This window comes from Populus alba, chromosome 10, assembly GCF_005239225.2.
Source record: "Populus alba chromosome 10, ASM523922v2, whole genome shotgun sequence".
Classification (NCBI taxonomy): domain Eukaryota; kingdom Viridiplantae; phylum Streptophyta; class Magnoliopsida; order Malpighiales; family Salicaceae; genus Populus; species Populus alba.
This window is the reverse complement of record NC_133293.1, coordinates 9,320,740-9,371,498: the sequence shown is the minus strand read 5'-3', so window position 1 is coordinate 9,371,498 and position 50,759 is coordinate 9,320,740. Positions and strand designations below refer to the sequence as shown.

The 50,759-nt window shown below is 34.6% G+C and overlaps 5 protein-coding genes across 7 annotated transcripts; 4 read left to right on the top strand and 1 right to left on the bottom strand.

Moving 5' to 3' along the window:
• Positions 1 to 542: 542 nt before the first annotated feature.
• Positions 543 to 11,522, bottom strand: LOC118061553 (TNF receptor-associated factor homolog 1a). The gene is made up of 13 exons (XM_035075023.2): positions 11,078 to 11,522; positions 10,032 to 10,255; positions 9,049 to 9,160; positions 7,566 to 7,654; positions 7,388 to 7,456; positions 7,180 to 7,312; positions 6,046 to 6,204; positions 5,435 to 5,780; positions 4,599 to 4,711; positions 3,946 to 4,096; positions 3,105 to 3,580; positions 2,811 to 3,018; positions 543 to 2,115 (listed from the first exon to the last, which is right to left on the bottom strand). The coding sequence occupies exons 2-13, from the start codon at positions 10,207 to 10,209 to the stop codon at positions 718 to 720; spliced, it is 3,432 nt and encodes a 1,143-aa protein (XP_034930914.1). The 5' UTR covers positions 10,210 to 10,255; positions 11,078 to 11,522; the 3' UTR covers positions 543 to 717.
• Positions 11,523 to 19,656: 8,134 nt separating this feature from the next.
• On the top strand, positions 19,657 to 23,852 carry LOC118061554 (FHA domain-containing protein At4g14490). The gene is made up of 2 exons (XM_035075024.2): positions 19,657 to 20,992; positions 22,915 to 23,852. Exon 1 carries the CDS (start codon positions 19,836 to 19,838, stop codon positions 20,985 to 20,987), a length of 1,152 nt encoding a protein of 383 aa, XP_034930915.1. The 5' UTR covers positions 19,657 to 19,835; the 3' UTR covers positions 20,988 to 20,992; positions 22,915 to 23,852.
• A 3,392-nt stretch (positions 23,853 to 27,244) lies between these two features.
• On the top strand, positions 27,245 to 31,896 carry LOC118061555 (cellulose synthase-like protein G2). Of its 3 annotated transcripts, none has more exons than XM_073412140.1 (8): positions 27,247 to 28,082; positions 28,252 to 28,359; positions 29,143 to 29,274; positions 29,381 to 29,593; positions 29,714 to 29,813; positions 30,498 to 30,680; positions 30,766 to 31,112; positions 31,236 to 31,896. In XM_073412140.1, the coding sequence occupies exons 1-8, from the start codon at positions 27,474 to 27,476 to the stop codon at positions 31,782 to 31,784; spliced, it is 2,241 nt and encodes a 746-aa protein (XP_073268241.1). In that variant the 5' UTR covers positions 27,247 to 27,473; the 3' UTR covers positions 31,785 to 31,896. The 3 variants fall into 3 exon arrangements, with proteins under 3 accessions (XP_034930917.1, XP_073268241.1, XP_034930916.1); XM_035075025.2 differs by having other exon boundaries at positions 27,249 to 28,082; positions 30,498 to 30,676; positions 30,762 to 31,112; XM_035075026.2 differs by lacking the exon at positions 30,766 to 31,112 and having other exon boundaries at positions 27,245 to 28,082; positions 30,498 to 30,676.
• Positions 31,897 to 33,040: 1,144 nt separating this feature from the next.
• Positions 33,041 to 37,126, top strand: LOC118061556 (cellulose synthase-like protein G1). Its single transcript, XM_035075028.2, has 8 exons — positions 33,041 to 33,807; positions 33,935 to 34,033; positions 34,391 to 34,519; positions 34,630 to 34,842; positions 35,016 to 35,115; positions 35,239 to 35,411; positions 35,504 to 35,851; positions 36,286 to 37,126. The coding sequence occupies exons 1-8, from the start codon at positions 33,214 to 33,216 to the stop codon at positions 36,832 to 36,834; spliced, it is 2,205 nt and encodes a 734-aa protein (XP_034930919.1). The 5' UTR covers positions 33,041 to 33,213; the 3' UTR covers positions 36,835 to 37,126.
• Positions 37,127 to 40,871: 3,745 nt separating this feature from the next.
• On the top strand, positions 40,872 to 41,520 carry LOC118061557 (transcriptional regulator SUPERMAN). Its single transcript, XM_035075029.2, has one exon. It carries the CDS (start codon positions 40,879 to 40,881, stop codon positions 41,518 to 41,520), a length of 642 nt encoding a protein of 213 aa, XP_034930920.1. The 5' UTR covers positions 40,872 to 40,878.
• The last annotated feature ends 9,239 nt before the right edge of the window (positions 41,521 to 50,759 follow it).

Below are 50,759 nucleotides of genomic sequence, written 5' to 3'. Positions count from 1 at the left end.
CAGTTGCTCTGACCTTTGAATGCTTGATCACAATGTGCTTGTTCTATCAATGTTGGCATACGTGGCTTGAAATAAGAAATGTTTCAAGTGAAAACATCGTCTGTGTAATCGAATTAGAGGCCTTTTCTTTCTCTACAAAGGTAACACATTTTCATCCTTGCCGTGTTCTTCATGAACAGTTCATCACAACAATTATAAAAACATGGTTAGCAATTTTGTCTGCCCCTTTCATGCTATGGAGAGACTCCACACTGATGGTTGCAGAAAGAAATGTCTGCTCCTAAGCAACTGGTAATGGCCTCAAACCCAGATGGAATCAATCTCTACATAGCCATAAACACTTCGATTCGTTCATCCGCTTTCAAGAAACGAAACTCAGATCTCAATAATCAGATGGGACTTAATTCAAGATTGTAGCTTAGATGAGTCTTGATCCACTGTTGTGGTTTCTCATTGGATAATTGATGTGGTTCAAATTTTAGTCAGTAACGATGGGTTATATTCCATCAGATGCTCATTCAAATATTAATCAAACCCAAAAAAAACATCAAAACCTCGTTATAACTAAAAAGCTGGAGGCAGAGAAGGCAGAAACACTCTTTACAAAATGTTTTCTTATGAAAAGATTACAACCTCACTCCAATTCTAAGACCCATACATTATTACAACGGGCAATCACCCACCAACTTGCAGGCAAGCTCCTTCTGAGAGATTCCTTCAATGTCCATTTGAAGGTCGAAATACTGTGTAGCCATTGACCCCGCATGCCATATTTGAATACTCTGGATTAAAATATGGGGAACTATCACCATCGGCATTTCTCATGCCCATCAAGGAAATATCAGAGCCAGCCATCTGCCACTGGTTTGAAATCAACCCATCAACATGCCCATTTGCATAAGGCATTGAGCTAGCTTGTGGAATATATTCCCTTGGTGTGTCAAAATGGGTTCCAGAAGAGCTATAGCTTCGCTGAAATCCACCATTATGGTAACTCCTGGTGCGCTCCAACCTGCAAGGGCTATTGGTTGAGGAACCCAAATCACCTGATACACCCAAGTCATTTGGAAAAGAGAACTGCCGATTCAATAGGTGTGGTCCATTGCTACGGAAGACTCTGCTTGCCTCGGCTGCCTTCCCTACAGCATGTTCCTCGTCAAGCAAATCATTGATGATATCAAGATGTGGGAACTCATCTGTCAGCCCACTTTGGGTCTGACGCCGAGATGTACAGGCTGGGAACTCACTGGAGTAGTGCTCCTGTGATCCACTGCATACAGGATTGTACAAGTCAATGTTTTGCATGCCATTTACCAGGGAAGAAGGGTCACCACTCATGCTTCTACTAGCATCCCTTTGAGAGATCTCCATCCATTGGCGTCCATCTTGTAAGATATCTCGAGTTACCATACCAAAAGGAAAGCCAGATTGTTGAGTGTTTGGGTCTACCCTATCAGAGTTCAATGGTGGTAAAAACATCGGTGCAGATACCAATGTAGATGGCTGCACGTGCAATGATGATAGGTTCACTCCTGTACTTGGAGAGCTGGTATGGGTGAAACCAGATGAGCTGGAACCAACAGCATTACCAATAATGGCATTTCGATAGGACTGCGGAACATAACTATGAGTAGCTGGTGAAGGGTCAGGACCCAGCCGGCCAGCTGCACTAACAGAACGAGAAAGTAAAGGAGCTGTTTGGACTACAGAAATGGGAGCAGCAGTTGGCCTGGGACCAGGCACCAGAGGAGCACTGGAGGGCCTTGACATGGCAGGCACTTGTTTTAGAGTTGGTTTGTCAGACTGTTTTGCATTTGGCACATTCTGGATCTCAGGTTTGGGAATACCAGCATTTTGGGGGGAGGTAGCTGAAGTTGCAGCTTTATCAGCCTGCTGTGAGCAATTTGAAGATGCTTTCTTAACTTGACTGAGATCCATGGTAGCAGAACTCTTGCTTTCTGACTTCAATTGAACAGTGGATGGGACATTTTTAGGAGGACTTGTCGGAGGGCTTCTGGAAGAAGATGGTACAGCTGCTGTCTTTTCTTTAGGTCTTTCTACCTCAACCATGTCTTTGTTACTCGTCTGCTTTTGCATAGAAACAACTGCGTCTTCCTATTTCATAGAAAAGAAATGTCCATCAAGACATACTCAAGTAGAACAGATTAAAACTCACAGAAATAAAGCAGCATTCAGAAACAGAGAGCCAAAACATTTAAGAGATTCAACTCAAATTGAAAAGAACACAAAGGCATAAAATCGCATGGTGGCCAAACCTTCAAGAATTGCCTTTGAACTTGTTGGAATAAAAAGTGATAAAGGGAAAGGAAGAAAGAACAGTTTCATAGCAAAGATAGCAAAAAACTCCTTTGCATTGATTAATTCCTAAAATATTCTATGAACCTATTAGAAGAAAAAATCATCTTCCCTGAATGAAGAAGAGACAAACCAGGATTAAACAAACACAATAAAAGCAAAATAATAAGATGAAAATGGAAGAAACAAAAATCTAAAAACACTTGCGCTGTAGTCACCACGATGCTAAATAAGACAACAGAGAAGGGTCACCACAATGCTAAATAAGACAACAAAGAAGAAGACCCTTCATACCCAAGAAGCTGATGCAACGAAAACATGTAGCCAACCATGCTATTAGGCGTCAAAAAGGAGAAAGCTACAAAAGATAAGCAGCCCACCAAAATTGGATTTGAACATTTGATGCTTGTTATACAGTTCTATATTATTTGATGGTTTAAACATTATTGAAAGAGTAGAAATTTGAGATCAAGGCGAAAGATTAGCAACTTCACCTTTCCTGTCTTATTTACATGCTGTTCAAGCTTTGCCAACCTATCCTGCAAATCATGAACAACAGCCTCAAGCTCGCAATCAGCAGCCTTGCTACTTCTTGTGACATCGCTATGATCACCAGTATCTGATGCAGGCTCAGGAGGCTGATTATCCATTTCAGCTGTCCAACTCGCATCAGGTGCCATCTTCCCTCGCTGATTCTTCCCTCTGCAGATATAAAATGCAAAATGAATGCCACATAATCAAGTCCTGCAGTGGAAAAGGCACACAAACGAAACATATTTACCACTTACCTGCTAGGCAACTTTTCAAATTGATAGTTCAAGTACGAGTTTCCCTTATATGGGCCATTCATTACTACTGAAGGGACTGAATCAGTAGAGCATGTTGAGGAACTATCATCCATTGCATATGTGCTCCTTTTATCACTTGTCCCGTTAGGCACAGATGACAAGCCACTCACTCCACTGCTACTGACTTCGGTGGGAGGATGAACTTCTGAGGTGTCAGTATCCCAATTGACCGGGCTTGCATCTCTGTCTTCTGAATCATGCTGGAGCACTTCAGCAACACCATCCACTGAATCAGACACATCGGAGACATCTTCCAGAACCTCAGGCTTTTCCATCACAGGCCGCACCTCCTCAACAGCAAACTCCTTATTCTCATTACTAAGATTTGACTCTTGGTACTTGTCTGCCACAGCAACACCAGACCTATCCTCTCTACCTTTATCCTTCCCTTTGCGATTGTTCCGTTTTTGTTTAGCCTGTATTTATAAGCATCATCAGCATTCAAACAAACAAATTAAACCTGAAAAGGGTGGATTCGGGTTTTCTTGATTGGGAGGGCGGTGCTAGGACTTTGAAGTTTTTTTCCCAAAAAAGAAAATCTATCCATCCATCATGCATTTTAGATAAATTTGCATAGTGATTATGGCCCGCAAAAAATCCAAGCAACACTGGAAGGAATTCCAAAGGGCTTCAACAAGTGAATTTTCTAAATCAAAGTTTCAGAATCCTAATCGTATGGTGACACTGTAATTTTCTTCTGTAATCTGACACCACCTGAATTCAATAGGGGAGTTCAGACTACGTTTTACTCAATTCTTATTAAGAAAGAAAAATAAGCCACCTGTTTTTTCTTTAATTTCTTTTCCTTTTCAGTTGCTCCACGTTTAGCCTTCTGCTCACTTTCTGCAAGCCCCGCTGCCTCTTCTTCACGAATTAGCTCTTCTTGCCTCTTCAAAGCAACAGCTTCCTGGTAGGAAACTTCAATTTTATGGCTACACGTGAAGCAGACAAAAATCAGGCCATGGATGGATAAAAATGAGGAATATTTGTCATGCCACAAAGAATCAGAAAATTGCTATGCCAAGATGAGCAGTGCTCATTATGCCAATATATTGTTATTAGTGTTTACTAATTGGTATTTAATTTCATCATTCATTAATATTTGCAATGTATTTACTGCTTCAGTATTGAGCAGATGAAAAAATAGCATAATGGAAGAATGGGCTCCAAATAAAAGTAAAATGACAACAAAAATATTAAGATAATAGCAAAAATGCTTGGACTTCCATTAGATTAAATTTCAGAAGGTTATCCTCGTAGAAAAAATGACTTCCAAATCAATGGAATACTCCAAAAAAATTGATTTAGGCGAAAGAAAAGGTGCATGTGACTGAAATATGGTTCCAGTTAAGTCTGAAATGGAAGAGTCCTAGCAGCATGAAGAAACTAACAAATGTTTTTACAGCAAAAAAAAATTAAGTATTAGTGTATTACTTAAAAATATGTGCGAGGACAAATATTTCCACCGTCCTACGACCCAATTCTGTTAGACGCCTTTCATCACGCTCAATTGAATCCTTGTTGAAGTCCTCTCCAGAACTTCCATCCTGGGTATAAATGCAAAAAGTTTTCAAGACATCAGAAGCTTAATTAGTCACAGTCATGAAGCATGCAGAATAATCAAGATATTGACAACCATCAAGCAAGGAAAAACAGAAAGCATTTTCATGCTCTTCAGAATATAATCCAGTGTACATAATAAAATCTATAATTATGTGATATCACCATCACTCCCATTACCATCAACATACAGCCACTTCCATCATTGTCCCCACCCCAATGCTGTCACCAGCACTCTGAAACAATCATATGTAGCAGCCATTGTATACCTAAAATGTTCTATTCTTATTATGTACATGTGCTTTTCCAGCAAACAAACTGTTTCTAGAGAGATGCAAGCTAATTAATGGCAGAAATTGTTTGCTGGAGCATAACATATAAAATTAGCAACTGCATACGATTTTCTAACTCGTGGTTGAAGCTTAAGCCCAATAAGTAAACCCAATGCCACCAGCAAAGTTTCTATAGGATACCAAAAACATGAGACAATTTGTGAAATTGCAAAATCCACCATTCAAATATTCAAGTGCTCCAAAAAGAGACCTCAGAAGTAATGATAATACAAACCATCAATCATTTAAAACAAACTACTAAAATGATTCAACTGCTTAAATTTCCCACAGTAATTTTTCATATTGACTGCCTATTTGCATAGCTGAATTCAGAAAAGATTCAAACATTAAAAAATGGTATCCAGCAACCCAACCCACCTTTGTACGATTCTGAGGGCCCTTCTCATCTTTTGGAGGCAATGGTTCCATCGCAGCCCTCTCAAGTAGTATCAGCACATCATCCACCAACACAAACATATCTTTTTCAACACAAACAATTGGAGCTGGCATTTCTTCAGCATCCAATAATTTTGCCCTTCCCTTGCTCTTAGTTTGGCCTTCAAGAGCCTTCAATCCGCTATACAAGGAATCCATTACCAATGTAGATGTGACTTCCTTCTCGATAAAGAAATGCTTTACAACTACTTTCAGAATTACATCTGTTTTCTCTCTAGACATGCGGCGTCGGGCATTTTGATCCATTCCCAACCAAAAAGCACAAAAGCTGCAACAGTTGCAAACATTATCATCACAAAACTATACTGACCAGAAACACAAGTAAAATAAGCTATAATTGCCACCAAAAAATGATATCACAAAAAAGAAAACTGTTAATGAAGGCAATAAATTGATTATATTATGCAGGTTCATAGGACTACCAAAACACCACACTTTTCATAAAGCAGCATGTTGAGAAGTTAGAACTACTGACAACCATTCTATTCTAATGCGTAAAGTAACAATCATTTTCAAAGATTGAAATACAATACCTTGACCACCTATTTTTGTCCTCTAATAACTTCCCAAGTTTTCCCCGCCTCTCCTCCACAAAACGCCGACAAATCTGCTCTACATTTGTCAAATATACTCTAACAAGTTCTCTCCTATACACGCAATCGAGGCAACGAAAAGGCCGATCTGCTTTCTCCCTACACATGAAAAGCAGTCTCACAATGAGTCTGGTTAACAATGAGAAACACCTAGAGCATTTCTTGCAGAAAAATTAATACAACAGTTCCACGCAATCAACATATGAACAGTACAACAGACATACTCAAGTCACGACTCTTAATGCCAGAACTTTAAATTGGTAAATACAGCCTCCATTATCAAAGTTCATTTACAAAGGACCCCGACCATAAACTCATTGTGATTGCCTCATGAAGTTTGACATAACATTATTGCAACAACAATAATGCCATAAAATGAGTTCTTTTTTTTTATTCAATGAAACTCACTCCTTTAGAACAAAAGTTATGTTAACAACTTTTTACAATTTGCCTGTTTTCAACATAGGAATATCTCATTTACATACCCCATGGAGCCAACATTGACGAGAATGTAATTATAATTCATTATAGGAAACATGGTATGCTCAGCTCACTTTAAAATTGAAACACTAAAGATAATCATATCAAATTGCCAAAAAGTATACGTGAACACATAGATGGACCAACTGAAATGCCAGATAATTAACTGTCCACTTTCCAGCTCATGTAAAATAATATTTTTGGGATGCAGTGATAAAAATATATACTTTGGGGCGGGATTACAGTTCAGTTAACATAATTTATAACAAACAGATAACTCAAACTAAAAGATCCAACACGAATAACTTCATTATCGAGACAATTTCAGATTTGATGAGAAACTTGTATAAATGAGCCATAACCACTCTTAAAACAACTAAATTTAGATTCTGACGCAACTTCTCAAAAATATTAAACTTGGAATGGACAAGCAAGAAAAAAATGCAAGACAATTATACTGCCATCACAAAATACTTTACGAATAGTGGACCATAGGGTTAAGTAATAGAATAACATGAGCAGCATGACGGTGCAAAATGCAGCACAATCACTGATAGACATCAAACATATATAAACCAGTAACTTATCAGAAACCTGATGACTTGCACTTGAGCCTTTATAATAAGAGTGTCAGTTGCATCTAAAAACCCATCTGACACTTTTGATAATTCCATAAATTTCTTCCATCCCCAGTCATGTTCTTTCTTCCAAAACCGATGTAATGTATCTGCAAATTTTTCTTTTGGTTAATAGTAAATCAACAATTCCATTACTGACTTCAGATAATATTTAATCAACTAACCAGAATATTTAGATTTTTTTGTATCTTTATTCACCACAGCAATCGTAAACTGTGCAAAATGACTCCAACCTGGTTCACAAATAAATAAAATTACACAGTAACACGCACAGAAATAAAATAAACTAAAAAAACAAAGAGCAGTGACTATAACTGCAATTTCAAGTCAGTAGCACCAAACCTGGAAGAAGTTTGTCATGGTTGGCAACACAGAGAAATAGTGAAAGATGATTGCAGACATCACAACCTTGGGGATATATTAAAATGTACCTGTCACCAGAAGCAAAAGAATTAAATCAATAATAGCATTGAAAGTTGCACTGATTTTCTGCAGGTCAGTAGCATCAAAGCAACAAAACTTGAGAAAACCTATATAATTGAGATGTCAACATAATCATCAAAATTCATGCTCAATAATGTGGAAGTTGGCCTCTTTAAAATGAAAAGGTGGATTATAAATCAGGCAATATGATACATTTAAATAGTTTTTTTTTTTTTTTTATCAAAGTGCATGATGATTTATTTTACTTGTTCTTTATGAGAAGAAGAACATCCATTAGTGAGATTCAAGATATTACCAATTGGCTACACCAAACATATGGAAAACCAATAAACTCCTTTCATTCGCTTTATTGCAAAGCTTATAGCAGAAGTGTAAGAAAAATATTGCATTTATCTCTGGATAATAAGCTTTACCAAACGACTAAGAGGGTGTTTGAGTGTGTAGTTATGGTTGTTTTTCAAAGTGTTTTTCACTCGAAAATGCATCAAACAAATGTTTTTTTATTTTTTAAAAATCATTTTTGACATCAGCGCATTAAAATGATATGAAAACACCAAAATAATATTAATTTGCAGCAAAGAAAAAAATAAAAATAAAATTCAATTTTTTTCAAAAGCACTTTTGAAACGCAAAAAAAAAAACAGGGCCTAACTTGGTAACACGCAGTAGAACACATAAGTCATCTCATGTAAATCTCTCTCTATCATAAGTACAGGTTAAAAAAATACATGCATGAGGGAGTTATATAACAAATTCAATATTAGCTACAAATAACTAGTGAAGGTTTGTGCATAGGAAAAAGATTCATATGATGCAATAATACAATCGATTTTAGCAAGGCACATCACATCCCTCCTATCATGTTGCATCACATGTTTTGGACTTGCATAAGTGAGAAATAATGAAGTCTGAGAATTGCAGGGGAAATTGCAATTGTTTCCTCCTTAATAGAGAACCCTATTTTAATTGAAGAGAGATCAATAAAGAATGAGACCAGTTGTGATCTCAAAAATCATATCTAATGGTTTCATATTCCCATCCAAAGTAAAGTGAAACATTTTTGGTTTTTGAAAAGCACAATTTAAGAAAGCTTTAGCTTCCAAAATGGTTTTACATATGCAAATATTTTTTTACTCATGGTGGGCGAGTATATGCAGAAACTTAGAAATATACATTTATACTAGTATAATATGGGTTTAAAGCACAAACTAAAAAAACACATACATTGTTGGCAAATTTGTCTGCATGACTTGAATGTACATGTGTGCATGTAATGTATATAGATAAAAAAAAATTACAGAGGCGAAATTGTGAGAGTAAAACAAAGAAAGGGGACGGGGGGAGGGGGGCATAAGAAAGAACGTTATGCAAATCTCTTTACCATTTGTAGCCACCAACTTCAAATGCATTGCTTCGAAGTTCTCTTTTATTAATCTGTGAGAATTTCTCTATCTTCCATGTGTATTTTCCAAATAACTCAGAAGGTTTTGGCCCTATAAAAGAACAAAATCAGTTAGCAAAGAGTTGCCCACATAACAGCTTGTAGAGAGGGATAAAAAACTAAAGAAGCAATCACAAAATCTAAGAGTAAGGAGTGTTCTGCTATAGAAGTGGAAACTAATGTTAGTTAGCTAACATCTATTTAATCAAGTTTTCTTGCAGCTATTTATACTGAATTTAGTCAATTTCAAATATACAACTGAGTAAAAAGATAGAACAAACCAATCTGATCCTTGATGCACTGCTACCATATCCATTTGCGATCACATAATTAACAAAAGAAACTTTACTGTTGCACTTCTTTCCATAATTAACAAAAGAAACTTAACAAAAGAAACTTTACTGTTGCACTTCTTTCCACAAAGTGCGTGGTAAATTGATTGCTAAATGAAAAACTCAAAATCCAGCAGTAAGTAAAAAAAAAAAATCATTTTAGTTAGTGAATGTGCCTCTCTCGGAACCATTCATGAAATGGAGAGTGGGGAGAGTGCGAGAGATGGGATTTCATGATTGAGGTTTGGATAAGAGAGATTCTTCACAAAATTCATTTTATCTTGTGCTGGAAATATAACTAGAACATTGTGGCTAATCTGCGAACATCTTGGTGTCAAGCTACTTTTTGCAGAACCTCCATGCAATAAGTCCAGTGCAATAGAGTTCAACCACCAAATGAAGGAGAATAGAACCAGTTCATTTTTCCCTTAATACTTCCAACAGCTTTTACACTCTAGCTTCCAACATTGAATTTCCAAGAGCCTTATTGTGCTCACTGGCAAAAAGAATACACACTCTAAAACCAAAAAACAAAGGAGAACCAAAATGAAAATAAAAATACAATAAATTATATGGAGAACCAGCACATACCTCCATCATCGTCATCGTCAGTGTCCCAATAAGGTGGCGAAGTTGATGGGGTTCCGTTTTCCACCTGCTCAGAGGACCGCCATTCCGCAAGCAATTCACCTGACTGGCAACGCTGCCCACTTGAAATGCCCTCCGTGGACCTTCCAACTCCAGCTTCCTCACCCACAATCCCAGCCATTTCCCACTCCAAAACTCCTTCCCCCACAATCCTTTAGCTTCCCTCACTACATAACAAATAAAATCAATAAGAAAAAACAGGAATAGAGCCCCCAAGCATACAATTTTTATGCCAGCACATAACACGAACATTAAACAAATCAATGCAGTTCACATAACTACAAACATTAAAAGAACTACTCATTACTCGATACCTACAAAACCAGAAACTATATATATACAGAAAATAAATCTTTGATATCACGAGGAGTAGAAATTAAAAAATATATATATTAAGGTTGCTGGCAAGTCTAAGAAACAGAAAACAACATGGATTTTGAATATTGAATTCTGCATCAATTGCGGCCTCATAAAACACAAACCTCCACTCAATCATTATCTCTAAGAGATTGTTTAGCTAACTTTTATTTATTTTTTAATTTCCAAACAAAAATAAACAGCAAGAAAAACATTCATAGCAACTAAGTCTTTCTTTGTTTGAATTCAATCCCTTAATTATACTGGAAATCAAAAACCAAAACCAGTATTTAAAATCCTCAAATTCAAAAACCCATCATCAAGAAATTACAATCAGCAATAAACCCTTATCTCTTTTAATAAATAAAAAACCAATTGACTGAAGCTCAATAACGATCGAAAAGATTATAAAAAATAAAAATAAAAACCCAGATAAATAAAACTAAAACTATTTGTGAAAACCCAATTGCATGAAACACACGCAAATTAAGATAGTTTAGAATCTGAGACCAGAAAACAAAGATCCAATACAAGATTCCCAAATAAAACCCGATCAAAAAAACAAAGCTGAAAAACGGGATTAAATATAGAGAATTAGAAACCACATCGTGTAGATCGATGTGGATACAAACCTGAGCTTTGACAATTGGGGTTATGGGCAAAGCTATACGAGATTCTAGAGAGAGAGGTAGAAAAAGAAAGAGAGGTTCAAAGGAGCAGCAAAAGAACGAAGGAAGAAACCAAAGGCGGAGGCCGAGAAAGAAAATTTGTAATTTCTTTGTTTTTTTTTTTTATGTTACTAGTACTACTATTATTATTATTTTTTGTTTTTTTATTATTTTTTATAAACTAATTTGTTTATTTATTTATTTATTTACATTCGGGTAGACTGTATACCGTAGCATGAGCTGTGAGGTCTTGAAAAAATAAATTAAAAATGAGTGGTCAAATTGGATAAATATAGAAAAGAAAATGAAATAATGAAGAAGAGGGTGCTGTTTGTGCGTGAAAGAGGCGGTGGATTGATGTGGGAGAGCAGAGCAAGACATGGTGGCTCTTCTTTTTTGGTTTTGCTTGCCTCTTTTTTTTTTTTTTTTTTATGTGCCTAAAGTTTTTTTTAATTTGAGAGAGTGAAAAAATAAAATTAAAATCCTACGATTGGCTAGACAAGTTGTGGAGTCCACTCTCACTAGGAGAGTAGAATTTTTATTATTATTATTATTTCTTTCGCTCTTCGCACCTGGGAGTGTTTTCTTGTTTAGGGTTTGTGTCGTGGCGGTTGTGGTGGGCGGTGGACTGTAGGAGGCTGTGGAGAAAGGGATGGTTTGGGCTTTGGGCTAGTATAACTTTTAAGTATTCGTGGTCTGGACTTGGAACGTTGGGTTTGATATTTTAAATGGCTGTTGGGGTTTGGGCTGCACCCGTTTGTAACTTTGTATGGAAGATCTGTTTTTACCATCTTCTCACTTGTGTATATTAATACTTGGTGGTTGTAATTATTTTTTAAAATATTTATTTTTAATATTAATATATTAAAATAATTTAAAAATATAAAAAATATTAATTTAAAATAAAAATATATTTTTATTTTTACAAAAACTCTTTTAAAACAAAATATCAAACACCATCTCATTATCTTACAAACAGAGCGGTTACAAAAATCAGAATCAAGGCTGCAGCTTCTATGATTACACGAGTGATGCGCTACACAAGAGTATGATCAAACATTAGCTCAAGTGATCTATTCAATATATCACATCTTTATATATATATATATATATATCAAGAGTTAACTTGGAAAACTGTGGGCGATGATGCCAACCAATATAGTTAAAAATAAAGTATTAAGAGAATTTTTTATTAGTTAAAACCCTAAAAAACAAAAATACCATATCTAAAAAAAAACCTTAAAATATTTAATTTTTATTTACTAAAATCTCATCATCAAGAGGCAATTACAACATAAAAAAAATGATGAGTTTGAATAATAAAAAAATAGAAAAAAACATTTTTAGAAAACGAAAAACTAACAATACTAACTATAAAAAATAAAATATCTAAATTAAAAGGATAAAATAAAAAAAAATATATGTATTTTCTAAAAAGGCATGCATATGAACATCATAAGACCCATCATCGGTGTTTGAGAGTGTGGTTGTTGTTGCTTTTCAAAGTATTTTTTATTCAGAAAAGTAAGCCAATAATATTTTTTTTAATTTTTAAAAATTATTTTTGAAATCAGCAAATCAAAATAATTTAAAAATATAAAAAACATATTAATTCAAAGTAAAATAAAAAATAAAAAAATTTTCAAAATTTTTCGGAAGTGCTTTTGAAAAGCACTCCCAAACCTGGAAGCGTAGTTATTGTTGCTTTTTAAAGTATTTTCATTTAGAAATGTATCAAAATAATAAAAAAAATTTAATTTTTTAAAAATTATTTTTAAAATCAGCGCATTAAAATGATATAAAAATATAAAAAATATTAATTTAAAATAAAATAAATTTAAATTTTTAAAAAAATATTTTAAAAATATAAAAATAAACAGTAATGTAAATGAGATGTGCGCTACATTGGCAGCATAACCACCAAGCTAATTCCCCCTAGCATCACAAAATATCTCTTTTAGCTGCCCGTCCTAGATTACCTCGACTTGACACATTATGAGTGTGTTTGTTTTTGCTGTAATTGTTGTGGTTACGGTTGAAAAAAAGCACTTTTTTAAAAAATCACTTTTCCTGTGGTTTGTTTAAAGATTTGAGTGTTTGGTTAAAAGTGTGGTTTGATTTTATTGCGGTACAAAACATGTTTGGTTAAAACTGTGATTGCGGTTGCTTTTGTACAAAAAATGACTAAATAAAAAAAAATGACATTAATAAAATAATTCATTGTGTTAAGAGGAAATAAAACATTTTTTCCACATAAATACCGGCAATAATAGAAGCGTGCTTTGTTATTACAGAAAAGATTATTGTCCCATCAAACTATTTGCAATGCCATCACGAATATAATCCATACGCGACGGCCTCTGGTGTCCACTTGTTTGTGATTGTGGAGCGACATCGGGAAAAATATCTTGAGGAACGAAATCAGGATGGCTATCAAACTTGTTGAATGCAACATCTTGGGCCGACTTCCGTCGAATATAGTTGTGTAGCGCCATTGATGCGACAACAATTTTAACCTGTGATTTGTATGGAAACTCAGGCATGGTTTGCAAGATTCGCCATCTTTTCTTCCAAACTCCAAATGTACGTTCGATTACACATCGTAATGATGAATGGACTCGGTTAAATAGTTCCTCCCGACTCCGTGGTTGTCCTCGTCGACGAAATTCAGGAAGATGATATCTTTCCCCTCTATATGGACCCAAGTAACCGTACTCATTCGGATATCCCGAATCAACGAGATAATACTTCCCTGCATAAATGTTAAAATTGATTAACGCTTACAAAATACTTCATATTAAAACAAATTACACCAGCTGAACAACAAGCACAACTTTTTTTTATATATACCTTCTGGTGGTCGTGGAAATTGTATGTTTGTATTTCCAATCGCCTCATAAAAAATTCTTGTATCGTGAGCACTACCTTCCCACCCAGCCCAAACAAATATAAATTGCATGTCAAAGCTACAGGCTGCCATTATATTTTGTGTCGGTATACCTTTTCTACCAATAAAAGGTATTTGATTTTCTTGTGAAACACATGCACGTACATGTGTTCCATCAATCGCTCCAATATAATTCTACATACAAAAAACAATTTTTCCGAATCAATTTAATTGCACGTGAATATTTGATTGTAACCTTTTGAAATATTTAACAACTTGTACTAAGTATTGCTTACCTTGAAATAGGGCATGTATCTGGGATTCATTTCAATTTCCAATGGTGTTGTCGTGAATTCTGGATCGACTGGTCTGATTAAATCAGCTGCTAGCAAGCACACAGAACGAAGAACCTCGTTGAAATTTCTAGAAACAGTTTCACCTGAATGCTGAAAACGCTCCTGCACTTCCCTATTCGACGCACCGAGAGCTAAAGTGTAGAGAAACATGCCTACTTTCTCAATAACACTCATCCGTCTAGACGGTTTCAACCCGTACATCGTTTCCAACTCCAAAGCCAAACTCTTCAATGTCTCAGAATCCATACGAAACATGTTCACACAACGAATCCAATGGCCATTTAAAATTTCAGTCAACCAGCGCATGCCAGTGTTGTATGAATTCATACACGGCTCTTTATAAATATACGTATTGTAATACATCGCTAGTGCTCCAGCTGTGCATATGACTAATTTTTTGCGATCACACTCTCTCTGCCAAAATAAATCTCCAACGGCATCGTCATCCTGTTGATTTAGGTCATCGTGCTGAGCCTCACTATTATAGTTTACATAACGATCACCAAAACTATCTCCAAAACCACTTGCAGAACTTGTACCAGCAAACCCATCAGACACATATCGACCAACATTATTCATAACATTTTCATAATGCTCATCAAAAAGCGTATTAAACCAATTCGCGTCCATATCTTTGCACGTAAATTTAATATCAATTTCCAACCTGCATAGTATTGGTACAAAAAACATGTTCATTAAACGATTTGTTTTTAAAATATGTGTCGCTCATGCCGGTCTTAACACATGCAATATTTTTTAACACAACAATAATTGGAATTTTCAACCTGCAACGTTACATTAACATGAAAGTTTTGTCTTGTGTAATTTGTTTGCAATATTTAAAACAGTACTGGTGACATTAACTTATCCCCCAACATATATATTTTCGGAATCCAAGATAAAGGAAATTATTTACAGCGTCATTAACTTAAGGAAAAAAAAATATAATTTCAAATGAACCCTACGAGACGAAAAAAATTTACTTAGAAGTTTCGCATTAAATATTATACAACAAAAACATACATGCAACATCAAAAAACAATGTTCATACATTAAAATGCTGTAAATTAATTGGTGGCATCATTAACTTAGAAGTTTCGCATTAAAGGAAATTATTTACAGCGTCATTAACTTAAGGTTGAAAAATATAATTTCAAACGAACCCTACGAGACGAAAAAAATTTACTTAGAAGTTTCGAATTAAATACTATACAACAAAAACATACATGCAACATCAAAAAACAATGTTCATACATTAAAATGCTGTAAATTAATTGGTGGCATCATTAACTTAGAAGTTTCGCATTAAAGGAAATTATTTACGACGTCATTAACTTAAGGTTGAAAAATATAATTTCAAATGAACCCTATGAGACGAAAAAAATTTACTTAGAAGTTTCGAATTAAATATTATACAACAAAAACATACATGCAACATCACAAAACAATGTTCATACATTAAAATGCTGTAAATTAATTTGTGGCATCCACTTAAGGTTTCTTAAGAAAACTAAGTACCTAGAAGGGATAGATATATAAATACGAAAAAAAGAAACATACATTCACTGCTTAAATACACAATAACAGCAGCCTTAAAAGCATTTATAGGTGCAAATTCGGTAACAGCTGTGCAATAGAAAGCTTTATGACCTAAAAAGCATCCTTAAAAATCAACTAACCTTGTAATGGCAAAGAACCTCAATTTGCAGTATACAAACAGAAAAAAACCTGCAATTACAGCCCTCACTTCCGTGGGAAGGGTTAAAAATTTTATTCTCAGCCAATCACACCTCTTTGCAAGCATACTACTTCTTAAATACAAACACACACACAACACAAACAAGCTGTTTTTACTGCCATACACATCAGCAACCCATAAATTGTACACTTACCAACCATTCAACCAAACATTCAACCAAGCAACTCCTATTCAACCCACTATCAAACATGCAAGTAAATTCACAATAATTCACAGCAGTAGCTGCCATTCCAGTCAACTAAATTCACCCAATCAGCAGCCATTCAAATGAACATAATCTCAGCCAATCATCCATTCAACTCATAACAAATGCAATTCGTTAGGTGAAAATCTAAAATACAAGGCTGAGAAAGCATCCTGAATACATAAAATGTTCCAATCATCTCAAACATAACTAATTAGGCAACAAATACAAATACAAAGGCAGAATCCATAAATATGAAACGTTACAAGGTAATAAACCTGAAAAAAAACAGCAAATTCATAACTGTTTGCATCAACCATTATGCAATTCTACAGCCGCAAGAAGACCTCATCATCCTCACCCTTTTGTGGACTGGTAATTGTGAAAAAAACAGTTAAAATACAATATGTTAACAGCTCATTGGAATACAAAACATTAAAAAAACATGAAATATGGAAAGCATGCAATAATTACCAAAACATATTAAACACAACAACATTTAATTGCTGCAACATATAACAAACAATAAAATACATAATTGTAAGTCTTCCATATATCAAATGAAAACTTACTTCAAGGTCGGAAGTTAACCCTTCGCTCAAACATTAATTTCAGCCACTGAAATTTTCGGTCCATATCACCAATTGTTGCCCACATTTCCCTCCTGCTTCTAACCATAAAAAACTCTGTTGCAAAGCAATACAGCTCACTGCCGAACACCACTTCCTCAATGGAGTGGAACTCCTTCATCACCTCTTCTATGCTACATCCTTTTTTATCGAAAACACTTGATGTGCACTCACTCTTGGTAGAGACACTAACCACTAACTTGTCTAATCGCGAAAACAATTATGATCCCCTTCCAGCACCCCTTTTCTTTTTCTCATTTTGTTGGGAGCTTTGTTGCGCACCTTTTCTCTTCCCACTACTACCAGTTGGATTGACATTGCTTGTGTTGTTGGCGAAATGGACACCAACCACCATGTTATTGACATCGGCAATAAAATTTGGAAGACTATCCTCCTCAGAATCGCCACTACCTTCAGCAAGATTAGGGTCTTCATTAACTGCATTATTTTGCCTTTGACAGCCACCATCTTCATCCGAATTCAGACCCTGTGATGGAGCCCAAGCATACTGACCGGTAGCAATTGTGTTTGTAAACATGATATCATATTTACAACACAATCCTGGATCAATGCCAGCATGCCTAAACTTTCTTGGCCCACGTATCTCCTACAACAAGGGACAAAGAACAACAAAATGAATAAAAAATGATGTAAAAACACGAAAGCAAGCTGCTTATAACAGCTCTAAACATACTGAAAAAAGACAGACCTGGTTTTTAGCTTTCCACCATTCATCTGGAGCTGCAATTGTTCCAAGTTCAGCACTCCATCCAACTCCTGTTTCGGAAAGCAACTTTTTCCAGATTCTCCAATCTTTTTTAATTCCGTCCCACTTATTCTTTAATTGAGCTTTCGTTAATGCATGACCAGTTTGATCCTTAAAGCAATTGATAACATATTTCCAACCAGCTTTGTCGAAATGTGTGTTGGGTCGCATACCTTGCTCAATTGCTTTAATACATATGTCACAAAATGCATGCAACATCTCTCTACTCCAACAAGCCTTATCTTGTGATTGAAAATTTTCCTAATGTTAAACACATCAGCTAGTTAAACTCAACATTAGGCACTCATTAAAATGCACATACTTGAACTCAACCTCAGGCCATCAACATAACCCCACATGAGCAACAACACAAAACAGTGTAACAATATTTGAAGAACCTGAACAAACACTACATGATAGGGCATCACAAACCGAATTATAACACAGAGTAAGCTGAACAAATCACTCGCAGGTACAACTCTGTTTTACATTAAAAAAACAGAGTTTAATTATAACACATACGAAGTTATCGAAAAAAAAAGGAACACGAACACAAACACGGTAACAGAGCATCATAAACCGGAAGAAAAGCAGATCATGCAGCGGCAATAATAGAAAATGTAATATACAACTGGCATAACAAAGTAACAGAATTAAAATCAACCGAAACATACATAATCAAACACAACAATAACATAAATTTTTATTCTAAACCCTAAACACAACAACTGAAAATTAAAAACTACATTAATTTGTGCAACAGACACAGATCAACTGACCTTAATTTTTCCTTTGCAACCGAGACAGAGATTGGTAAGATGCTTGGCTTTCAGCTTTCCAAGAGGACAATTTCGATGTTGTATTTGGTTCTGGCAAAGAAAACACAGAGCAAACGAAATGTGTGGTTAGAGAAAACAGTGTGTTTAGCAGATAAGCCACGATGTAAACAATTTTTCAGGTGAAGTTCGAAGAAAATTACCTGGGTCACAGTGTGTCTTCTTCAACCGAGAAAGAAGTTCGTCATAGCAGCAGATCGGTGGCAGATGGGCGTGATCTACACTGTGATACACACACTGGTGATGATATGTGTGAGAGAATGGGTATTGTGGGTGTGTTTCCCTCGCTGTGAAACAGCTAGCTTGAAACGGAGAAGACTGATTTTTGGCTTGAAATCAAGAGGAGAAGGACTGATTTTTGGCTTCGGGCTACTTTGGAGGGGGAGAGCTCAGTGAGGGAGGAGAGATGGCTTCGGGCTGCTTTGGAGGAGGAGAGCTGCAGTGAGGGAGGTTAGAGCTGCAGTGAGGGACGTTAGGGCTAATTAATTTTTTTGGTAAAGTTATTAATGTGTTTTCTCTGAACAGCAGCCACGCAAGAAGCATATGGCAAATGCTTTTGATAAACCTGCGTTTGGAACGCAAAGACAATGGGCCCCATGCTATTTGAAAACGCTGGTTGCTGTTAACCAAACATCTTGTCAAATTAAAACGCCTGAAACGTGGACGTAACCACGTAACCAAACGGGTTCTATATCTGTATGGATATGAAACCAGTTTTTTTTTCTTTTAAAGTTTGAATTGTATAAAAAATATATTTAAAAAAATAAAAAATATTATTTTAATATATTTTTAAATAAAAATATTTAAAAAAATTAGGCTTGCTTGTTTTCACATTTCAAAAACATTTTAAAAAAAATTAATTTTTTACTTTAAATTAATAATTTTTGATATTTTTAAATTATTTTAATATATTAATATAAAAAATAATTTTTTAAAAATATAAAAAATATTTTTAAAAATAATTATAATTACACTCCCAACCGATAGCTTCGTAACATTATAAGCAAGGCAAGGATATTTTTTTGGCTAATTCTCTCTTTTTTCTTTTTTTTGTGTGGATAAAATTAGATATATGTGATCTGTCAATCTCATCTTAAAAAAAAAATTACTAAAATAAAATAAACCAAGGAAGGGAGCTCCTTGCCGCCCAGTTACCTTTCAAAAATTTTGATTTGCGTCAAACCAAGTAATTTAACGACAGAACCAAGTCCTTTTCCATTTTCAAATTAATTTCAACACTCTGAATCCTGCTCCTACTCCACTTCAAAACGACGTTTCAAGCATCCGAATCGTTTCTCTCTACCAATGGAACCCCCAATACTGAAATTGACAATGGTGCGAGGTCCTAGAGAAGGCGAAACCCTAGAATTCAGACCCGGATGCACTGTCCGAATCGGCCGGGTTGTCCGCGGCAACAACTTCCCTATCAAAGACGCCGGAATCTCCTCAAAGCACCTCGCAATCGTATCCGAATCAGGTAAATGGAGTCTCCAAGACCTTGATTCCTCCAACGGCACCACTCTCAACTCCACTACCCTCTCTCCCTACAAATCCTTCGATCTCCGCGACGGCGACACCATCAAACTCGGGGAGTTAACTTCGATCCTCGTCCAATTCAACGTTCACGAGGAAACCTCGCAGTTGAGACGCAATCCGAGTAGACGTGCTAAAGAATCAACTAAAGTAGGATCTGTCGCAGCGAATCGGAGCCGCAGAGGAAATGAAGAGGAGAGAGAGAATGCTGAAAATTTGGAGGAAGAGAATGCTGAGAAATTGGAGGTAAAAAGTGAGGTGATAGTTCCGGAGAACAGGGGAAGAGGGAGACCGAGGGGTGCTAAGGCTTTGGGGAAGGAATTGGATAGGGTGGTTCCTGCCGAGGCAAAGAGAATGAATTTGAGGAGTACTAGAAGTAGAAAGAACGAGGAATGTGTTGTTTTGGAGAATTTGGGAGTCGATTGTGGTGAATTGGGTAAAAAAGTGCGTGGAGGTAGGGGGAGGATAAAGAATTTACAGGAAGTGCCAGCGGAGAATGTTCAATGTGATGTTGTGGATGTTAAGGAGAATGTTGATTTAGCGATGAATGCACAAGAAGAGGTGAAAGAGGTTGCTAATGAGAAGAAAGTTGAGACCGTGGAAGATGTCCACGAGGAGATCACGGAAAAGGAAACGAGTTTTGGAGAAAAGTGTAATGACACAGCCAAGGGGAATGATGCTAAGGACGGTGATGTTAGTGAGGCACAAGTTAGTGCCAATGAGAATTTGGAGAAGGGGAAGGAATTATCGGATTTGGAGAAGATGACACTGGAGGAGTGGTTTAATTCTATGGAGGTGGATTTGCCAAAGCAGATATTAGAGGTCACGGAGGAGATGGTTGAAGGGATGAGAAGGAAGGCAGAGCGAGTTCGGGAGTATATGATAGAGCAGAAGAGAAAACAGGGTGTAGGGACTGTGGGCTAGAGAAGGTAGCCAGTTTTTAATTTCTCTCCCTCTTATTTTTTCCCCATCTTTTGTTATGACTGAGATATGCATATCATATGTTTCAATTCCTATTAATATGGTGGAGCTTTGTGTCATTGTGTGCATGTCTCTATAATGTACATGTTCTTCTTCTGAAAACTATGGTAATTTTTATGGCGAGTTATTCCCGCTAAGAGGAGCTAATAGTGTTTTGACGAGAGGCTACTGTTTGCAGTGCAAGCAGTTGAATTGAGTGGATTTTTCTTTCAGCTTAGTGTAGGGGGACACCATGTTCCATAAGATGTGTATTAAATTGGTCTTTTAGAGTAGCTCTTAGCATATAGTTGTGTATTTATGCTGGATAATTTGGGATCTTAGTGAGGTTCGTAAGCCTAAAGACTTTATAATTGGCTATAACGGAGCACTAACCTGCCAGAAAACTTAGAGGCTGTTAGCATACTTAGATGTTTTCTACTGCTCTGCATAAAGTTGATCAAACTGTCATGTTTCCATCCCTAATAAACTAGACAGGGTTTTGAATGGTTTCATTGAATTTGATGAAAGAGTTGCAATGTGACGGGATCATTTATCAACGACCTTATATTTGATGTTGAGTGTACTCTAGCAAGACAAGGAGTTCATAAAGAAGCTATGTTTGAACATATAGACCACGACACTGCAATAGAATTGTTGTAGAAACATAGCAGATGCTGCTAAAAATTGAAATTGTTTTGAAACTGAGATCATGCAAATTTTTGTAACTGAGATTATGATTCAAAAGAACTTGCTGTTTTCTTCAAGTTGTAATTGGTGGATAGAGCTGCAGGCTTCTAGGCTCTGATATGACTTATATTAGCAGTTCTGGATGTCTGAGATAGGATATTGATTTGTGCTGGTTCTGAGGTATTGGGGGCTTGGAATGCTGGCAAGCTTCTGATGGCTTTTCCAAGTGCGGTTTCTATTTCATCAGCATAGCGTTCCTAATCAGCAGGATGTCCAGCTCTTATTTACCAATTTTCCCTTGTCACACGTGTTCTTTATGTGTTTCTTGGTGTTTCTGCTTGCTGACTGTACTAATTCTTCGAATGATACTGGGCCTTTGTGCCTCTGGGAAAAAAGGATGGATTTACTTGATGGCTGTTTCTCTTAATGATTAGATACATAAATGTGTTCATCTCCATCAAATTCTCCATGTTATGTGAAAATAAATAGTGGCATATACATATTGGTAACAATTAGATACTTGGGTCAGTATTAGAGGCGTGCTGTTAGCAATAGATGATGACAATGTAATGCTTTATTACTGAAGTAACATCAGATTGGCGCAAGTGAACTAGTATGTAGAACACAGAATGACAATCCTCTTTGCTTACCGTTTATCCTCTTTTCCACCTGGTCGTGATTATTTATATCTAGTGGCATATTTTCTATTAGCAATTGGGTTTCTTATGTGATTGCACTGAATGCAAGCTCCCCTAGCTGTTCTGTAGTGCTTCTACTCACGGTATTCACTATAGGGAAAGATTGTCAAGATTGCATAGTTACTCAAATTTCCAAGTTGAACAATTGACTTGAAACAAAATAAATATTTACAACACCTGGTCATTATTATCCCATGGCAGCTTTGGAATGACAATATTGACATCATAAGTGAATCTACTTGTCACTTGTTCAACTTACTTCCCACTTCTGATTTTGTTGGGGTATAACAAAAACTGTTTTAGTTTCTAGGTTTCATTTTGTAATGTTATTTGTTTTTCCAAGGGTATATAACTGGTGGACAAAGTGAGGTGTGTTCACGGTTCTAGTTAATCTCAGAATAGCATGAATTTCCCTCAAATTGTTAGCTTATGGACAATTTCATCTTTTTTTCAAATGCGTTCAATCTGTCTTTTTTATATCTAACAGCTTGAGGTTTTCCTTTCAGATTATCCAATGTTTATGTGGAGATGAGTTTAAGGATGCAATGCTGAATTTTGGAGTTTGAGCTCCATCTGAACCGTCTCATTAGATGCAATTTGGTGTTGTGGAATGAAACTGCATGGAGCAGAGGATGCAGCTAAGTATATTGAGTCAGCTGTGCTTTGAGGATAACCTCATGGTGGTATTCTGCAACATTTTATTACCATTATTAACTCACTCTACATCACGATGAAATGCCCTAGCTTTTCTGATAGTATTTTTACTAAGCAGTAACATGCCATCTCCTTTTGATCTCTGCCCTCATGTAGCATCCTTCAAACTGATATCAAAATCAAGTTGATGCTTGAATTAGGTTTTACCTGCTTCTATTGTTAGTTGGGTTTATTTGATTGGATTTGGTATCACATTGATGGTAGTTGGTGAGTTCATGCCCTTGTGCTGCAGCACTAATAGAGTGATTAGCCCGGTTTATAGTGTTGTGTCAAGACTCAAGATTGCAATCAAGGATTGTCTTATCTTGCTGATTTATGTGCCGGCATGTAAATTGGTGAACTAGTGTTCATCTTAGTTTATGTGTTTCCTATTATCAGACAGTTCGATGTTCAGGAAGCTAATGGTAATTGCTAGTTTTTTCCTTACTGTGGCCTTAGCATTAGTTGTTGCTATTTGCCACTTGCCTGTGTTGTATTTTCCTTCGTTGCTAAATCCAAACTTCTAGCTTTTAGTTGGGATGGCTTGATAATTCTAGCTCTACTGGCACTTAAAACGTAGTGAGAAAAAAGAGAGAAGGAAAATAGGAGACAAATTCACTGGGGAATCTTTTGATCAAGCTTAGGGAAAGTGTTATTTGCCACTATAGGAATGCAATTACTGTTTTTTTTTTTTTTTAATGTAAAATCTTGCAATTATCGCAAGCTTTTCTAATTTTCCAAAATTCGCTAACTGTATTAAGTTTTGTAAAATCACTAGCCATCCTAGTGAAAGAGCTATACTAAACTAGCAAGATCTGATGAAATTGTGCACTTGCAGCATGTCCTCTTTTTACCATGAGGAAGAGACGGAAGAGGCTAATGAACTTTAACTTGCAATTAATCTCAATCATATTTTAATCAAGCTGTGCTGTAATATGTTCATGTTAATTCATTTTTATTTTTATTTTTTCCATAACAAAATACGATGCTTTGTTGTTGGCTGATTTCAAATGGGAGTGCTTCTTTGAAATCCTTCTCTTCTCCATAAGAACTGGTCTTTGAAGTGTCAATGGTTGTGCTGATGCTGGAACCAACAAGGAACAAAACTGTGAAGGCTTAACCAAGTCAGACAAATGGAGGGTCATGGGAAGAAGAATGACTCGGAAACACTAAAAATTAGGTCGGTAAAACAAACTAAATTACTTGCACTATTATACTGCTCGAGTTTTTTCCTGCAGATAATCTGTCTCGCCATTTGCTGCAAAATAATAGAAAAAAGGGAAAGGAACAAGTTCCAAAGAACAAATCAAAATATTTTTGGCCTTTCTATTTTTTAGTGTGTTAAGTTTCCAGACAGTTGTGTTTGTTTCAGAGTTCCCCTCCACAAAAATTCTTGCTATACATGTTTCGCGTCTTCCTTATATGCGGCTTCTTTTTCTTTAATCTGTAATTTTTATTTTTTCAACTAAAATGTTTGCCATAATTATTGTTGTTATTAAGTATATATCATTCAAAAAAACTAATCCCCTGCTATATTAATGTTCCCTAAGATAGATTATTATTTATTACAATAATATAATTATTATTTTACCTCTTCTTTATTTTATCTTTTGCTTTTGTTTCGGATATAAAGTAGTACTTTTATTATGATATAAATGTTTTTTTAGGATCATGTAGAGTTATTTTGATAATTATATTTTTTATTACACAATAAAATTACTAATGTAATCCTTAAATAAAATAATTCAATTTCTCCTATGCACAAGAATGATTTTGTATTTTTATATTTGATAGAATAATATAATTACTACATTACCTATATATTTTGAATTTTCTGGTCTTGATTTCAATAGCTTGGTTATAATTTTATCATGATTTCTTCGTTATTATAGCCCTTTGATATTTTCAGTTTTATATAAATAAAAAAATTGTTAACATATATCTCACAGAAATCAGCGACTTATTTCTTGTATAAACAAATAATCTAGCGCGAGCATCAAGGCAAATTTTGAGTATTTATTTTAATTTATGCATAATTAAATAAAATCTGGCTTTAAAAATGTTATCACTTCCTACATTTTCACTTATGTTCGATAGTTTATTGCATAGATGCTATTATTACCTTACAGGACTCTTTTAGCTTGCACTTACAAAATATTTGTATATTTATCTATCCTTTTTTTCTTATTAGAAATATCAAGTTCCAACTTTAATTTTTAATTGACATTCATAACTCATTTTAAAATATATGAATTTACACATTTTATAATTTATTACATTAAGTACATGTATTATTTTTTTATTCCTCAATTAAAATATTTTATGATATAAAAAAACATATCTATAATCCCAATTTTATTTTTTCTTATGTAGAAATTAATTATAAAAGTTTATTAGAGAGTGGGGTAGTAATTGTTTTTTCATTATGAGATGTATTAAAATAATATTTATTTGTTAAAAAATAATTTTCACATCAATATATAAAAATGATCTGAAAAAAATAATAATTTGAAGTAAATTAATTTTTTTAAAATACCTTTAAAATTAAAAAACAAACTGACTTTAAATTATTTTTGTATCATAGAGCGAGCAAGTAATATCTATTAAAAAAAAATGAAAATTGTTGTTTCCAAACCTCCATTCACAAGAGCGCAAGTAAAAAATTTCAATAATCTAAAGTGACAGTTTCTTGTACATATGTGCGCGTGGAAGGACGTTGCTTACCTGAGATTAGTTATTTAACGAAAGGTCACTCTCAGTCCAAGCTATGATGACTTGAAAGTTGAAAGCCCGCAGAAGAAGATTGCATAGCAAGTTAAAGCCTCTTAGTTAGTTTTTATGTTTTAAAAATGTTTTTTAAAAAATTTAATTAATTTTTATTAATTTTAAATTAATATATTTTTAGTATTTTCAAATTATTTTAATGTGTTGATGTTAAAAATAACTTTTAAAAAAATATATAAAAAATATTTTTAATATATATTTTAATATAAAAAGTTATTTAAAAAGTAATACCAGTTATACTGTCAAATAAATTCTAAAAATAATGACTTCCCCATTTATCTCGTTTGCTTGAAGTCCGGGTATAAGGATAAAATCATTAATTTTTTGATTTTGACATTTTAATCTATTTTTTTAATAGATAAAAGATTTTTTTTATCTAACATGAGGCGTGTTTAGTACTCTACTGAGTTTAAAAATAATAAATTTGATAATTCATTAAATTTAGAGCTCAATACTTGACTTGACTGGAAAAAAAAAAAAAAAAAGGTTATAACCTTCAAATGATATTTTTTTAAAGAACAGTTTCAAACATACAAATAAAAAATAACAAATGCCGATCTATTAAAATGGGAGAAAAACGGGAGATATTTTCTTTCTTTCATCCAACCCACAATCTATGATGGTGATGATTTAGAAAATAAACATTTATTTGAACCGGTATTTGAAAATATAAATAATAATTAATTTTTAAAGTATTTTTTTTTTCTTGAGAAGCGTAAAGCCTCGGATCGACGTTGATGAGTCGGCCTGGACCATGTTGGTTGCCCTACTGGTTAGTTTTCAGCTGAATCTTATCCGTTGATGTGCCTTTTTGTTTTTGTTTGTGTTTTGAGATGCCAATATTGCTTTTCATGGAAGGATGGAGTGCAAATTTCTCCGTGATATCACTGTCTACAGTGCGCCCACTTGGAAAAAAAAGATTGACTTTTCCTCTATGATTACAAGAGACCACATATAACATGTGGTCTCTGTATTATTTGATGCGATAGTTTATTAGATTTTATTTATTTTTATGTTTTAAAAATATTTTTTTAAAAAATATTTTTTTATTTTAAATTAATATATATATTTTTTTTATATCATTTTAATGCATTATTATAAAAATAATTTTTAAAAAATAAAAAAAAATTATTTTAATACATAAAAAAATATTTTAAAAAACAATCACAACAATATTCTTAAACATACTCACTGTAAAAAATCAAAACAGAAAAAACTTTAAATATTTATAAAAATACCCTTCAACTCTAAATAGAATTCAATCTACAAAAAGCAGGTTGGACCGCAGTTGCAAACGTTAATTTGTTCTATATTTACTTTTCGACAGTTTCTTGTACATATATATCTGTGCGTGGAAGGACTGTGCTCTTCCCTGAGAGTAGTCATTCAACGGAAGGTCACTCTCAGTCCAAGCAAGACGGCTTGAAAGTTGAAAAGCCCGCAGAAGAAGATTGCAGAGCAAGTAAAAAACGTGGTGGTGAAGATAGGAATTTCGAAAATTAAGAGAATATATATATAATTAGAGCCGGTGGTGCATATAATTACGCTAACCAAAACATTCATCTGACCTGCAGCAGCTGAGAAACTAATGGAGATCTCTCCACCCCTCCATTTATGCCATGTCTCAAAGACATCAATTTTCATCAACAGATTACATGGACTCCTCCACTCTATTGCTATAGCTTTCTTGATCTACTACAGAGCTTTTTTTCTCTTCCAAGAGCCCCAAACCAAAGCCACAGTTCCCATGTTACTATGGCTTCTAGTTTTTGTCGCTGAGCTGCTTCTCTCCTTTATATGGCTGATTGGCCAAGCCTATGGCTGGCATCCCGTTTCTCGAACAGTTTTCCCTGAAAGACTGCCCGAGGATGATAAACTCCCGGCCATTGATGTATTTATATGTACTGTGGATCCTGACAAGGAGCCAACCTTAGAAGTAATGAACACTGTTCTATCGGCCATGGCTTTGGATTATCCTGCAGAGAAGCTTAATTTGTACTTATCGGATGACGGTGGCGCAGCTGTTACTTTGCATGGTATGAAAGAAGCTTGGAGGTTTGCAAAATCTTGGCTACCATTTTGTAAGAAGTATGGAATCAAGACAAGATGTCCCAAGGCTTACTTTTCAGCAACATCCAAGGACGATGATAGCTTTGGAAGCTCTAATGAGTTCATGGCAGACAGGCAAATAATTCAGGTACTTTTGATTTTATCTATAATTGTCAGCGGTGATTCATCACTTGCCTCCAGTTTTTTGACTGGTCATGTTCAAATCATTTTCTGGTGAGATCCTTCATATTTAAGTTCAAGTTTATCAAATTGTTTTATATGTGGTTCATCGATCATATAAATTGATTATGGCACAGGAAAAATACGAGGATTTTAAGGAACGTGTGATGAGGTTTCGAGAAGATTTCGTCTTGGAAGAGACGAAAAGTGATATTACAGGTCGAGATCATCCTGCTCTTGTTGAGGTACCATTGTTCACAAAACCTTTTCATTTATTATTTGTAAAGAAAGATTTCACAGAGAGAGTAGAAAACATCGAGACGTATTTTGTTTACTAAATTGATCTTTAGTCCTTATCTTTTGAACTCCTTTATAAATCAGCCCTTCCTGTTTGATAACCTATCGTTCAGCTAATTAACTCTTGTTGGCCATGGCTCATCGTTTTATTAAAACATATATTAGTTCCTAAGAAAAGCAAATATTGGTTTTTCTAAATCGCAAACGTTCCCTTCATGAGATAGCAGCAGAGGCTTACAGAAAACACAGCGGGGGCTTAGAGGTGATCAACAAGAGATAGAGGACTGAATTGTAGATTCTCAAACATAAAAAATTGAACAGAGACTGAAGAGTAATTTAATCCTTTTTCCCAATTGGAAAATCTATGAACCAGAAGCTATGGCCCTATGGTAGGCCTTTCTCAAGAAAAAAGGGAAAGGGAAAGGAGGGTTGGCAGATGCAGAGCACGAGGCAGACACAGTGAATCAATTTTAAGGAAAAACACAGAGCATATAACAAAGGCAAACACACCGCTGAGAAACCACGCTTGAGCAAACAGACACAGTGAATCAATTTTTAGTGATGACCAATCTACAAACCACACTTGAGCGGCACACCCAATACAAAACAAAATCATTTAGAGCATATCCTCAAACACTTGGAATGCAAGAAATATTCCTGCGAAATTAACCAAAAAATGCAAAATACTTGGACCATTCCAACATTCATGTAATCTTGTTTAATCTTGGCAGGTGATACAAGATAATTCGAATGAGGAAGCTCCGAAAGATGAAGCTAATAAGATGCCCCTTCTTGTTTACGTTTCTCGTGAGAAGAGGCCTTCTCATCCTCACCATTTCAAGGCTGGAGCCCTTAACGTCCTTGTATGACATTCCCTCTTTCTCACTTTGTTGCATTCACTAAATTGCATCTTTAATCATAATAAATAAATGGCGACTTGCAGTAACCACTGTTGATTTTGGGTTGCAGCTTAGGGTCTCTGGGGTGATAAGCAATTCTCCTCATATACTAGTGCTGGACTGTGACATGTATTGCAACGACCCAACTTCGGCTAGGCAAGCGATGTGTTTCTTCTTTGATCCTAATATCTCTTCCTCGCTGGCATTTGTTCAATTCCCTCAGAGGTTTCATAACATTAGCAAACATGATATCTATGACAGTCAGCTAAGATCCACTTTCGGGGTACGTATGTTATTATAACAAGATTAAGGATAATTCATGTAACAATTTTTAATCTCTCTCTCTCTCTCTCTCTCTTTTCATCAAGGTTTGGTATTTATTGATTTCACACTCTTAAATCAGATACTATGGCAAGGTTTAGATGGGCTGAAGGGACCAGTCTTGTCTGGCACTGGCTTTTATATCAAGAGGAACTCACTCTATGGCGATTCTATGCTAAAAGGTAATAATGATTAGTAAATCACAAATTATGGCGCCATAAGCTGAGAGACTAGTAATCCTGTAAGTAATTTCTTTTTTGTTTGATGGATGAAAACATTTCATCAATCATAAAAACCAAACCTAGCAGGAGCTCACCCTGCTACAAAGCCATACACTCGAGAAGAACCAAAACTGAAGGAAAAGGAAAATTTTAGACCCCATTTTCCAGATATTAGCGAGAATTGGGGTTCGTAACTCAATCCCGAAAACTGCAGTTCTACACACTTTCATCATACTGAATTTTACAATAAATTAGACTTTTAATCACAACTTGTTTTGTCTTTCCTTTAAGATAGGGTGGGGGGTAGGCATAGCTGCACTAGGTGATTCTGAACAAAGTAGACGAAGGCTGATTTTTTCTGTAGGTTTGGTTTTGTCCAATCCAAATCATGCTGCTAGCTCCCAACATGTACTAGGTGATCCTAAAAGTAATTTCAGCCAATACTTCTGAGCAATGAATCCATGATATCGTGAAGGGCATTGATGTTGTCTTTACTTAACTTCCATGTAGTTTTGGAGGCAAGCGTGCCTTGTGTCTCCCACTTGCATCTGACTTGTTAAAACAGAAGAATTGACAGAACAACCATATTTTAACAGGTTATTGTTTTAAAATAATTCAGGCTAATTAAATTTGATATTGTAACAGGTTGTAACCTTCCTGAACTTAGAGACACTTTCGGCTTATCAAATGAATTCGTAAATTCCATTCGACAAAACTACAAGGCTAAGCCGATGAGTTATGGGAGCGTTTCCAGCATGTTGCTTCATGAGATTAGAATTTTAGCCTCATGTGACTATCCAAGACACACAAAATGGGGTGAAGAGGCATGTGATAATTTTTAGTAACTCATTTCTTGATCACTGAGTTATATTTACTCTAACATTGTAAATTATGATGCTTTGTTTTCAGGTAGGTTTTTTGTACCATTCAGTCGCGGAAGATTTCTTCACAGGTTTCATTTTACACTGCAAAGGCTGGTTATCAGTCTATCTTAACCCATCGAGGCCGCAATTTTTGGGCACTTCTATCACAAATTTAAATGACCTACTGATTCAAGGCACCAGATGGAGCTCGGGGGTGGTTGAAGTTGGTCTTTCAAAGTTTTGCCCTCTTGTATATGGAACTTTGAGGATGTCTTTCCTTGAGAGCTTATGCTATGCAGAAATTTCACTTTTCCCTCTTTTCTACTGTTTGCCTTTATGGTGTTTTGCTACCATCCCCCAACTTTGTCTGCTAAATGGAATCCCGTTGTACCCGAAGGTAACTAACACAAAAGTGCTGTTACTCATGTTTTGCATTTCCCTCATGTCTCTTAAGTTTTCAGAAATTTTAGTTGATATTCTGCAATAACGCCTTGTCATATTCGTCTCTATTTTGTCACAGGTTTCGAGTTCATTCTTCATTGTATTTTCATTCATTTTCCTATCAGCCGTATCCAAACATTTGTACGAGGTCCTCAAAAGTGGAGGGTCAATCAATACATTGGTATACGAACAAAGATTATGGATGATGAAGTCAGTTTCGACTCACACTTATGGGAGTTTGGATGCTGTCATGAAAAGGATAGGAGTAAAGGAAGCCAGTTTCTTGCCGACCAATAAGGCTGCTGATGAAGAAAAGTTCAAGCTCTACCAAATGGGTAAATTTGATTTCAAAACATCATCAATGTTGCTTGTTCCTATGGTTACGGTCATAATCTTGAACATGGCATCATTTGTTCTGGGAGTGATCAGAATTATCATTGCTGGCAATTGGGACAGTATGGTTGTCCAAGTTTTCCTTTCATCTTACATCTTAGTTATGAATTCTGCAATTATTGAAGGAATGACCATAAGGAAGGACAAGGGATGCATTCCATTATCAGTTACTGTGCTCTCTACTGTATTTTCGATAATTTTCTTGTGTCTGGGATCTTTCTTTTTAATGTATTAAGCGATATACTCGCACCATATTTTTGACATTATAGCCACGTAAGAGCTGTAGGTCGATATGGAATCTTTGTTCGCATACACCTTAATGAAATAAAACTGCTTGTTCTAGTGAATCTTGGTTCTTTTCTTGTCCTTTTTTTTTTTTATCAACCGATCCTGCAGGTTTTTATGGAGCATCTGTTGTCAATTTGTCACACACTTGACTTTTCAACTTTATCTACTTTTTGACAATTTAGAAAGCTAGCGTTTATTTCAACATGGTAAGTGGCGTAAAGGCTCGCCTCAGATCGACCATGTTGGTTGCCCTACAAACAAGTTTTCAGCTGAATCTTATTTGTTGATATGCCTTTTGTTTGTGTTTTTGTCTCTGTCGATGGATGTTGGTTTACATGTTAGGGATGCCAACGATGCTTTTCATGAAAGGATGGAGTGCAAATATCACTGTCTACAGTGTGCCCACTTGTAAAAAAGTTTCTCTTTTCCTCCATAATTAGAGCATAATTAGAGGGTGTTTGGGAGTGTGGTAGTTGTTACTTTTCAAATAGCTTTTCATGCCGAAAAGTATGCCAATAATATTTTTTTTATTTTTTAAAAATCATTTTTGATATTAGCACATCAAAACGATCCAGAAAGTACAAACCGAACTCAATTTTAGCAAAAAAAAATAAAATTGAAATTGTGCAAAAAACCGTTTGGACAGCAGTACCAAACAGCCCCTTAGAGTTACCTAGAATATATGGTCTCCGTCTCATTTGATGTGGTGGTTGCTTTTATAAATTGCAAAAAATCAAAGCAAAAAATAAAAAAAATTACAAAAACACTTTTCAACGCTAAATCGAATCCATTTTACAAAGACATCCACTGTAAACTATGAATTGAAATGTAATGCCTAATTATTTTTGGGTTTCAAAAGTATTTTTAAAAAAATTTATTTTTTTTTATTTTTTTATTAACTTCAAATTAATATATTTTTAGTGTTTTTAAATTATTTTAATGTGCTCATATCAAAAATAATTTTTAAAAAATAAAAAAAATATTATTAATATGTATTTTTAATACAAAAAATTATTTAAAAAACAATCAAAACTACACTGTTAAAAAAAAAAAAAAAAAGGATGGCTTTGTGAATACGTTGATTTGTTCTATATTTAATATTTTATGTTTAGCACATTACATGACGTTTCGATTTGAAATGGCGGTCTGATTAATCAGAGTGAAAAATCAAATAGCAAGACTTTAAGGAGTGTGATTAGTCTAAGCTATTTGACCAGCCATAAACAATGACTTGTTGAAGTGCAAACAGCTTTGCTTATGTAGCTTCATTGACTAAAAGGTAGACAACCAACTTAAAACCCTGTAGAAATGGAATTGATGAGTATATCTCGGAAGATTTCTCTTGCAGAAGAACACTAAACAACCAGTAACCAAAAATGAAGTCTCTTCCACTCCATGCCTGCACTCCTAGCATATCCTCTGCCATTATCAACCGCTCATATTCTCTCCTTCATTTCACAGCCTTAGTAGCCTTGTTCTATTACAGACTCTCTTCTTTTCTATCATCAAAACCAAAACCTTCACTTCCTTATCTTCTAGTCTTTGCCTCTGAGATGCTGCTATCTATCATATGGCTTTTTGACCAAGCTTATACGTGGAGGCCAGTTTCTCGAACAACTTTCCCGGAAAGATTGCCAGAGGATGAAGAGCTTCCTGGTATTGATGTGTTCATATGCACTGCAGACCACAAGAAGGAACCACCTCTGGAGGTAATGAACACTGTTTTGTCAGCTATGGCACTGGATTATCCACCCGATAAGCTTTCTGTGTATCTTTCGGATGATGGGGGCTCATCTTTAACATTACAAGGCATGAGAGAGGCTTGGTTGTTTGCCAGGTCCTGGCTTCCTTTTTGTAGAAGGTTTGGAATCAAGATTAGGTGTCCGAAGGTTTATTTTTCAAGTTTGGAAGACAATTATTCTGGTCCCCTTCATTCTCTGGAATACGAGGAGGAAAAGGAGAAGATCAAGGTTTGAATATTTTTATCCTGCTAAGTTAAGATCCTCGATTTCATGCCTGTCCAATTATTTAATGTTTGTGAGAATTTGATTGAGTTCAATTTAAACTACTTAGTCATGGAAGTACTTGGTTTTGCAGGGAAAATACGAGCTTTTCAAAGAACGTGTCAATAAAGCAGGAGAAATTATTGGAAGTGAAGAGGCCACAAGCAGCAAAGATCATCCTCCGGTAATCGAGGTATGGGTTTTCTTTGTTAAATAATATATTTTATTTATTAAGAGTAAAATAATATTTTTAGCTTAACCTATATACAAGTTTTTTGTATTTAAATTAAAGCTAGAACTTTTAGACAAATTAATTGATGAGAACTAAGTTAAGATCCTTCTCTTTCATGTTTGTACTTATTTTTGTGTTAATTGAATTGCTTTAACACTCTTGTCACTGCCTATGAGTTCTACAAACTAATGTTTGGAGCGGTTGATCGAGAAAGCCAATTTTTCGATTCCTACTGTCCGTTTCTTGTATTTCAAGGATTCATTACCATTCCTGTTCTGTTGCAATTGTTGATGTGCAACGGTTGGCACTTGTCTGCAGGTGATAGATGATGGACCTGAAAATGAAGCTGGAATAAGACAAGCTAAAATGCCTCTTCTTGTCTACGTTTCTCGTGAGAAAAGGCCTTCTCATTCTCATCATTTCAAAGCTGGAGCACTAAATGTTCTTGTACTTCCCTGTCTCTCCACTTCTCTTTCTTTCTTTTGTTTCCTTTAGTAACATGTTTGTGAGTGCAAGAATACATAAATATAATCACCAGATATCATTAATTCTTACAGCTTAGGGTCTCTGGTATCATCACCAACTCGCCTTACATATTGGTACTGGATTGTGACATGTACTGTAATGACCCAACATCTGCAAGGCAAGCAATGTGTTTCCACCTTGATCCAGCAATTTCTCCCTCGCTGGCTTTCATTCAATTCCCTCAGAAATTTCATAACATCAACAAGAATGACATCTATGATGGGCAGCTGAGAAAAATATTCGTGGTAAATAAATTAATCTCCTTTTGCTTTTTCATGGATACTGCAGTGCCTTGAAGACATTGATTCCTGTCCGCTGATGAGTCCTATCAAGTTTCCTGCATTGTTGGGAATTTTGATGCGTGACTTGCAGTGATTAGTGATCTCTTATGTGGAGATGTTTTCATACTGTGTTTCAGATAAGGTGGCCAGGAATTGACGGGCTTCAAGGACCAGTTCTGTCTGGCACTGGATTTTACATGAAGAGAGAAGCATTGTATGGCAATCTTTCAGAGAAAGGTAAAACAATAATCCTTGACCAAAATAGGATTGAAACTTCCATTCCAAAATTTCGTTCCATAGCAAAGGATACTGAGTAAGTGGTCTGGTTCACATACTAATCTGTCACTTGGCATGATGCAGATGTCATGCGTCTAAAGCAATCTTTTGGACATTCGAATGAGTTTATCATGTCGATTCACAAAATCTATCAATATAGCTCCATCAAGAATACAGAATCATCAAGCAAACTCCAACAAGAGGCCCAATTTTTATCCTCTTGCACCTATGAGAAAAACACTCTATGGGGTGAACAGGCAAGAGTGGCGTGATCAATTCCTGGCTTTCTTTTTTGCTTTAAATCCTTATGGATTATAAATTTATGTTTCTCCTCATGGTTTGAAAGCAGATGGGTTTCTTGTATCATTCTGTGGTAGAGGATTATTTTACTGGGTTCATCTTGCATTGCAAAGGGAAAACTTCTGTTTTTTGTAATCCTTCAAAGCCAGCATTCTTGGGCAGCTCTACCACAAATTTGAATGACTTGCTAGTTCAAGGAACGAGATGGAACTCTGGGTTGTTCGAAGTTACCCTCTCAAAGTTCTGCCCTTTCATTTATGGCCTATCGAGAATGCCATTACTTCAAACCATGTGCTATGGCTACCTTGCACTTCAGCCTCTCTATTTCTTGCCCTTGTGGTGTTTAGCTACGCTGCCTCAACTTTGTCTCCTTAATGGCATCCCCATATACCCTCAGGTAAGAATACCAACGCCCTTGTCTTCTATCGTAATTCTCCATTTTAAGTTTCTTTCATCTGCTCTCTCTCTTTTTGATAGTAGCAGTCATTTACATGAAATTTTATATTAACGGCGAATGTTGTGGGAGATTGGTGATATTTAGACGAAAAAAAGTCTCTGGTGGAGTGACACTTCTGGCTTTTCACCATTGGCTGTGGAAACAGTGCAATGGAAGGCTAGTATTTCTTCATTTCTGAGTGAAACATAGCTGTTTTGCTGGTTCAAGAGGTGTCGTGAGGAGGCAGAGGAATTAATTCTTCCAAGTCCCAAGTTTTAGCTATTAAATTTCTAAAGAAGCCTTTCACTTGTATCTTTTTAACCTGTTTCGGCACTTTAACGAGTTTGCTCGCTTAATAGCTGTAGGCTCTAAAATTCGTTTGTCTTCTGAAACAGGTCTCATCTTCATGGTTTATGGTCTTTTCGTTCATTTTTCTAGCTTCTCTCTTGAAACATTTGGAAGAGATCCTATCCACAGGAGCCTCGATCCAGACCTTGTTAAATGAGCAGCGCGTTTGGATGATGAAGTCAGTTACCGCCTACACATTTGGTAGTTTAGATGCTATCATGAAATGCTTTGGCATGAGAGAAGCCAGTTTCCTGCCAACAAACAAAGTAGCCGATGATGAACAAGTTGCATTATATCAAATGGGAAAACTGAATTTCCAAGCATCAACAATGATACTTACTCCAATTATTACACTAATCATTCTGAACATGGTTTCCTTTATTGGAGGAGTAGCTAGGATGTTCATTGCAGGAAGTTGGAATGAGACATTTGGGCAGGTATTCCTATCGCTTTACATATTGATGGTAAACTACCCTGTAATTGAAGGAATGTTACTGAGGAAGGATAAAGGACGTGTTCCAACTCCAGTCACCTTGTTGTCTCTTGTAATCACCATTTTCTTGCTGTGCTTGGGACATATGACTCTGAGGTGGTAAATTGCCATGGAATCTCGTTCATCCTATTCCAATATAAGTCAGCCTTTATGATCTCTTGTGTACTATACTCACCTTGTAAGACAGCAGAAACTGAGATTAGAGGCAGCTGGGCACAACATCATATTCACTCATGTCCTCCGTAGATAACGGTCTCTTATTTTCAGTCCTTGAGCGGGGCATTTTCTGGGGATGCAGGGCATCCTCTGGTTTGATGCTATACTAATTAGTTGCTACTTACTGTACAAGACTTTTATCTGTTCAGGATTTTATGAATTTATTAAATTGCAAGTCATTGGTGTTCCAAGATCCAAGCTACATTGAGCGATTTGTAGAAAAGTGAGCATATAAAAAGCAGTCCTGTGTTCACATGCATCCTCTGGCTCTCTTTTCATTACATTATGATCGATCAACGCTATAACTGCGTCTCTCCCTTTCAAACCTGAAACACCACTACAAAACCGCCTGCAAAATACCTACTTTCTTCCCCTTTTCCCCTTGTCTATCTTCCCCAAAATAAACTCTCCTTAATATATTGACTTTTTGTGGGAATTATAATTGGTCGCTTAGGAGGGGAGACCGATGGAGAGGAGCGAATGGTGCAAACGGAGAAGCAAGAGGAACTTGATTTCTGATGCATTTAAAGCCACCGCTTCATTTACCAATGGAGAGATTTTCATCAATTTATTTACTTTTTGTGGAAGATGGAATTCTGGCATCTCAAGCTTCTGATTTCTGGTGCATAAAATGTTCGATTTCTTAACTAGTATTGATATAAAAAGTAAAACAGTGCTGTTATTTTGTATTTTGCGTGTTGAGAGGTGGCTCAGCTCTCAGAGGGATCTAAGTTCGAATCTGAAAGCAAAACTAGAAAGTGTTGCTTTATGTCAGAATGCCTTTTGTTCTGCCGGTAGAGTTTCCAGTCAGGTTCATGCTAGCTATCACGTATATATATAGTGATAGCTTCCGACAAAACTGAAAAAGCTCCTGTTTTGTTTCAATCGGTTCTCCTTTTTCTTTTTATAAATATTTAGTTGATGACATCCAGTCGATCAAGCTTAGGGACATTTAGTAATCATAGTCCTGCCCCCACCAAATTCGATTTGCCACTCTTTCACGTTGGCTCAGCCGTTGATTAAGTGAAGCATGCTTTAATCTTGATTACCATGTTAAAAATATTACAATTATAATCAAAGCAAATTAATTTAGTGTGCTTGATTAATTTTATTTTATTTTGTATTTCAATTCTTGAATGTTGAGAGAGATGGGAGAGTTTTTGATTAGTCAAATTCCAACAAAAAAACATAAATTTTGGTGTTGATAAATTTCACTTGACAAGAGGTATTTAATGGAGTTATTTGAATTTTTATTTATACTAGAAAAGATTGATTGAAACTGGAAACTCATGAATATGTTTTTTTATCTGATTTGAATTTTAGTTAATTTTTAGACTAATTAGATGATGTTTTAAGATTATGAATGGGATGAGTTATTAAAATTCTTAAAAAGGAATTAAATTTTTTTAAGTGAAATGAGTTGAAAATTAAGATTTTTGGTTCAAATGTCCTACAACTTGATTTTTCAGTAATTTATTATAGTGAAAAACATATTATTTGTACAAGTAGGTGTTACCTATCTATCTATCTATCTATCCATATAACAAGAAAAAAGAAAATCAGGCCCCCTTGAGTTTTTTTATGGGCCAGAGACATAGGGGCTGGTAGTCTACGCCGCAAAGCATTTAGCCTCTCTTACCCTCCTCATCTTCGTTTTCTTTTATATTTTAAAATAAAATTCTATTAATTAAATAAATAATTATAATAATGTTTCAAAAATCATTCTATTATTCTATATTTTAAATAAGATTAGAGATTTTTATGGTTGTATTTGCAATTATTTTAATAATGATATATGAAAATTATACATGAGTATTCAATGAGAATATATATATATATTATTCTCATAATCTTTTTATATTTTTTTTTCAAATTAATTAATTTTTTACACAGTCATATAAAAATAATCAAGATAGTTATTTTTTATTTTGTTTGTTGAAAATTAGTTAACTTAAATAAATGACTAATAAAAAGAGAGCTTTGATTAAAGAAATACATTTTTCCTCCTAAATTTTAATCATTTTAATTGTTATGAATTGTTATTTTAATTGCTTTAAGTTTTTATTCAAAAAACCATATAAAGAAAAAAATTCATGATTTCGTCAAACAAAAAAAATTACATATAGAAAAAGAGAAATTTTTTATTGAAAAAAATACATTTTTTACTCTAAAACCTAAATTATTAAAAAAAAAATTGGGAATTTTTTACAACTTCAATAAAATTAAATACAGTATTTACTTGATCTAGCATTGGACCAGGCATTCCTTCTCCTCTCTTTTCCCCCCCCTCATTGATAAACATGGTAACTAAATCATTAGAGCTGGTTGATCATATTAAAAAAAAAAAAAAAAAAAAAACCTTTTTGGTGTGGCGCTCGATCTTTAATCATGAGTGGAGCAGACGGCACCGGATTACACTGCGGGTAAGCCCTGCAATTTCGGCTGTTGAACCTCACAACCTCACAACTATATATAGCATACCACAGGCTCCCTTACTGGCCACCAGTCTTTCAAGAAAGCTATGCTAAATGCGACTCAATCTTTTGTCCATATGGGTTCTCTGAAAAAACTCCACCTCCTTTTCACTTGAAAATGGAAAACAAATCTTGCTGCACTGAGATAACCTGTCTTTGAAGTAGATGGAGTTGAGCAAATCAAAGCTTTCTGGAATGAAATGAAACTGTCTAGCTTGCACTACTCATGAACACTGCAGCGACTATACCTCCAACTACTGACCATGAATATGCAAGAGGTAAACAAATTGCAAGGGTCCAGTAAAGAGAAAAACTAGATGAATAAATAAAATGCAAGGGAAGAGAGATTTGTAGCAAATACTGCAACAGGTTGAAAATCTTGAGGTCCATGAAGAATATTTATCATGCTCTGCTATGGTTATTGAATTATTATTATTTATTTCTTACTTTGTTGATGAGCTATGGTAGTATCCGCTGCAGTTTATATATAATTAACAAGGTTCAAGCAATAGGTGGCTGCTAATAAGAGATCTATATAATATATTAATAAAACTAAAGGGATATCTTTGATGACTTTTAATTGAAGGATATAAAACATGTCCTTAATTATTTTTTTCAGTTTTATATATTGTTTCGAAAAAAATCAATAAATTGATCCCGAACGATTATATTATTAAAAAAAACAAGAGCAATTGTTTTGAACAAGGGGTGAGAAAAGAAAGAAAGGGTAATTAATTAGGATATTCTCGTGAAAGTAGTAGTAGCCTTGGGATACGTACATCGACAAACAGAATTTTGTCTTCCTCGCTATTAGGGTACCCATTTTGGTGGTGGTGAGCAAACAACAGGCAGGCCTCCTCTCTCTCTTCCTAGCTAGTTTCATTAAATTAAATTCAACCAATTATATCCAGACAAGTCATTGGGCATGTTGAGTTGTGCCCGTCTACACATGATCACTCTTCAGTTTTCATTACACTTGTTGCACAAAAATTAGACTCGTATGTACTTTAATGACAAGTGAAGAGCATCCAATAACTCTAGCTAGATTCGTCATAAAGGTAATAACCTGGCAGGCCGAGGTTCGAGTACATATAGCAAGCAGAAGCAGTGGCCAAAACATGTGGAGCAGGAGCACTTTTCTGGGGATGAGTACCTTCAATGGGATTTTCAGCTTCTGGTTCAGAATTTGATGTGCTCTTTGCTCCAACTTTATCAATCACTCCGCTTTCCTCTCCCTCTCTCTGAAACCCAAAACCCAAGTCTAGATCATCTCCATAGACTACATCTTTTGGTCAGTTTTGTTTCCCTCTTTCATTCCATCTCTTTCTTTTGTACTCTTAACTTTTGAGAGATGGGGTTTTTACTTTCGTGATTTGCTTTTGTAAATTGACATGATTTGAGCTAGAATGCTGTTGTCTTTTTTATCTTGCTAGGTCTGACTGAACCGTAAAGAACTCATGGAGAGGAACAGTTTTAGCAGCAACTTGAAAGATCATAGTATTGGCAGTGAAGCGTGCAACAACACTAACAGCAACAAGAAGCTCAGAGATTCATGGAACCTTAGCAGCTGCCAAAGCTTTGGAGAAGATTATCTTGATAGTCTTTCATGGCCTCCAAGATCGTACACGTGTAGCTTCTGCAGAAGGGAATTTAAATCTGCTCAAGCTCTTGGCGGTCACATGAATGTTCATAGGAGAGATAGAGCCAGGTTAAGAAGGTCACCTCCAAGGGACGCTCAGTGTCCTGTTCAGAACCTTAACCCTAACCCTAGTTTATGTCCTCCATTCACTCGCACATTACCATCCTTGGTGTCTCCTCCTCTTTCTGCACTATCTACACCACCTTTAGCTTCTGAAGTCAAGAAATGGACCATTGATGGTACCCCTCTTGACCCTTCAAGCTCTGAACTTTCTGATTTAACAACAACGGGAACCAGAAAATCCTTCTTCAGTACTGGAAACTTTGGTGGTTTCACACAGCAAGATGGATTCAAGATCTGGAAGAAGGCTGAGATTGTGAGGTTAGATTTGGAGATTGGTCTTGTTCGTGACTCCAAGGATGAATTGGATTTGGAACTTCGACTGGGATCTCTCAATTAGGTGATCAATTTGTGCAGCCCTATCAACACAAATTAACACGTTTAATCTTGGAAGCTTGCAATTTGCTTGTTGCACCAGTTTGTGATCATGTATTATAAGACGCATTATGTTTAGTAGCTAATCCAGAAGTTTTCATGAAGAAGTTCAGAAGATGTTAGATTCCAAAGCAAATTGATATTCTCCCTGATCTAGAAACACATTTTTCTGCTACTTTTCACATGTTATTTTCTGTTATCAAGTTTCTTTTCTCTTAATCATGGCTCTTATTATGTTATCTAGATTTGCTGTCAGCATACTGTATCGTTTAAGCTAGTATAACTTTTTGTCTTAGTAGCCATTAGCCATTCTCTTACTGGCTGGTACCTTTTCTAATACTATTATCCACTTTCATAGAAAAAGAAAAATCTCGTTTTTTTATATTGTATATAATTATAGCTTCAGTTTAGATTTCTGATCATCGATATCTCCCATTACTTTAGAGAGAGAGAAAAGGTGGGTGTGTGACTGAGAATTTTGATGATTCATCCAGTAAAAAATGATAGATTTTTTTCATTTCTTCTTTTTATTGTTTCTATTTCGTTTTTGTAATTTTTTATGTAGTTAACGTGGATTGTGGTTCTTGTTAGGTTAACTGTAACTTAACAACAAAAAGAGTTGATCTTATTAAAAATTAATGGAGGATGGTAAAACTCTTCCGGACAATATGAAAGAAGAACAAAATTAAGAGGTGGATGAAAAATAAAATGACAGTAGGTCTTCCTGTTCTAGCAAACGAATTCTAAGCGGTTTATGCTGCGAACCAAAAGCAAGCGATTACTAGAAATTTAGTTACATGTTGGATGGTTGCCAACACCATTTTCTTTTCTGGTAATTAAAGGGGCCTTAGCACCGTTATCAAGCCACTCTCGACTGAATCTTGAGTTAATTTATCAGCAGCTCCGGGAGGAACAGGAGGGGGAGAAATGAACCCCCGGCATGCATAATTAAGCTCAAATCCTTTATTAGCTAGCCAAATACCCACTGCCATCCAGAACAATACAGCCAGCAGTAGCAGGACCTGGGTTGCCCCTACTAGCCCCACCTGTATTAACTTTGATCCAATCTCCAGGAGGTTGCCAACATCATCAAACATTATTAATTATATTGTATAATACTAAAGTCAGATTGCATGATGTTGCATGAATTATGGTGCATGCGCGTGTGTGTAAAAAGATGTCCAATAAAAAAACTCAAATTGTCAGGTGAGATTAGAGAATGTTCTCATTAATTTCTTAATTAAGATGCCACTATGTACAAGGCTTTAAGTTTGTGCTGAAATTTATTTGAAAATAAATGAGGTATGCTAAGATTCAAGTTCTTGTCTTTAGAATCAAAACTCTTGAATATCAAATTACAAATCGCACATGTAAGCATTCAGATCCCTCTCTTCTTCTTCTTCTTTTTTTTTTCTTCTATTTGGGTGGGTGGGGGCTGAAATTAGTCGTTCTTTAAGCAGCTCAGATCCAACAGGCAGCACTGCCTTAATGACCGTGGACGGAAAGTTTTTATCCTATGTACTTCGGTTGATTATATGTGGGGAATTAGAGATTATGTCGAAGAAAAAGCTCCGAGCTTTTGTTTGGATCTATGAAGATGATCATGGGAATTGATATCCTTAACTTTTCAATCATGATGGCATGTTTACATGCATGATATCATGCACATACACAAAATAATGAGAGGTGAGAGAGCCATTGGATACGACGCTCTTTTCCCAAAATCTGATGGTTTGCATGTTCCCGACATTGTCTGGGTGTCAAATGGTATGATGTTTTTCCTTAAACAGAATGTAAGGTTTTGGTCCGTGCAAAGCAATTCAGACAACTAAAACACCAAAACGCTTTCCATATTTGGCCATTGGTCAAGGCAGACACCACACCGCTAGCTATCCCCACATCCAACCTCATGCCGTCCTTGGCATAATTCTCTTCTACTGTATAAAAATACATCTCTCATTTTTATTTTTTTCTTATAGGAGAACATATATATAACAGGAGAACCTCAATTTGTATAATATATAATGAAAAATATAATATTTTTGTTAATTGTATGATAAATTCATCCAAACACCCATTTTCTCACAGCTAAAATGTATGAGAGAAAGGTGAGACTATTATACGATTTTTATCAAAAGTCTAACTATATTTTATAAAGATTAATAATAATTAATATGGTTAGATTTAGGAGAATGAGCGCAAGAGGGAGCTCGTCCAATAAAACTTTTTTTTATTTTATTTCCACACTAGTAATTGGAACTTTACGTACTACCACAAGGGCCAGCCATAATCATTCTGAAAGAAACCTGAAAGACGCAAAGAAATGAAGGAAACCACATACATGTTCACACCTCAGTTGAGTAAGATACTGAAATGTGATTGAGGATCCTCATGATGGTAGTACCCTGCGTCATGTCTTGTCATTACACCTATTGTTCGGACAGTGGTAAATTGGTAATGATTAATTTTTAAAATATTTTTTATTTTAAAATATATTTTTTTATTTTTAAAATTATTTTTGATATGACATAAAAATAAAAACAATAATTTGAAAATTATAAATATTTTGAAAGATATTTTTGAAATGTAAAAAAGAAGAAGCTATTACTATAGACTTCCGGGACAATTGTCGTTCCGAGTACAAAACATGCTTAGATAGTAGATACTGTGTTCGAAATCTTCCTTCGAGGAATCAATCCCTTTCATTACACAACCCTGGCCGACCAACCTACATCATCATGGCCGTTCATTTTGTTGATCAGTTCACCGTTCCTTGCATCGGTCAATGAAATTCTCTTACTCACATCGGTCAGTATAATTTAACAGCTAGAAGACAACTGGACTCATCATGATTTTGTTTTTTTAATTAAGTAGGTGTTCTTGCTAACTTAATCGTAAGTTAACTAATTTTATGAGTATTGAATTTCATATAAATTTTTAATAATTATTATATTAGTAATTATAGAACTTAAATGCAAAATAATTTTTTTAATTTTAAATTTTTACAATATAGAGCTTGTTTGGTAATGTGATTGCAGTTACTTTTTAAATAATTTTTTGTATCAAAATAAATATCAATATTTTTTTATTTTTAAAAAATTATTTTTAACATTAACAAATCAAAATAAATTAAAAATATCAATAACATATTAATTTAACAGCTAAAAAACCACTGGACTAATCATGATTTCGTTTTTAGTGTGTGGAGAATGCAGCATTGAGCTGCTGCTGCTGCTGCAACTTGCAAGCCCAATTATAGCTTAAAAAACTACAATCACAAATATATCTCGAACAATATCTAATATTTTCATTGATGTAGCCTTACAGTTTTTATTTTCTTCATATGGTGTAATTTTTACCACAAATTTTACAGGCCCAAAATTATTTTCCTGCCCATTATATCTCCACAATTGATGTTATTAATGATTAATTTAAATAAAATATGATTAATAGTGACTCCTGGACTGAAATAGCAAATAACTTCCCTGCGGTTCTAGTAGACCCCTCGTCATCACACTCATCCCCGTCTTTGTCATGCTCCCATTTCTCTAAGAATGGACCTTTTAGCTTAAATAAACCTGACATCTTACGGAAACAAAATCATAAAATTTATACCATATAAATTTGAATCCATTAATTATCATTTACTTTACTAAAAACATTAAATCTTGTACACAGATCAAAGATCATATAATCACTTTATTCTTAGTTTGTTATTAAAAAGATGTTTAAGAATGTAATATTAGTTGTTTTTTTAAAGTATTTTTTATTTAAAAAATAATCAAAATAATATTATTTTTATATCAGTACATCAAAAAAATCTAAAACAAATTAATTTAAATTTTAAAAAAATCTTAATAAAATTCACTCTGACGCCTCCTAATTATCTATTATATTAAACTTGGAGAAAATATTTTGTATATAGTTTTAGAATTATAGTCTAATCTTCCAATGAGCTTCTAGTTTAGCCGACAATAATTAATTAGAAAAAAAAATCGAGAGAATATTTCTAGTTTGGATTCTCTAAATTACTTCTCCCCGCTCACATGCAAATATGCGGTCGACAGTGGATTTAAGTTATTTACGGTTTTTTTCTTATGATTTTACTATAAAAGTTGTTGTTCTTGCGATTTTTTTTTTTATATATAGTTTAATGTGGTTGTCTAGGTCAGCTTGCGCATACCTCAACTAATCCCACGAGCCCTGAAGTTAACGACCATGTAAGCTTTTAGTGGCCATTATATTAACAACCTAGGGCTCGAACCTGAAATCATAAAGAAAGCAAATATCTTGATCCCAAGTTCTTACGTGCAGTTGCTTTGCCAGAAACAATGTATGTGCAGTATTATATATATATATATATGTACAGCCCTGATACGGACGACCTTGAGCCACTGGATTTGGCTTGTAGATTGGATGTATTTGTCTTCAGCTATCCTTTTCGTAATTACAGAAGCTTTTCCATCAGTGAATGAGTCACGCACTTGTTTTCATTTTCTACTCCATGGATCTTCTTTTCGTTGATCTTGAGGCCAGTATCAGTATATAGAAATTCATGGTAAGCAATACTCCTTTCTTTTTAAAAATAGCAGTAAAAATAGTAATCAACTTTCGTTTTTCTACAAACTAAATATATATTGTTTAGAGAGAACCTGTCATCGATCTTTCAACGGATACGGCTACAAAGGCTAAGCTTTACCGAGTAAATTAAAGAGAGCTGATGTCGTATCAAATTAAAGTTTTATAGTGATATAATAATCATTAAAAATTTATATAAATATTAATTTTATATTTTAACGAAACTCAAGTTAGTTTAGATATCCATTTTAATAATAATAAAAAAAAAAACAAAAATAGAGCGAGAAAGAGCTGTTGCGTCAGACTTGATGTGCTGGTGGAGCATAGTTGGTTTCGTGTAGAAAAACTGTATTCATCAATGGATCGATGATGATACATGTAATTGTGAAATATAATTAAAATCACAGATACATTAAATACTGCTTGGTAATCACTAGATGACTACAAAGGCTAAACTTTACTCGGTATTTTAAAGAGCGTTGACGCGTCAGCGTCATAGGCTTCACTAATTAGTTTACCTGCTCTTCACCGCGAGCCGATTGAAATCTTTTTTAACTCAAAAAATAAATACGTAGATATTACCGATTTATTTTTTTATATGAAAAAAATTAATTAAAAAAATAATAGTAATATATACGCATAATAAAATAAATTGATAGTTATATACTTTAATAATTATATAAAAAAATTGTTAAGACTACACCACAGACAGAATTTTAAGTTAATTTTAACATAGTAAAAGGATGTGCTAATATTAAATAGGCGTTTCATTCTATCATCATTTTCTTGAAAAACATAAAAGAATTTTTTACTCTGAATGGAATGAATTAAATATGTACAAGCCGATAAAATGAGAAAGAGTTAATTAAATGTTAATTAAATACTAAAATAAAATGTTCATCTTTCTTTATAAAAGTAAAAGACAAATAAGTATTCAAATACTCGACCTCAAATTTTCCTTTTAATTTTTTTTATCTTGAAGGTTATTAGAAATATAGTTTAAAAAAAGTATTTCAGAGTAATAAATATATAAAAATAAGGCTATTAGTAAAAAAAAAAAAATTAAAAACAAAAAAGGTTAGGTGTTACTTGGCATAACGGGCTATGTCAGCGCGCCTAGCCATTAAACAAAAGATAAGTTGATGGGCTTAATTTGTCCTCCTAACATGCAGGTAAATATTTGAAGTAATTTCTATAGCATCTTCTTTTTGTAGAATATTAGCAATTAGGATCCTCATTTTTATTGTAAAAATGAAAGTACGTATGGTTTTAAAAAAAAAGAAAAAGAATTAGAGGTCAATTAATGTCTAAGAGAGAGCAATTAATTTTAGGTTTTTGGTAGAATAGAAATTAATTTCGGGGAACTTTTCGGAAATATTAAATAGTATCGAATTCGACATTGTTATAGATGAATTTCAAATCAAGGTAAAAGCTGATCTAGTGTAATACAGTAGATCGAGCAGGTTCACAATTTGATTTGATCGATGTAATTAAAATTAAATTAAATTTTAAAAACATAATAATTCAAGATTACATCTTAATAATTTTTTTTTACATCAAAATAATGACATTCTGGATTAACTTATTTAATTCATGACCTATATCATTAGTCTTACTAGATTTAATAAACTTGTTTCTTGAAGTTTTTTTATTTTTTAATTATATAAAAATAAAAATAAACATTAATTTTCATTGAATATTTATTAATGATTTTTTCAACATTAGATATATAATAATCAAAAAATAAATTGTTAACAATACTATAAAAACTAATAAAATTATTTTAAACTCATAACAAACAATTTTTATAAAAATAATTGTTCATCCTTTTTAGTGATCAAAATGTGACTAGTCAACAAATTTTCCTCTCCTCTTTCATTTTTCGACAACGCTCTCTCCTCTCAAAGTCAAGAAACTGAAACATAAATAAAAATGAAGTTCAATACTAGAATATTTTGAAAGCCTAAAAAAAGGAATAAAAAGCGAAGACTTTAAACTATAAGGGCCAAATTATAATTTTCTATGCCAAAGTGAAAAAATGGAAGCATTTGATTGGTTGTGTCAATGTTGGTCCTAGTTGTTTTAATTTTTAAAAATTAATAAAATTAAATTTTATTTTATAAAATCAAGGAGCAATCTAATGTTTCATGTCAATTAAAAAAAAATCGCATCCTGCAAACATAGTGTAAGAGAATGTTATTAATGAAAACAAATTCTAGAATTAAAATAAATAAAATTGACAAGGGCAATTTTTTCTTTTTAAAAAAAGCAGTGAAATCTGCTCTTCTTTTAGTTTATTTTGTAATGTTGGGAATTTTAAAAAGACAGTGTCCCCAACACTTGATTGATGACAATAGAGAGGAAAGAGCAGAGACAATTGAGCAAGAGGAGAAGCTACCAGACTGCTTTTTTTAGTGAAAGTGAGGGGAGGGGGATGGCATAAAGCAAAGCCTTTTCCCAGTCGGCGCCCATCACCATCTATCTCTGCTAATTTCCTTCCCAAATCCCAACCCCTTCTTTTATTTGCCACTTTCTCGATCCCCTCTGCATTGCTTTCAACAACAATATCTGCACTTCAATAATTTTCGTGTTTAGGTCTATGATGGGCAAGAGAGAGATGTGTTTGTGTATGTGTGTGTGTGTGATTTCCACACTTCAACTACGCAGATTCTATACAAAGCATTCAGCTTTTCCATCAGCTGTTTCTAGCTAGACTCCTAGCTACTGTGTACAATTTTGAAGACAATTAATTAGTAGTATTACTGCTAGTTCTTGAGAGAGAAACGATCCCCAGGCTACAAAATTGAAGCGAAGCTTTCCCAGGAGCAACGATTAATTTGCTCGGAATGCTTAATATACCACATATATCATCCACTCTCTTTCTGTTTTTTTATAGTAAACGAGAGAAAATTATGGAAGAGACGCAAACAGTGGGAGTGATGTGAGAGAGATGAAGAAGAGAGAGAGAGTCATGCATCCACTCTCTTTCTACCACCTAAAGCTGTTGAATCTATAGCTCTTACTTTCGTGAGGTAGCAGGTGTATATCAGAGATTGAAGTTCTTACATTCGTGAATTACGTGATTGTCTGGAAGTAATTTTTAAATTGTTTCTCACCTAAAAAAATATTACATTGATAAAAAAAAAGTTAGATTTTTTTTTATATTAATATCAAAAAAATAATCTGAAAAAACATTCATATTTTTAATTTAAAAATATTTTTAAAAAATATTATTCATCACGTTACTGAATTACTAATAGCAACAAATATATATTTATATATTGTTTATCAGTAGCACTATATAATTCTTGCTGGTAAGTTGACCATCCAATGACATAAAAAGAACAAAGTACGTAATGACATAAAAAGAACAAAGTACGTATGATTGTCACTTGAAAGAACAATTAAGACTGTCTCATGGCGACTTAAATATCTTTTATTGAATTTGTTTTTTCTTTAGTGGAAAATCCCAGCTGATCTCCAAGCCGATTTGAGTATACCATCCCAGGCCTGGACATGCCATACAAAACATGGGCCTCTACATTTACAGTTGTGGCCCATATCACCAGCAGGCTCATCTTCTTCACACCCACTTATTGGCGGTCAAAATTGTTGCTACTAATGGTTTTTTTTCTTGTTTTTTTTTTATATATAATTACGAATGGAAAAATATTGCAAGTACTTTTCGCAAAACGCCATGATAATTTTAAAAAACAAAGTATAAAAAGAAACATCTTAAAGTTATTATCTGAGAAGACAGTGGATATATTACTTATCAGATTTTATGGAGCAAAACGGAAAACTGATCAATTTCGCAGCTTTTGTTGTTCATGATGTCTGGGTTTTTTTTTTTTTGACAACCTTATGAAAATAAAAGTTACCCTCAAACCTAGGCTCAAGACTTTCAGTCCGGATCTCATGTCGGAAAAAGTGTTGCCTGCCTCTAGTTTTTGGGTCGAAGCCATGTCAGGAATTTAAAAAATATATGCCATTGAGAAAATATCGAAATAAATATATGACCTTCAAAACCTGGATCAGGAGATCGACTCCTCCAATAACATATGAACACAGAATAAGTTAAGAAGATCGTGCCAAATTAAAAGCGAAATTGTGAATATATCAATGTGTTGAAAACTTCACTTGTACATCTGCATACGGTGGCAAATGACAATCTCATCATATTATACGAGCATGAAAGGCATCCAGATGATTTAGAAAGGCATCTAGATGATTTATAATTGTTTATCTGGCAATTCATGTTGATGTTTGTGACAGCAATGTTTTGTCCATTCCTCTCCTTGGTCACAGAGAAGAGAGATCATTCCTTTATGGAGTAGCATGTTGGGCATATGATCAAGCGGTAGATGTCAGAGAAAGGACTGCTTTCACCTACAGGTCTATGAATGGACATTCAAGAAATTCAAGCCATGAAAAACAAAAGGAAAAAAACGGGTGCCCCTTGCTAAGATCATACAAGTAAATCTAAAAAAAAAAAAAAAAACAGAAAGAAAAGTGAAGGGCTGCGCTGTAGGATTGGAATTCATGGTGGGATACGTTATTGGAGAATCATTCTTTCATGTCATTAGAAGAAAATCGGAAACTTTAAGTTCAAGATTAATAAATCAT

Excerpts from the sequence above, each read along its gene's own strand:
- LOC118061553 (XM_035075023.2), bottom strand. The coding sequence starts at position 10,209 with ATGGCTGGGATTGTGGGTGAGGAAGCTGGAGTTGGAAGGTCCACGGAG. Across the intron at positions 7,655-9,048 it reads GAAGTTGGTGGCTACAAATG|GTACATTTTAATATATCCCC; the intron begins GTAAAGAGATTT and ends TTCTGGTGACAG. Across the intron at positions 7,457-7,565 it reads CCATGACAAACTTCTTCCAG|GTTGGAGTCATTTTGCACAG; the intron begins GTTTGGTGCTAC and ends TTTGTGAACCAG.
- LOC118061554 (XM_035075024.2), top strand. The coding sequence starts at position 19,836 with ATGGAACCCCCAATACTGAAATTGACAATGGTGCGAGGTCCTAGAGAA.
- LOC118061555 (XM_073412140.1), top strand. The coding sequence starts at position 27,474 with ATGGAGATCTCTCCACCCCTCCATTTATGCCATGTCTCAAAGACATCA. Across the intron at positions 28,360-29,142 it reads ATCATCCTGCTCTTGTTGAG|GTGATACAAGATAATTCGAA; the intron begins GTACCATTGTTC and ends TAATCTTGGCAG. Across the intron at positions 29,814-30,497 it reads TGGCGATTCTATGCTAAAAG|GTTGTAACCTTCCTGAACTT; the intron begins GTAATAATGATT and ends ATATTGTAACAG.
- LOC118061556 (XM_035075028.2), top strand. The coding sequence starts at position 33,214 with ATGAAGTCTCTTCCACTCCATGCCTGCACTCCTAGCATATCCTCTGCC. Across the intron at positions 34,034-34,390 it reads ATCATCCTCCGGTAATCGAG|GTGATAGATGATGGACCTGA; the intron begins GTATGGGTTTTC and ends ACTTGTCTGCAG. Across the intron at positions 35,852-36,285 it reads GCATCCCCATATACCCTCAG|GTCTCATCTTCATGGTTTAT; the intron begins GTAAGAATACCA and ends CTTCTGAAACAG.
- LOC118061557 (XM_035075029.2), top strand. The coding sequence starts at position 40,879 with ATGGAGAGGAACAGTTTTAGCAGCAACTTGAAAGATCATAGTATTGGC.